Source organism: Leguminivora glycinivorella, chromosome 17 (assembly GCF_023078275.1).
Source record: "Leguminivora glycinivorella isolate SPB_JAAS2020 chromosome 17, LegGlyc_1.1, whole genome shotgun sequence".
Lineage (NCBI taxonomy): Eukaryota > Metazoa > Arthropoda > Insecta > Lepidoptera > Tortricidae > Leguminivora > Leguminivora glycinivorella.
The window spans coordinates 21,074,848-21,146,936 of record NC_062987.1 but is presented as its reverse complement, the minus strand read 5'-3'; the positions used below and the strand labels follow the sequence as shown (position 1 = coordinate 21,146,936).

The following is a 72,089-nucleotide window of genomic DNA, read 5'->3' as shown; positions in this document are numbered from 1 at the left end:
ATGGAAGGCTCTATATATTTTTCAGAACAAAGGTTTTCCAAAAATTTATTTAGACTTTAGGCTGTGGTAACTTTGCAAAAAGTTTGTAGTTAACCTAACCACAAAATTAAAATTTTGAAAAAACCCCCGACCGCGACATAGTGGACCGATTTACATGGAACATGGCTAAGAACACTCCCGACTAACTCAGCTTTCAGACAAAAAAACTAAATCTAAATCGGTTCCGTTCGGGAGCTACGATGCCACAGACAGACAAGCAGACAGACAGACAGACAGACACACACAGACAGACACGTCAAACTTATAACACCCCGTCGTTTTTGCGTCGGGGGTTAAAAATGAGTCGGTCTTTCGAATAAAATTAATATCGGCTCACTTAATACTTCGTCAACTTTAACCTACTTAGGTCCACTTGCACCAACTACTTAACTCAGGGTTAGTGGGCTGTCACCTGTCAAATTCCATATAAAATGGTGGGTTAACCCTCGGGTTAACCCTCCATTTTCGTTGGTGCAAGTGGCCCTTACAGTTCTTATGTATGTATTTAGCATATATAAGCTTTGCGAAGTCTAGGTCTTAATTGATATTTAGTCTGTAGTTCATAGCGTATTTTTTGCCATAGAATATTTTTTTTCTCTGTTTATTCTGATCTAACTAGATGATATTTTTTTTCTTATGTTGCAGGACGCCGGAGCTGACAGTAAGTTTATTAAACTACTGTCCATTACATTTTTTTTTCCTTTTGTGTTACCATCTTCCATATAGTTTGTATGAGGTAACAAAAGAGTAAAGTAACAAAAATGTATGGAATTTTTGGGACATCTTTCTATTGAGTTAGAAAGTGCAGTGATTCTGAGTAGAACTGAAAATTCACTAAAAATATCAAAGAACACTGGCACTGAAGCTTTAGTAGTTTCATGTGTTCTGCCTACCCCTTTATGGGATACAGGCGTGATTGTTGTATGTATGTCATATCAAAGAAAATACATAAAAAACGTAGGGTACAATGGGGTGATTTCGTCGTAAAAGTCGTCTAATTTCGAAAGTCACATAAAAATGACCATTATTTCCATTATATCAAGATTTCCCTTTCGATTTTGTGCTTCGAAATTACCATAACTAACCCCAATGCACCCTAAGTAACATAACACAAGTGGTATTGTATACGGTGCATTAACATTGAAATGTTACATATCGTCACTACTTTTAAAAAATCTCGTATCTCACGCTGTTCCTCAAAGTTAAAACGCAGTAAGTCTAAATGCATTCCATACATACTTACTACAATTTTCTTTTCATTGACAGACGAAGATACAAGTTTTTTTAAAAGTAGTGACGATATTTGACGTTTGTAGCTTCTCGAAAACGTCTTCAATACAATGGATTCGTCACGCCAGATACAACTGCGATTGGTTTCGGCTTTAACTTTGTATGGAGACAACCGTTCGGGTAAAAATAAGATCATCTGTTAATGTTTTGTTTTATAATGACTTGAGTACGGTAGTTGATTGTGTTGAACTTATTCTAGTCTCAAATTATAGTATGGGTTGACTGGCCAATAAATATGTATTTAACTAATTAGTTTTTACATTGGTCTACTTAACACCTGTAGGTCCATAAGGAGTAAGACTTCAAAAATACTGTTTAGTACCTACACATGGTGTTTTTTCCCGCAGTAGTTCATAATAAAGTAGTACATTTCTTGTCCGGTCGAAACTTATTACTAACAGAATTGTCAGAGTACAGACGGATCGATCATAGGGTACTTGGGGGGGCGCGAAAATAAACAAATTCGTGAACGACTTATGTGTTTTTTTTTTCATATGGGAAGGAAAAATTTATTGAAAAACAAATATGACAACTATAAAAAACTTAGAGATAAGAATAAATAAAATAAATGAAATGAAATTAACTTATAAATAAAAAACTTCACCCAAGTCGCTGCCACTGGGCAGCGTGCCCAGAAGGCTGGCCGCATTGCCACGTTGGATGGCGATACTTACGCGTTGAGCAAAATATGACCAGCCCTCTGGTCACCTGTAACGTCAATTAGGCGCGCCTCTTTGTATTAGCTGACGCGCGCTTGGCCCGTGCGATTTTGTCTCCAACTTATTTTTTTTGCAGGTCTGGTGACAGACATAAAGAATCTTTGCAAAAACACGGTGGACAACTCGCTAGCGGTCGCCGAGAGGACCTCACAAGAAGCTGGCAAAGTTGCCGTTGATGTGGTACAGAGTAAGTATAACTTTTTGTTTATTTAAAGTATATGAGTATTCAACACTTATTTTATTTTAAAGCTGTATAAAAGGCTGGATCTATGAAATACTTGAGGTCCAATTGGTTAATCGCTTCGGAACATTTCTAAACAGAATATGTTATAAGCCTTATAATATAATTATATTAAAAAGTTTATAACTATATTTTGAACACAGAGGGTTGCAATAGTTCTAAAATTTTCTTTTTAAAAGATACTCAAAAGAAGCATTTACTCCACAAGACGCAATTTCTCTCAGTTGACGTTACTATGAAAGTATTAAATTACTCTATTATTGTAAAAAGTAGGGAATTTTATCTACCCACCAAACCAAACTATACATATACTTATACAAGTACAAATGTTTCAAATAACCACAAAACAACGACATAGTAGACCGATTTTCATGAAACATGGCTAAGTACACTCCCGACTAACTCAGCTTTCAGACAAAAAAAAACTAAATCTAAATCGGTTCATCCGTTCGGGAGCTACGATGCCACAGACAGACAGACAGACACGTCAAACATATAACACCCCGTCGTTTTTGCGTCGGGGGTTAAAAAAGAAACTGGATCACAAATAAAAAAAATATATTTCTTATTTTTTTTCAGAGATATTCGGAAGATAACCACAGTATATCACTAAGAAAGAGATCGCAGTAGAAAATACCCCACTTTAAGCAAATTAGGAAATTATAGATGAAAATCGACATGGCTCAAATTAATTCAAAATCATGGAAGGTACGAGTATATTGGAGCTTTATTCGAATATGGCAATTGACCATAATGTTCACAGTCGTGACATACTTATCAGTTAATTGAAAAATAAATATTTATTTATTTTTTATTTTTTTTAATATCTTTATTCATGTAGGCCTAATTACAAGCTCTTATGAATAGTATTCATTACATATATATTATGATCTTAATCTAACCTAATTATCAGAGCAATTTATTGTTGTAATCATTGTTCGTAATAATATTGAGTCTATAATATACAATTTCATATAAAAATAATCGTTAAACAAAAAATATATAATTAGGTATATGTATATATAAAAATACATGTCTAGAATATTTCTAGGAAAAATCCAATGTCCAAAAAAATACAATATTCATTTCATCAACAATAATACTAAAAAACCGGCCAAGTGCGAGTCGGACTCGCCCACCGAGGGTTCCGTACAAACTTTCTTTCAAACTACCTAGTAAAAATAATCTCATATTTTCATATAACTCTAATGACTTGACTAGAAGACAAAAGTATAGGCACTAATGAGTATTATTGTGTATAGCGCCATCTCCCGGTCAATTTGCTAACTAATTTGCGCGACCTGGTTTTTCAGGGATAATTCTTTATAATGTTAACAGATTTAAACAGTTTTTACTTTATTGGACAGAAGATGGTTTACGGAACGTCTCGTATTAATTTGAAGTACGATATGCATCCGCAAGGGTGGGTAAATTGAAAGTAAAAATCTGAAAAGTTTTTTGTGAATTAAAAAAAAAGTATTCAAAATACAAACACGATTATATTTTTCCTGTAATATTTAGCATAAAACCAATGTTTACTAAAATTTTCATAATTTTTCGTTGGTAAACTTCGAAGATAAGGGGGGGGGACGGTATTTTTTTTTTACATTTTCCTTCAAAATTCATTTTTTTTCCACAACAAAAAAATTATAAAAAATAGCTTTTTTGCGTTCAATTTGAGCTCTTTCCAACGATACCCCACTTGACCTAGTAACTTGAAATTTACAGTTTGCCCCCATTTCATTTTGGCCATTTTCTACAATTAAAATTACTATATTTAAAAAAAATATACTTTCTATTTGTAGAGGTTTAAAATGTTCACAACTATTCCAAATTTCAAGTTGATAGCATTAGTAGTTCTCGAGATATTTAGGAATGTGACAGACGGACAGACAGACGGACAGAGTCGCACCATAAGGGTTCCTGTTGTACCTTTTTGGTACGGAACCCTAAAAACATAAAAAATAAGAAACCATTTCGAATAACAATTAATTCCACGTTGTTGCGAGAATGTGTCATATTTTGTGTTTTCAAATATTATCATGTGAATTAAAATATCAAACGTCATCATTATATGTATTTGACAACATAATTTATCCATACCTGTCAAGAATGCATACCACGAAGAATGATCTAAAAAATGGTTTTCTTGTTTTTTTTTTTCCATTAAGCGACTTCCAAATACAAGACAAAATCTTTTCTATTGTGAGACATAAGCACGTGCCCGACGTACCGTCTACTGTCTATTGTAGTCACAGATCACATCCCCTAATAAGATGGACCATATTAGAAGTAGGGTTTAAAAAAAACGGTTTTTTTCTGGATTGAAAAAAAAAAACAAAAAAAAGTTTTTTTCTGGAGTATGTTTTTTTTTTCTAAAGAACGAAATCTCAAAATTTGCAAAGTAGTTAATACTTTTATACGGTTTTTTAGACTTAATGTTAACTATTAAATGAATTTAATCAAATAACTTTAATTTCTGGTCTTATAAAAGTACATTTACGAAATCTGTAGTTGGTAGTTATCACTATTTACTGTTGGCAACACCACCGCCTCTCCACGCTACACGCAGCATCGGGAATTCCCCAATAAACGTTTGTATACTGAATGTTAATTGAATTAAAATGTACGTTATTATTATTGAAACACGTTACATCTAACGAAAAACCATTATTGTCGTATTATTTGTTCATCTGAAAAAAAAAACCATGGTGCTCGGTTTTTTTTCATAATTCTGAAACAAAAAAACATTTGGCTTTTTTTTCTATTTACAACCCTCATTAGAAGTTCTCAAACATCTCCTTTATATTTTCTCTTTACTCTTCAATGTAATGATACAAGCTTTATTGCATCTAGCATAATATTGTACAAATATCCGTGACCCACGATTTTGTCTCTGTAGCTAGAAAAATCTCGATGTAAACAGTCAGCCTACTTTGCGGATTGGTGTATAATGTATTTCATAGACAATACCTAGTCTCGGAGGGCCCACAGCGGACCATAGTCCATAGTCATAGTAGTAGCGGGTCATAAGACCGAAGTTGCAAATTGAGGGTGTCTTTCCATGTCATTACAATTACGCTTTGCCTTAGATATCTTATCAGACTTAAGAGACAGATACTCCCAATTTACAACTTCTTGTGTTCGTGGGCCCTACAATTTCTGCCTTCTTCTTTCTCAAGTGGTGTCTACTGTATATGATCTATTCTATAGTGATCTAGTCAAGGCAGCCGGCGCATGCATAAACCCCTCGTCATTGTTTTTGCGTCTGATTATTTTTGCTAGGCGTCCAGGCCGTATTCAGCGGTGTCTATATGTGGTGGTCTAGTCAAATCAACCGGCGCATGCAAAAACCCCTCGTGATTGTTTTTGCTCGTGATTATTTTGGCTAGGCCCCTGCGGAGTATGCGGCGTCTATGAGTGGTGGTCCCACCGCCCGACCGGCGCGTGCACAAAGACTCTCTCGTGACTCCGATCACGCCTCCGTCCTAAGTCTGAGTTGACTGTCAACTGGAGTTTCATTTCGGAATGGGGATTGTCAAACATCTGGTTTAGGGAAGATATCTTTAAAATATGTTGTTAAAGTAGTTCTTTTATTTTCGATTGTATAGGTACATTAGGAACAGTATTCCAGGTTTCCGGGTATGAATCGTTCAATGTCATCTATCTCCACCCTGTACAAATTCTACGTAAAATCTATTGGATAAACTTGTATTTTTTGTGTAGGTAAAACTTGTTGGGAGGCATCATACTACTACTGCTCATGTCCCGGGTAAAACCTTATTTGTCTCAACCCAACTGACCTTACACGTAGCATATTCCATTATTACGTAAGTATGTTACAGTTGTTACACTGACAAGAAAACACTTGATTTGCAATTGCATTTACTTACATGCATTCTTGTGACAGATTACGTTTGAATTGAATACAATAAGGAAATAAGCATTACAAGTATTAGGTACAAGTATAAACATTTGCCATCGTCGTGTAACCAAATGTATGTACTAATTATTACAAAACACATGTAGGTACATAAAACCATAGATTAAATATAAGAAATTGTGGCGCCATCTATTGTATGTGTGGTGTAGTGTATGCGTGTTCTTAGGCAGTCGCGTTTCAATGTATGGGATGGTATGATCTTATGATGGTATGATGGTATATTTAATCTATCATAAAACCAAAGGTGATCCAAGACTCTCATTGCCCTGGAAAAATATCAGAATAACACTGAGAAGAAGCAAGATGGTAGAAAATAATTCAAGAAAACTTTCCTTGAGAGAAAATAAAAATAAGTAATATAACTAAACAGCCTTTCCTTGAAGCATTCTCAGCGTCCAAAAGGAAAAATGAATTTCAAAATCGCTCTTCCAACAGTTCAACGAAGTTTTCTGCATATCGAAAGATTGGATCAAGTTACGCGATTGTCACGGAGTCGCTAATGAGTCGTGCGATTCTCGGAAGCGATTCGTCAGAGACGAGAAAGCGAGGACGTGCGGAGCAAATATGCACCAGATTCGCTTTCAGTTGACAGGAAACGTGGGTTTGTGCGCTTTTTGAAACGTACCACAGCACGCAGCAGCGCTTTGCTTCTTCTTTTCTTTGCGCACTGCCACTAAGGGGAATTCCTTGCCAGCGGCTATATTTCCGAGCTCCTTCAAATCAAGGGTGAACAGGCATCTTCTCGTCTTTGCTTTTGGCTAGTCTGTGGCCAAGAGTATAAGCCCATTTATAGTAATAAAAAAAATCCATTGTGATGCCACTGAGGCCATTACAGATACGGAAATTCTTAACGTGGGGGCCAAGAGAAGATCAGAGGGGTCCCCAAACCCAAGTAGAACCAAGTAAAGTAGGGTTCGCCCATAAGAAATGTGAACGAATGGTTCAATCGAACCAACTGTGGTGCAGGACTTAAAGTCTTGGGAGGTTTTGTACAACTGATTCATTGTGGTGTGGGACAGAAAGTCTGGTGATGTTTTATATGACGAATTTTTCTGGCAACGGGCAAAATTGTTGCAATAGATGTGTACCTACATAGGTATATAATGTACCTATACTATCTTCTGTAGTAAGGTATTAACCACATTAATAATGCCATAAAATGTGGTTCTGTGCAGCCCGCATCCACTGGCTCCTGGCAAAGTTTATGATTTAGGAGTGAATTGAAACTATTGGAAGGATATTTAAATTGCATTTCTGAATAAAACCTTTAGGTATGTCCTGTTCAAAATTACAACTAAAGTGTCAGTAATGGTGCGCAGTATCAACACGATGTCAGTAACCTTAGTCTAAATAACTTGCAACAATTTGGGCACTCGCCTCCGGTGGGCCTTGCCTTATACGGAACCCATTTGGGCCCTACAAGGACCCGCCGTAGGACTATCTTGGCGGCTTAATGTAGGGAAAAGTGGAACGTGGAATGTGAGTATGTCTCGATATGTAGGGAAAGGGCTGACGTTGGATATGTTTGTGTTAATGTTTGTAAATAAGCAAAACAAAGACTTAGCACGAGTTTCCACCATTTTATAGTAAGGCATGTAATAAGCCCTTTTTAGTAGATCCTTGGCAGGCCTTCCAGCCTCTTTTAAATAAGCCCTTTTTTGTAGATCCTTGGCAGGCCTTCCAGCCTCTTTTAAATCTAAGGGGTCAACGAATGACAAAAATTATTAGTCTGTAACTACCTAGTACCTGCAAGTCCTGCCGGCGTATTATGCTTCCAATTTTATCACTTATCCACGTGGATAAGACATCTGTCACTTTCACATTGACCCACTTGCCAAAGCGTGACGGATACTTTACCCACATAGATAAGCGATAAAATTGGAGACATAATATTACGTGTATATGTAATTGAATGAAACTTATAAGTAAACTTACAACTCATTAGAGGCATAACCCAACACATTACAAGTCTGATTCGGTGATTTCTTACGTTGTACTTACCTTGCCTATAAGCTACTTGCCTCCTAGTCAAATCAGCTTCTTTTTAAGAACTGTCAAAACAAATTTGAACGACTTGCTAATATGGAATATATGAAATCGAGTTGAGTGACGTTCCGGTCAACTCGGTTACTATATATATCTCTACCTGACTTATTAAATAAATATAAATTGGATTTAAAAATAACTTCTGTCCATGATTTTTTTATAATTATCTGTCGCTCTATTTCGTGCATGGTATACAATATTTTATTTTAACTAGTCAAATTCCCTATTCCAGCATGCATCATTTGAATTACACAAGTCCTTTTCTCCTAAAACAAACACTGCAGGAGGTCGTCAATATTAGCCCAGCTGATCCGTTCGGTGACTCACCTGATCGCATCAGACATGAGGATTACTCATCTTATGTCAATACTACGTCAATGCTAACACGGAGTTATATTTTACCAGTTATGTTCCGTTGGGCACTGGTCCCACCGCAAGCTAGTAAGCTATGAGCTATTGGCTATAAAAACGAACAAAAGATAAGCACTCCCGTGCAAATAAAAGAGACACGGCGATATTGATAGCTCACCGCTAGGCGAGTAACTATAAACATTGCCGTGTCTCTTTTATTTACACGGGAGTGATTATCTTTTGTTCGTTTTTATAGCCGATAGCTCATAGTTTACTAGCTCGCGTTGGGACCAGTGCCGTAGGGCAGAAACTCCCAAACTGTAGGCCAGACAGGACATTTGGTGGGTCGCGTGAGAATATTGAGGAAAAATAGTACGTGGATTCCCTCCGAGTGGAAGAAGCGAAACTTCGTAATGTGTTGTTTTTAAAAACTGAAGTTGGTAACACTAAGCTTTAATTGTTGAACGCTGTCAGTTAAAAGTCGCATTTTAAGTTTCACTTCAATTAGAAAAATAGCTTACTTAAACTTTGTCGAACAAGTCTGTCAGAAATAAGAACAAAGAAAACTATATTCATCCTTTTCTTTAGGGTGCTATATCATAGGAATCACTTTCTTTCACTCGTCCACAGTAACGATAGAGAGAATAGGCTAATTTTCTACTAGTCAAATCAAATTCTTTTTATGAACTGTCAAAAAGGTTTGCTAATTTTATATGAATTTGATATGAAATTACTATGAAATACTAAGTAGTGACGTCACGTTCAATTCAATTACTTTATATCTTTCTCTTTGATTTATTAAATAGAAATTATGTTTTCCCCTACCTAGCTCGGAAACACGTGTTTTGTCCTTTAATACCAGCGAGTAAAAACGCATTTTATCCACTAGTGGGTAAAGTAATTTGACCTTAAATAAAGTCAAATTAACTGCTTTATAATTGATAAAAGTAGGTGAATCTAGTAATAAAGAATGATTTACCACCTGTGGAACTACTGGTATCAGTGATAAACGCATTTTTTGCGTTGTAGTTTCCTCGCTCTATAATAGTGAGGGGAAAAGTTTTGTGTTACACTCGGGTGCAAATGTATTTTACTTCTCATGTGTTAAAAAACTCGCAAGTTCAGGATTCTATTCTCGAACCTATAGAATACTTTCACTAGCTCGTTTTTCAATTCCACACCCGTCAAAATACAACTTTGCCCCCTTGTATAACAACTGTCCATATTTTTCTTCTAATTATGTGGTGCTTTATTTCGTGCACTGCATAATAGTACATTTCGTTATAAGTGCGAGAAGTATGTCATTACTTCACGAGTCCCGATATTTTGCCACGAGCGGCACGCGAGTGGCAAATCTCGGGACGAGTGAAGAATGACATTCTCGCACGTGTGACGAACGACGTTTTTTAATACAGTTGCGAAAAAACACTACTACAACATGACTACAACGAAATAAAACAATCCGAACTATCAATTTTCCCATGGACATTGACGGATTATTTGACAACTCAAAGGCGTATTTTTGAAGCTTTTAAACTTGCGTGCATATTTTCGAGTTTGCTATTCATCTAACATAATTTATTTCATTGGGTGCCATAAAAACATAAACATTTACAATTTGGGACGATTCGTTAATGTACAACTACATTTTAATTTAATCGATCCATTTATGCCCCGACGTATTGCAAATACTTAACGTAAAATAATTATGACAAATCTCTTAACATATTGAGGTTTTTGCACGTGCATTAAGTTAAAACATGGTAGACGCCTCTACTTTGACAGTAGAAGGCGCGTTTCGTTCCAATCATGTTCTGTTTACACGTCTCATTATGACCGATTTTTCAAAGTATAAACCATTTTAAAAACTATGTTTAGCATGACTAAAAGTAAACAATTACATATGAAATATTAACGTTTTAAATATTAGTCACTTAATAGTATGTTTATAGTTTTATTCTGTCTTAGTAAACTAGACTAATATGAAAATAGCTCGTTAAGTAGTCGTAAAATGGAACGTACTTATACTTTTTACGCACTAGTTCGTAAAATGCAACTTCTCGCACGCTAAACAGTCAAAAAACGGGCACTTTTTGAGCAACTGTATTAAAAAATATTTTATTTTTAGTAAGTATAGGAAACTATCCTATTATATTTGTTGGCGACGCAGTCTGGTCTTCTTTTAAGACGGCCAAAATTTGGGCCCAAAATTCAACTTTGGGAACCACTGCACTAGGGAAGCTGTGTTTGCTTTCTTGAACATTTTAAAAGTTGTTTACATACACATTATTCTTCACGTTTTTAACTTTTAGAGCCTTTAGGCAGTTAGAGCTTATGGTGAATATTGTTCTTGTGTCGTATTCTTCACGGTTGGTTTTATGATTCTTCTGATGCGGATGGGAGATTAATTTCTCATTAATGAATTTCCATACATTTTTGTTACATTCCCATTTTGTTACTCCCTACAAATCATATAGAAAATGGTAACAATAGAGACACTTTTAAGATTGAAAAAGTTCGTATTTCTGAATAATTGGAAACAACATAGCACTTTTAAAAAACATCATATTTTGAATAAAAACGCTCGTTGGACAACAAAACGCTAAATAAAATAATTATGAATTTTCATGTTCCCAAACGAGAAATATGTTTTTTCTTTGCAAAAGTAAGAGTGTTTAAAATTAAATATCATGTCTTACTATGCCTAGTTCCGCAGCTTTCGAGAAACCGAAGCAGGAACGTGCAGCTCTAATTCAATTTACTTTGCATCGGTAGAAAGTTTTCCCTTTCTAGGTTTAGGAATAAAATAAATGTCGATAAGGGTTTCTTTATTATCCATCACGCTTTGATAAGTATGTCAGAGTGAGAGTGACAGATGTGTTATCCACGTGGATAAGTGATAAAATTGGAAGTATAATACGCCGGCTGACCCATCTTAACTTCGTAGCAGACACTGACGCTGCAGTCGGCTTATAGTTCCCATGCAAATTGCAGTCCTCCTGTAGATATCGGCTCTTAAAGACATTCATATTATTCATACACAAGTCATATTTTTCTCCTTTGTAAGGCTTCGAATCGGACTGAATTTCATTCTAATATTAATTAAAATCTTTATCTAACGTTTAATAGTTATTTGTTATACAAGGGGGCAAAGATGTATTTTAACGCCGAGTGTGGAATTGAAAAACGAGCAAGTGAAAGGATTCTTTAGTTGAACCACGAGCGAAGCGAGTGGTTCGAGAATAGAATCCTGAACTTGCGAGTTTTTTAACACACGAGAAGTAAAATACATTTGCACCCGAGTGTAACACAAAACTTTTCCCCTCACTATAGTGAGGAAACTACAACGCAAAAAATGCGTTTATCACTGCTTCCAGTAGTTCCACAGGTGGTAAATCATCTTTATTACTAGATTCACCTACTTTTATCAATTTTAAAGCAGTTAATTTCACTTTATTCAAGGTCAAATTACTTTACCCACTAGTGGATAAAATGCGTTTTTACCCGCTGGTATTAAAGGACAAAACACGTGTTTCCGAGCTAGTGAGGGGAAAAATTCTTAAAGACGCCCAACGGCCCACGTCTCAAGCAACAAAGATAAAAAAAAATATTTTTCAGCTCAAGTTCGAAATACTCGTGAGAACTACAGGTTAGGTACCTACCTTTAATTACAATTATAATCTTCTTTCCGTCCCCGTTTAACCTCACAACAATTGCATTGAGCTATCTATGTCAAAACTTATTTCCGCGCCACGTAACACTGTTAATTCACTAAATAACAAAATTATACCGTCATTGTATTAAAACACGACCACATAATAATCATTTTAAGTTACTTAACAAAATCAAACTAAAGTGAACTCTAAGCTTTTGCAACGAGGTTGAAAGTTGTGTTTTTTTGGAGTGTACTTTGTTACTTTTTTTGTTATTTTTGTGGTTTTTGTTTACGTAAACAAATGCAGGCGATGCCGTGAGAGATGAGAGGCTTCGCTTTCGATTGTTTTTAATGCCTACCTACCGTCTTTATCCGGTTGACAGATTTAATTTTTATTAGATTATGAGTAGGAACATATAAATAGACGGTCAGCCAAATCTTGGCACTAAAAACCGGCCAAGAGCGAGTCGGGCCACGCTCAGTGTAGGGTTCCGTAGTGTTCTGTATTTTTCTCAAAAACGATTGAACCTATCAAGTTCAAAACAATTTTCTTAGAAAGTCTTTATAAAATTCTACTTTTGTGATTTTTTTCATATTTTTTAAACATATGGTTCAAAAGTTAGAGGGGGGGGGGACACGCTTTTTTTTCCTTTAGGAGCGATTATTTCCGAAAATATTAATATTATCAAAAAACTATCCTAGTAAACCCTTATTCATTTTTTAATACCTATCCAACAATATATCACACGTTGGGGTTGGAATAAAAAAAAAATCAGTCCCCACTTTACATGTAGGGGGGGTACCCCAATAAAACATTTTTTTCCATTTTTTATTTTTGCACTTTGTCGGCGTGATTGATATACATATATGTACCAAATTTCAGCTTTCTAGTGCTAACGGTTACTGAGATTATCCGCGGACGGACGGACGGACGGACAGACAGACAGACATGGCGAAACTATAAGGGTTCCTAGTTGACTACAGAACCCTAAAAAGGGCGGCAGATTTGAAAACTGTAGGGCATTTTTGAAAAAAAAAATGTAGGAGCAAACGTTTTATTTAATACCCGTCGAAAATTTGAATTTCTGGCCCTTTTTAGTGTGTAATTATGTCGCCACTAGTTAAGTAGTTAGGTACATCATACAATTGTACAATACAATTAAAAAAACACGTATGATCTATGTCGCGGGTGGTCGCGGTGAGATTGTCAAACATGTGCTAGCTCTACAGTTCGTTTATGAGAAATTGTTATGACAACGCACGCACGGACACACATAAAACGCTCGCAGCGATACTAAAAGCCTCATTAAGGACTGGAAAGTAAAGTTCCAATCAGTTTCACTTTCAACATTTCTGTCAGGGTACATTTTGCAGGTAGATCCACCAATTATTTTGTAAACCTCAAGATTTAATTCAATCACATAAGGCCGTTTTCACATTATCCGATCCGATATCGGATGTCGGAAGGATTTCAATAGAAAAAATCCAAGATGGCGCCTGTAATGTATGGGATATCGGTCCGACATCCGATATCGGATCGGATAATGTGAAAACGCACTAACAGTAACAAACAAGTGACATGGTTTTAGAAATCCACATGATGCGTGAAGATCCTGATTTGAGTACTTATTCATGAAACATTATTTATTCAGAGACCATATTCTTAAATCCGCAACGCAGCGCAGGCTTCGTCATTTCGTTGTCTGATGAAACATTTCGAACAATACATTTAATTTGCCATGATCCGGATGGCAGAGCGGTTTTAGGATTCTGGCGCGACTGCATGGTTTGATTCCTGCCCTGGCAACTGAAGGCAATGCTGCGAAATTGCATGGAAAAATTATGAATGCGTCCTGCAGTCTTTGTACTTTTGCAGCTCACTGTACATGACAAAAAAATAAAAGGTACGGTATTATGTGACAATAAGGAAAAGTAGGGGAAAAAATATATGATAATAATGTACAAACATCTGATGGACAACCATCAGAAAAGACACCGATTTTCCCGAACCCAAAAGTCCGGACTTTTGGGTGAACAGTTTTCACAAAGTTAAAGGGAACCAATCAAATTATTATATTTATTTAATTTTGTAATTGATTTGCTTTTTTATTCCCGGGTTCTCCACCACTAGGGGACTTGATTGCTTTATCTTTGGTAGGTATCTAATCCGGTTTACACACTTATTACTACAGCGCTATCAAAGTCAGTAAATTACGTTACGTCTGTATATAAATTGTACGGTCCGATAAGTAAACATTACTGTCTCTCAAACATCAGCCGATCAACCGGTCGGAAACAGGCAACAGCTGAGCGACAGGCGGCATGCAAATGTACCAGGAACTGTGGTAACCATGATGTGAGCTAAATAGGAGACAAGTTGCATTTAATACGAGAACTACGACAATTTAGTCGATGATGGCTCAACTCTAGTTTATTGATATCTCAAACACACAGATTGCGTGTACACAATATCTAGATCAGCAAATGCATCTTCTTAGGCCCACTTGCACTAACCACTTAACTCAGGGTTAGTGGGCTGTTATCTGTCAAATTCCATATAAAATGGTGGGTTAACCCTCTATTTTAGTCGAGTCGGGCATAGCTGGGCAAAACCGTTAATCAAATAGTTAACTTCGTTAATCGTTAATCCGTTACTTAAAAAGTTAACTTCGTTAATCGTTAAAGCGATACATGTCGGTAGATTTAACGGAAGTTAAAGTTAATCGATAATTCGTTAACACGTCATAAAAATAGGACTTCACTGTAGGTATTATGTATTTGTATTTACTTAGTATCCACCAAAAACCATTAAAACCTGTGACGCCAATCGGTAAAAAACCGAAATGTAATAATTACGGTCTCTTCGGGCTTTTACCGCCATTGGTTGGCTAAATCTAGGTTTTACTTCGGATTGGTAATTATTGGGTCATTCATGCGGTCGCGATCGTGGTGCGTCGGTTCTTCAGATTGAGATTTGAGACGACAATTCGATGCTGTGGGCCACGATAACTTGGTAGAGTAATCTAAGGCCCGCCGGACTCGATGCGTCGGTTGCGCGATTTGTCTGTCATGCCTGATGATTGCACTCTATTCCCAGGTTAGTGATCGATCTAGCACGTCTAATAAGATTTAGAAGATCTCGAATAAGTGATCCAAAGTCGCCAATTGGTCTTTAGACTGTTTATAACCGACGGATCTGCTTTTACCGATAAATACTAGGTTTTGCCGTACGAGTACTACGGGCTTTTACAGTAGCAGTCAGGACGTGGTATTCGCGACGCAGCGAGCCGCTTGGGGTGCTGGATTAACGATTAACGGACTCGATGAAATTTAACGGAAGTTAACGAATCCGTTAACATTTTTTAAAGTTAACTTAAAAGTTAATTCGTTAACCGAAATGTTAACTTCGTTAATTAACGATTAACGGATTAACGAGTTAATGCCCAGCTATGGTAAATAGAGTAGGTACTAGAGACTATACACTTACCACTTAACCTCAAAAACCTTAACAAAGGGACTTCCGGTTCGAACGCCATCTTAGCGGTATCGTGTCGTGAATAATTTCTCCTTCTTTTGCTCATTAATGTTGTTTAAAGTGTAATATCGATAACTAATGTTATAGTGAGAAGCTGATGAAGAATTAATCTCGAAACGCGTTTAGCCACTTTTTTGTTGTCAACGGCCGATAGTCCACGTGCCCTTGTAAAATCTAGCTATCAATTTACAAGTGCCAACCACCGTACACTGTCGTCCCACAGTACCCACGTGTAGTCCCACCAATGGACTGAGGACATTTAATTTTAAAAACTTAACCATAACAAATCAAATTGTCAAAGTTAGTTATCATCTTTTGTACCAAAGTCACGACCAATATCCAGATATAAAGAAGATCATATTAGTTATAACGGTAGTTTTTATTCTAATAGTTTAAAAATTATAAAATAACTTTAGCAGAATAGTACATTACGATACAAGTGCGTAAAAAAGGAAGTTCGAAACGAGTGGCGATAAATTAAAACACGACCGAAGGGAGTGTTTTAAATCGACACGAGTTGCGAATTTCCTTTTCGCACGAGTATCGTACGACGTTTTTCAGTACAGATGAGCTTCCGAAGTTTCGACCTGTTATATAATGAACCACTTCTCGCACTAGTGCGTAAAAAAACGACCATCTGTACTGAAAAGGATATTTTTTTTCAAAGACCACGGTCGGCTGGTCACCCTACCAGCGCGTGCGCCGTTTTTGCCCCTCTTTATTTGTCACGGTAATTATATCGTTCAGCTGCGGAACCCGACTAATGTGGGGTCATGAACAGATTAAGACAAATAAATAGTTATATTGCGGCTAAGGTGGAAATAGTATATTACGATACAAGTGCGGAAAAAAGGAGGTTCGAAACGAGTGGCGATCAATTAAAACACGAATTAAATCAACACGAGTTACGAATTTTCTTTTCGCACGTGTATCGTACCACGTTTTTCAATAGAGATGGCCCTCTGAAGTTTCGACACTTTCGACCTGATAAGAAATGTATTGGAGTGCGGGCAAACATCACCATCTGCGGGCCGATTTTTGAGTCTCACGCGTTCGAATTCAGAAAATTGTCACTGAAAATAATAGGCAAGTCAAAAGTCGAAAAAATCCCGTATGCGAGATTCAAAAATCGCGATCCTGTAGGTAGTACTGAAAAAGGCCTTTCCTAAAAAATGGTTATGTAAAATAGTGAATTGTGCTATAAGGGAACCAAGATCCAAATTACATATTTTTGAGTCTCACGGCGTTCGAATTCAGAAAATTGTCACCGAAAATAATAGGCAATTCACCGTTTTCAACCGGTATTTTAGTGAAAGTGAGATTCAAAAATCGGCCCCCAGGGCGTAAATTGAATCGTGAGCGTAGTGAAACGCACACCTGTAAGTATAAGTTAAGCAGCAGCATCAGCTGGGGTGTCTTGTTGAGTATGAAATCATATCGTTTAAACGCCTAGCATTTTCTTAACCGCAATCTCTCCGGTGATATTTTTGCACCAGGCTTAAGACGGCTTATAGGAGATATTGTAGGCCTGATAGGCGAAAAAAAACGTCCCAAGATTTTCATATATTTTTCAAACCTTCCATTCCGTTACCGCCATACAAAATGTATGAAAAAATGGTAACCCAATGGGAGAAAACCCTTGGAACACTTTTTATCTCCTATTAGGATTGAAAGAGCTCGCGATTCTGAGTGGAAACCACATAAAAAAATCCAAATCCAAAAAAAAGTGGGGTGGACAACTTTGAAAAAAAATGGCCCCGGTGCATGCTGGCCCGCAATGTGGTCTCTGTCACAGACGTTATTCCATTCCGTCCGCCCAACGTGTGCCCAAGAATCCATTTCGCCATGCGTCCCGTGATTATGAGCTTCTCCAGACTGGTCCTGGTCAAACAAGTTACAATAGTGTATCAGCCCTTTTTGCTGACTTGTGGTAAGAGGTTTGCGTTTGCACTAGTATAACGCAGTCGAGTTGACCGCCTGCCCAATTTTCACTACTGTGAAGCCGAACAAGTATTTAGCCTCGTTTTAAAGATTAGGCGCTCGGCTTTACTTGTAAGAGGCTTACTTTATTGTTTATGTCTTCTATTCTTTGATTAAAGTAAAATAGCGGAAGATACGGCACGTCATACTAATTGTCAGCTATTAAATGGCACTACGTGGGCACTACACACTACTACATACAAGCAGACACACACAGCTATGTAAATTTACGCTATTGAACGACAGAGACACACCGATTTATTCCGACGGTAGTGCGAACGAGACAAACGCGCGCATCGAGATGAGCCTCTTTCCTAGTGTCATGTCAAAGCTCTTTAAAAAGATTAAAAAAAAAGAAATGTCATTGCAAATAATCAAGAAGCGTCAGCAGACAAATTGGAGTATAAGAATTATGCAACATATTTTTTATGAAAACAAAATAAATTACTTATTATTTATTACTTTACTATTTTGCACTGTGGAGCGATGTTTGGTTTGGGTAAGTAGGGTTACCAAAAAAAACATAATTATAAGTATATTTTTTAATATTTATTACGTCTTATTTTTAAACTAAATTATGAACTTATTCACCAAAATTTAGATGAGGCACTTTTTGCCACAACTGTCAACAATATCTTATTTGATACAGACATTAGAAAAAAGCGCGTGGAGTTCCTCCGCGTGAAAGAAATGAAACTTCGTAAAATTGAAATGAAAATATAAGAGCTTGATGACATGTATCTCACTTAGGGTTGCAAAAAATACGGTTTTTTCTGGCTTAAAACAAACATGAAAAAAAAAACCGTGAAAGAAAAAAGTTTTTTTTTGGAGTATTTTTTTTCTAAAGTACGAAATCTCAAAATTTGCAAAGCAGTTAATACTTTTATACGTTTTTTTAGACTTAATGTTAACTATTAAACGAATTTAATCAAATTACTTTAAGTTCTGGTCTTATAAAAGTAACATTTACGAAATCTGTAGTTGGTAGTTATCACTATTTACTGTTGGCAACACGACCGCCTCTCCACGCTGCACGTAGCATCGGGGATTCCCCAATAAACGTTTGTATACTGAATGTTAATCGTATTAAAATGTACGTTATTGTTATTGAAACACGTTACAAGTCACGAAAAACCGTTATTGTCGAATTATTTGTTCATGTGAAAAAAAAAACATATTTAGAAAAAAGTATCATAATGCTCGGTTTTTTTTTTCATAATTCTGAAAAAAAAAAAACATTTGGTTTTTTTTTCTATTTGCAACCCTAATCTCACTCACAACACACTATTACTTTTTGAAAATAGAATAGATGGCAGAAATTGATGGAACTAAAATAGTGACCTCATATTTTTTCTTTAAGACAAACTTTATAAAAAATGCTTACGATAGGGTACTTTCCTATACTTAGAATAATAGTTATTTACAAAACTTTTCCCCTCACTATAGCGAGAAAAGTCGAGGCGTCCAGTCTGGCTCTTGTCGTTGTTTACGCACTACAATACGCCTTTTTTGTCTGACAAGTTCATCTCCAGGAAAACTAGAAAACAAATAAACATATTTTGGTGCGAGTGAATTAAAAAAAATCTTGTTGATAAGGCAAGCATTTTTGCAACAAACTTTAGTTGATCATCATTTTATTATTTGTAAATAAAAATAACAAAATAATGTACTACTAAAGTTTGTTGCAAAAATGAGGTCAAATATCATTTAACAAAAAAATAATATAATCAATCAACAATCAATACCAGGTAAAAGTATTATTATATGAATTATTTATTATGATCAACATTTTATGCTGACGCTACCGCGAAGGCAAATCTCAAAAGGCAATCTTTGAGCGTCATTAATGTATAATGCGTATTTGGTCGCACGTCAATGAAACTTATATTTCTATCCCGCTCTGCAAAATGGCCGTCAAAACAAAGACTGAATTTATAAATTATCTTAGAAAATATTTTTTTCATGTACTTACGAGTGAAATGTGATTCCCTGCGATTTGTTTTTCCTTTTAGAATGGTTTGTGCAACGCATAAAAGCACACGAAAGCATTTTGGTTACGTTTTACCAATAAAAAATAATTTATAATTTCCTCACGTCACACGTCTCACGACATCCTATGCGCACGCAGTGCCGATTGCAACTGAAAGCAATCAAGCTCCCGGAGCTTGATTTTTGAGGGCCACATTTGAGTGGCGCGTCACCTATCTTCCGCTATTTTACTTTAATCAAAGCTTCTATTGGATTGTTTAATTATGTCTTTTGTATATTGTGTCTCAGCACGTCTTAGATAAAAGTGTCCTATTAAAATATTGACTGACATGTAATGGATCCTGTCAAATAAAATATAGGTGATTTTCGAGTGATCTCCGGCATATTACTTATCCATGTGGATAAAGTATCCGTCACGCTTTGGCAAGTATGCCTGTGTGAGAGTGACAGATATTTTATCCACGTGGATATCCGCCGGCTAGCGTATTATGTTATGATTCCAATTTTATCACTTATCCATGTGGATAAGACATCTGTCACTCTCACACTAACAAACTTGCCAAAGCGTGAGGGATGCTTTATCCACATAGATAAGTGATAAAATTGGAAGCATAATATGCCGGCAGCTGACATTTTTTCCGTTTTGATAAGAAATATTAATATGTAAACAAATATTTCTTAACAAAAAATCAACAGAGAAAATACAGAAAATTAGTTAAGTAGGTACATATACCTGAGACATACCCACCTTGCACAGACGGTCATACATTTCCGTACCTATCAGCAGCGCCTGATCCATACAAGCCGATTCCCACAGGCTTGCCTAAAATTGATTACAAGTAAAGTACCTAATGTAGGTAGGTTTCTTTTTGCTCAGTATTGCCTAGCAGAAATTTTCACCAGCCGCCACTGGTATATACATATAAGTAGAGGAAAGGTTTATGGGACGAACCAATAGGTATTACCTATGAACTGGACGTGCGACTTTCAAACCCAGGCTTCGTACCAATAAGGGTTTCGGTGTACTGTATGATATCCATACTAATATCACAGTATAAGGCTAGAAATATTAGAAATGGGAAAGACACACAAACATGTCCGTTTGTTTGTCCGTCTTTCACGGCAAAATAAAGCGACGAATTAACGTGATTTTCTCAGTGGAGACAGTTGAAGAGATGGAGAGTGACATAGGCTACTTTTTGTCTGTTTCTAACTAGGTAGTTTAAATATAATTGTGCCTACTTAAAGTACCTAATCTACATGTGTAAAGTGGACTTTTGATAAAGCCATCGACTGCAAATAATCCAATGCAAGTAAGTACCACCTATAGAAATACATGTCGCAAAATCTATCTACAACTTTAAATTAGATAATAATTATTTCACCACAGACCACAGTTTTTATACCCTAGTACCGAAGGCAAAACAACCATAAAGTACAAACATATTAATACAATCATAAAATATTGTTCAGTCAAACCAAAAGAAAATCTATCCCTTTTCAATTAATTTTAAAATGAATTGGCAAACGACCCGGTGTAGGGGCCAAGTAGTTTGCCACTGTACCAATCTAAGTATAATTATAATTAAGGCGCGTGGCAAATTAGTTATCAACCGAGCTTATTATGCCATGGCGAAATGAAAGGTCTCGGACTTAGATGCATAACGTTGGTAGATGCGAGACTTGGTTTTTGAATCGACTCCAGGGCCGTAGCTAGTTTTTGACTTTGACCCCCGACGGCGACGCAAAAACGACGGGGTGTTATAAGTATGACGTGTGTTGTGTATCTGGGGCATCGTAACTTTTTTTTAATACTACATCGGTGGCAAACAAGCATACGGTCCGCCTGATGGAAAGTGGTCACCGTAACCTATGGACGCCTGCAACTCAAGGAGCCCATTAGAAACTTGTACACTCCCTTTTGCTTTCGAACGGATGAACCGATTTAGATTTCGTTTTGTTTCGTTTGAAAGCTGAATTTGTCGGGAGTGTTCTAGCCATGTTTGATGAAAATTAGTCAACTATGTCATGTAACATTTTTTTAAATGGCTGCTACCTTGTTTGGGTGGATTACTGCTGTGAGTAGGTTATAGGTAGGGTGCAATATTAGGGCATAAGTCAATGGGAAGCTAAGGTGAGGCTTTTCTCCATAGTCACAAAATAATACAAGTACATAAGGCTCACTGATGCATTAACAAACTGATCACAAGCGAGTAGACATTTTGAGTTCTATTGCGCCGCGCGACGGTCGTCACCACTGAATGGGCCGCGAACGATTCTCTCGCCTAGCTATGAGTACCTTCATACTTCTTGTAGCTAGGCGAAAGAATCGTGGAATAAGCCGCCCCTGCCAAAACGCCCTTACCTTACCCACTTGGGCAAAGCGTTGGGTAACATATTTGATTGCAGTGACATGATTCATCTTTAGACATTTTCATCCAGATTGCAGGCCAATCTGAACCTCCTTTACCCCGAATACCCGTATTTTTGAGTATTTAATGGGGGTTTGGAAGTGGAAGACCTAGGCGAACTTTTCTTGTTCAAATCTGGGAAATATTGCAAAAAGGCCAGGTCAGAAGTACTCGAAACCGACGAGCGTGTATGAGAAACGTTATGAAAGTGTGTGAAGCGAAAGTGATTTGTCAGGATCGTAGGAAATGGAAATCCGTTATCTCTGCCTACCCCTCTGGGAAACAGGCGTGATTGTATGTATGTATGTATGATAATGGGGGTAAATACCTATATATAAAAATAAGTTTCCCAAAAATGCACCAGGTACTGATTGAACTCACAATCTAATTCATGACAAAGAACAGCCGCAATTCCCGACAACATTGAATGATCGACGGATCTATTATTTTGAAATGATCTACCGTTGTGAAAATTATTTGATTGTGCTAAGTTGCTAACCCCACGTTCATTGCAAGGTGATGTGGTCGAAACATTCAACTTTTACCCGTAGGTAACCTGGTTAGAAGACCAACAAACTTCCGTACAAAGGAAGTATGTACTTATTTCTTGATGTCGACTTTGCAAAATCCTGAGATGCTAATAGGTAATCAATCATATACATATTATAGATCAAGCAAACGTATCTATACTTAGCGTGTCAAATGTACTCAGTAAAATCCACTGAGTTGTCCGTCTTTAATCGCAGCTTGCAGTTTTCGGGCGTCAATTTTTGTAAGTTGTTCAGTCAACAAAAACATTTAAAAAATGTCTCTTTACGTGATATTTAATTGCAATAACACAAAAATTATGAGCCTGAGACATATATATAAAATTACAGGCGAGTAACAACTTCAGTACAAAATCTGACACGCTCGGCAGCCATACAAATAGAGTGGTAATCAAACACCCATCTACCTGCTTAGCAGGCATTCAGTAAGATGTCTTGTAGATTCCTACCTAGGTCACCGTGACTGTCAATTTCAAGTTCATAACGGAAAGTACGGCAGAAAATATAGGTAGGTGAAGGACGTTGTCAGCTGATGTTGCTGATGCAGTGATGACTGATGATTGGTAGCTGAAGGTACTTACTTCTTAATATAGGTACACATGGGCATATTTTTATTTTCTTGTTGGTTTTCTTTTTCTTCCAAATGTGGGAATTTTTGTACTTTTTCTACTCAGAATCATGAGCTCTTTCAATTCCGCGGGACAAAAAAAAATGTCTCACGAGTTTTTCTCCACTGAGTTACAATTTCTCATACAACTTGTTTGATCGTAACTCAGAGAAACACACAAATTGTACGGGGACAATTTTCTCGCCTAGTAGAATCGAAAGAGCTCACGATTCTGAGTAGAAAAAGTGCAAAAAATTCTAGAAATTAAAAAGTGACATCGACAACAAAATAAAAATATGCCCACATAAGCTATAATATTTCTTTTTACATATTTGTGGCATTGTTAACTTCAGTCGGGACAGTCAGCAGAACTTTAAAACAGGGAATGTGTGTATGAGGAATGTTATGAAAGTTATAGAAGCGAAAATACCTACCTCTCCTCTTTCGCTCATAGCGCTATCATATTACCTATATCATACATATAAATACCTTTTTATCAGGGTCGTAGCAAGTGGAAACCCATGGTTTCTGCCAACCTCTTCGGGAAATAGACGTCAATGTATGTAAGTAATACGTGGGCACGTATATATTATTAATAGGCACAATTTTTAGGAAGGGGTACATTAAATACTTTTTTCATCAGGATCGTAGCAAGTGGAAACCCATGGTTTCTGCCAACCCCTTGGGGAAACAGGCGTCAATATATGTACGTAATACGTATAGGCACGTATATATTAGGCACAATTTTTGGGGGTTATAGGGTTAGATACACTAATAGTGTAGCCAATTTTTTAGCGAGTTACCACACGAGTCTAGTATGTTTTGAAACATGGCTACCCATGGCCATGGGCAACGTGGAAGGGTAAAATACATATATAGGCTGCAGGATAAGTTTACAACCCTTTAGGATACGGCTTTTCTCACGCATCCTTCCCACCGGGCACCGGGCACTGCATCCGAGGCGGCGACGCGTGACGGCGGTGACAAAACCAGCGCGCGCGCCTCGCCGCGCGACACTCGACCATGCGCCATGCGGCCCGCCGCGCTCCTGCTGCTGCTGCTAGTCGCCGCCGGTGACGCAGCGGACACACATGAACGTGACATAGAGGAACTCGGAAAACTTGTTAACACCACACAGGACCTGAGTGAGAGATTGGTTGTAGGACAAGATGGGAACTTTACGATTTTAAGCGCCAATGATACGTCGGAACATGAACCGATAGTGAGGAAGAAGAGGACGTTTGGCGATATCGTGTTTAGAGGGTTAGCCGATGCGCTCGGATATAATGTGCAGAGGAAGCCTCAGCAGGCGGCGCCGTTCCCGCCCCCGCTGGCGCCCGTGCCCGGGATCGATATACCGCTAGCCGCGCCGGTTGCTCCCCCTGCTCCGCCGCCGTGTGGGCCTCCGAGAGCTGCCGCCCCGCCGCCGTGCCGCGCTGTGGCTCCGCCGCCTCCTCCGCCTCCGCCACCACCGCCGCCGCCGCCGCCGTGTCCGAAACCTAGAGCGGCGCCCCGCCCCAAACCCAGACCACCACCGCCACCGCCGCCACCACCACCACCACCACCACCACCGCCACCACCATGCGCCAAACCAAGAGCAAACCCGACTACACCATCTCCTTGTGCACCTCCACCGCCGCCGCCTCCGCCACCGAAGGATAATCTCGAAACTATAAATTCAAATTTCCGTCTGCAGTTCAACTTTAATCGCCAGCCAGCCTCCCCGGCCCCGCTTGCGCCGGCACCGGCGGCTGAAGCTTTAGAGGAAGAGGCTCCGATAGCCCCCGTAGCTATAGAACCTCGAGCGGCGCGCCTGCCCGCTGACCCGCCGCGACAACCGCGCGTCTTTGTCGACGCGTTTGTAGTTCGTAACGGGCAGCAGCACAGAGTCCGCACTGTCGACGCCAATCAGGTCAATCCTCGAGCGCTCGCCGGCGACGACTACCTCGCTTATGATGACGAAGAGGAGGCTCCCGCGTATGACGATTATGAAGACGCTCAAGAGTCTCGAGATGGAGTGAAAGCGGTGCAAGAATTCGGGACCGCCGTAGGCGCTTTTTGGGAACAGAAACAGAAGCCTCCGCCGAAAGTAGAGGTTAAGGAGGTTAAGAAGAAGAAAAAGAACAGGCTACCAGATAATGATTACCGTAGCGTGCATTTTGGAGACCGCGACTTGGCCGAGCAGATTCAGAGGAGATCTGATGAACGGGAACAACGCCAGAGAAACAACGAACGTCAGCGACCGCCGAGGAGGCGACAGCCCTCACCAGCAGAGGAAGCGGAGGAGGAAGACTCAGAATCGACCACAACTACTGAAGACCCGCATCGTAATCTGCAGCCGCGAGTTTTACCACCCACGGAGCAAAATCCGGGTCAGATAGACACGGTCACCGTGCGAGTTCCGCCGATATACAGGGAAAAGCGGCCGAAGAAACTGAACCGAGGACGACCGGAGAGGCCAGATCGGGACGAGGAGAGCGTAGAGCAGTCGTCCGAGGAAGACAGTGATAGTGAGAATACGATCCCGGCAGTCCAGACTGAGCCGCCCCGCCGTCGCCGCAAGAAGCCGCGTCGGAGTCGTCGGTCAGCTGACGAAGACGAGGAAGGCGATTATTCCGCAGGAGATTACGATTATTTCGGCAACAAACGCAAAATCTCAGACACTGAAAAACATTTTATGCAGCTAACCGTCGCGCCTCCCACAAAAGATGCCGACTTGGCCAGGATAGAGGCCGCGCCCGGGGAAGAAGAAGAAGAAAGGGATTTCCTGGATGACCACGAAAGGCTTCAGGAAGATCCTGAAAAGGTCGGAGAAGACGAGCGGACGAATGAATACGGACGTTTTACTGACGATGACGAACGTCTAGGCGATGACAAGGAGAAACTTGTTGATGACAGGGACAGAGCGGACGAATCAGAACGGGCAGGGGATGACGAGCGAGCTAGCGAGGACGAGAGAGCCGACGAGCGGGAACGAACAGACAAGCTTAGTCCCAACGCGAAAGTGAGAGAGAGGGGCTACGAAAGCAAGTTCTTGCGGGCGACCAATGTGCAACAGGATGACCCTTACACGCATCATCACGCTCAGAGGAAACCTAAACGCTCTTAAGTCCCGTTATGCTCAAGCCTAATTTTCTAATGACCAGATTCCCAATTCTCTAGTACCCCTATAAATATACTTCTAATAATCTGTACCTACGACTTCCATGAATTCTTAAGAAATTCTCAAAAGTAGACCAAAGGCTGCAAATTACAAATATTGGCCAAAAATCTCTCTATTATGAATCTGGTTATTTGGGAAAAGGTTTAGAAAGCACCTGCCATAATCCTTGTTATTTATTATATCGACTAAGACATTGACTGACCCTCTGTCAACCTTATAGAATAGTTATTTACAATACAAGTGGGGAAAAGAGAAAATTCTAAGTACCTACCTCATCAAAGTTTCGACATAAGCACGGAAAGTACTCATTCGCACTAGTGCTGAAAAATGGCACCTGTATTATTAAAAGATACAGAAGGTCTAACAAATCGTCACTCAATGTCTTAGCTTACACAATTGTGATTTCTAGTTAGTAATTGCATTGTTAAACATTATTTTTATACTTAGTTAAATGTAATTTAAGTTTCTTAATAAACGTTTCTAAATCGATTTCATAGTGGTTTGAAACCGATTGGGATTGTCACGGCAATGGGTGAAGGTCTGAGTGGAAAACAAAAAGTTGGCGAGTGCATTGACCCAGTTGGAGCAAGGTTGGTGCAGCAAAAAGTGCAGCAAAAAATGCAGAGTTGCGCAAGTCTTCTCCCTTTGGTAGCTTGTCCAAGTCCTAAGCCAGCTGACCCGGCTTTTTTATAAGAACTGCCTTCAGTTTTGAATGAATCCTTTAATGTGCTCTTCAACCTAGAAATTTCTTACATTATCTTTAAATAGAACAACAGTTTTGAACCAAAGTACGTACCGAAAATAGATCCGATATTTTTTTTCGACTGTTCTGATGTCCACGCATTCTATATACAAAATTTCTCATTGGATTAAGTACCATAATTATAGCTAAATGTAATGGTAAGTACTTGACAAATGTTACCCCAGATTAATCTCATTAGTCACCTTCATAATTAAAGAAATGGTAAAGTCTATTATCTATTCAACATCTCTAACAATTAAAGGACTAAAATCAAATACAAGTCATTACATTTCACATTTTATTCCTCACACAAACTACCTTTTCTATCTACATAAAGTACACTCGTTAATACATTATCTTTAGGTAACATAAGTAACTAATATGAACTATAAGATGCATTTGATAATAACTGTAGTACAACTACCTGAACTACCTAATAAAGCTGACAATTCTTTGGCACCTAAAAGTTACCAGTAATTTAATCTACAGTAATATTGTCTTCGGTTACCGCGATAGTTACCTACTCATGAAATAAAACTATGGAAACGGTTAATTCATTATACGCGATTTAATCCGTTTCCATAGTTTTATTTCATTAATCTACAGTACGTACATCTCGTTTGCTGCTTATATCTATTTTGTTCCTGATGAAGTGAACATTTATTTTATTTCTATGTTTATATGATTTTCTATGGCTATTCGTAAAGGTTTTTATTTATTTAAATATTATTAACTTATAAAACAATAACCGTCGTTTGATTCAGGTACTTCAAACAGGATGTAATTTTTATAGCAGGCAGTATCTTCTGGATATGAGGATTTATAAAGGCCTCTCTTCTAGTACGGTACGCCACTTCTCCCGGTCCGGGGCTAGCCTCATCTAGTTGTGACTTGTGACCCGTAATTTTCCGGATGTCGTCCAATGTCCCAGGAAAAAACTATTAAGACGCTACAGGAGCGAAAATGCTAAAATGATTATTTTTAAAAACCGGGACTTAATCGCGTATAACTAAATATTAAACTGACCTCCAACGTTTCAAGGACGGCGTTGTCCCCGTGGTCTCGGAGAAGACTGGCTTGAAATGACATCAACACCTTCTGACAGCCGCGCGAGTTTTTCGAACTACCCGCACTTGGTTTTGATTATCAACTTGAACTGTTTGCGCTTACGCTTAGCTTACGCTTAGTTTCTCCAATGTAGGAGCAAACTAAGAAACTAAGCGCACCATAGAAGAAAGGGTAAAGGAGCACATCGCGGCTGTGAAAAATCGTCAGGTCAACAAGTCTGCCGTGGCTGAACATTTGTTAGAGTCAGGGCCAAACCACTGGATCGAACTACATGACCCTAAAGTACTAAAGTCCTTTCCACGGAACGCCATTTCTACAGTAGACAAGTGCGTGAAGCCATTGAAATCAAAAAACATCGCAATTTCAATCGGGACGAAGGTTTTAGGATCTCATCCACATGGAATCCTGTCATTAATAAGTGTAAGCCGAAAATAATATCGACAGTCGTTAAATCGAATATCGTCAGTGTTGTATGTCGACAGAGTAACATCCCTAGTGCGCAAACAGTTCAAGTTGATAATCAAAACCAAGTGCGGGTAGTTCGAAAAACTCGCGCGGCTGTCAGAAGGTGTTGATGTCATTTCAAGCCAGTCTTCTCCGAGACCACGGGGACAACGCCATCCTTGAAACGTTGGAGGTCAGTTTAATATGTAGTTATACGCGATTAAGTCCCGGTTTTTAAAAATAATTATGTGTAATAATCGTGAAAGGTTAAATCAGTGTAATGCTAAAATGGAAAGGAGCCCCTCCCCGCCTTAATTTGGGAACTATAGTTAAATATACTAGTGTTATTAACTAGATTCTATTCTATTCTCTATTCTATTTAACGAAAAAAAATTGTCCATAAAGAACTCAGTTACAAGATAGTGCGAAAAAATCTTTAAAATCGAGGTTCCGCTCTCGACTGTTTCCTCCTTCAAAACTTAATCAATCGTAACGTCACACCTTTTTTGCGCCATAATCAATAAGGCCGTTTTTGGAAATTTTTGATGGGCTCTAGCCATCGATTTAAACTTCTCTAGATACACTATCGCCTACAAATTCGACACTCAAAAGTGTCCGAACGCTTAGTTGCAAATGTGTGCGTCTAGTTGACAAACGAAAACTTCGCAATGTAGTAAAAACTACTTTAATTTTTTTACAAAAACAACGTTATTTCTTATTACTTAGAGTTCAATTTCAAATGCAAGCAATTGGCGGTTATGACATTAATGAATGTGATCATCGCGAAAGCCATAAAATTTTATGACCGCAGATCGCAGGTGTGCATATTTTTAAACAAATCTACGTCTTATTGCAACCAACATAAGTTTAATTTCGTTCGCGCTGCAACAATCTAAACGCCATTTTGAAATTGGGAACGAGGATGGACAGAGGCATCATGGGAGTCGCGCTATGAGATGAAAGGCGAGAATGAGGAAATTTGCGGTATTTTTCCGAAAAACTGTCTAAATATATATATATATATATATATATACGCACGAAACATTGAAACACCACTGAAACATTGTGTTGGGTAAAATTTTATGACAAATAAAAGACATTGCTCAAGAGGAAAATTTTCCGTATTATTTATTGTAACATTATTTTTAATACAGTTGCTCAAAAAGTGCCCGTTTTTTGGCTGTTTAGCGTGCTCTAAGTTGTATTTTTCGTACTCGTGCGTATATATATATATATATATATATATATATGTGTGTGTGTGTGTGTGTGTGTGTGTATGTTTATAAATAAATAAATAGATATTGGGGACACCTTACACAGATCAACTTAGCCCCAAACTAAGCAAAGCTTGTACTATGGGTACTAAACGACGATATACATACTTAAATAGATAAATACATACTTATATACATAGGATACATCCATGACTCAGGAACAAATATCTGTGCTCATCACACAAATAAATGCCCTTACCGGGATTCGAACCCAGGACCGCGGCTTAGCAGGCAGGGTCACTACCGACTGAGCCAGACCGGTCGTCTAATATATATAACATATGTGTGTGTGTGCGTGTAGTGAGTGTATGTGTAGCGATTATGTGAAGGTAAACAGTTGAGGGATTGTATGTGGTGTGTGTGAGGGATGGTGCACTTGGAGAATATGGATTAAGTAGCTATTAAAACAAAGAAGAATTGAATGATGACATTAATTTATTATTCTCCATAATTTCTTTCAAAGCTTTGTGTGGGTAAATCTTCTCTCCGCTCTTCAGCTATAATCTTGCGCCATTTTTCCCTTTCAACGTCTTGTTTTGGGAATCTGGAATAAAAACCTTTTTTATTACTTAAAAACGAATTTGCTATTCCCGGGTTGTTTCTTTTTATAATTAAAGTAATTTATAAGATATGTATTAATATTATTGAATTGAAATCATTTATTTCAGACTTATTGGTCCATAATAATAAATAAATACATACACTAATAATATGAAATAGGCTTCTTTTACAAAAAATATAAATTAGCGACTCCATCATTCCATTTTTAACTATGTTCCACTTCATCCATCTTTTGTCGCCGTCCGCTCATTACTAGTATAGCGCGAGAGAAGGAGACAAACTGCGTAAGACCAAATCAAGGAATTTACTTTAATTATTCTAGAAAATAAATGTTTTTAGTAAGTTAGGAAGCCATTTTGGCCACAAATGCATAACATTATAAAATTATTAACAATTACTTACCGGAAATACGATACGTCATCCTTTTTTAACGTATATAAGGTGTTATTTTTGCACTTTTTTACGGAGCACTTAGGCATGTTGCCGACACGGCGGATGAAGCGCTACTGACCGCCCAATTGTGCTTAGAACATTTTCAAGCACAATTTGCTGCGGACACATTCTAAGCCATGATGGTGCATCTAGGTAGTTTAGATCGATGGCTCTAGCTTTTTTAAAAATAATAATATCAAAAAAATCAAAACTGTCCGACACGGATAAAAATAATAATAATCTGTATTGAAAAAATCATTGCTCTATCTTAAAAAACCAGGGAGGAAATAGTCGAGAGCGTTTGTATGGAGAATTGACCTCTCCTGTATCGTCTTAAATCAAATCAAGATCTCTACAACAGTTATATTCATGGCCTCGACCTTGACAGTAGTCCATAGACTACGAATATCTCGGCCACGTGCGATTTGCACGCGTTTTTGCCAGAAAGTTACTCTTGCATAAATTATAATAGGAACTGTTTGGTTTGTACGTGTTGTATTGTTCAAACGCTGTGGTCTATTTGTATGTCCGTGGTAATGGCTTTCTGAAAAAATCAAACAGTTTGGTAATAGTGTATGGCAATATGGATATTATATTCGGTTAGATAATGAAGTTACTTTTTCTTATTAGATAAATTAAAATGTGTAAATGACTTTCTGTTATAATGATTTGAAAGTTATATAAATAAATAAAAATAAATAAATATTGGGGACACCTTACACAGATCAACTTAGCCCCAAACTAAGCAAAGCTTGTACTATGGGTGCTAAGCGACGATATACATACTTAAATAGATAAATACATACTTATATACATAGAAAACATCCATGACTCAGGAACAAATATCAGTGCTCATCACACAAATAAATGCCCTTACCGGGATTCGAACCCAGGACCGCGGCTTAGCAGGCAGGGTCACTACCGACTGAGCCAGACCGGTCGTCATATAACCATGTTGTTGTCCTATGCTGTTTTTAACCCCCGACGCAAAAACGACGGGGTGTTATAAGTTTGACGTGTCTGTCTATCTGTCCGTCTGTCTGTCTGTCTGTCTGTCTGTTTGTCTCTGTGTGTGTCTGTCTGTGGCATCGTAGCTCCCGAACGGATGAACCGATTTCGATTTAGTTTTTTTTATTTGAAAGCTGTGTTAGTCGGGAGTGTTCTTAGCCATGTTACATGAAAATCGGTCCACTAGGTCGCGGTCGGGGGTTTTTCAAAATTTTAATTTTGTGGTTAGGTTAGGTTATACCGATATCACTTGATATCACTTTAAATATAATTATGGATATCGATTAGCAAAGGTACTTACATCATAACTCTAACTTGTTCCGTCTATTGTCCTTTGAGTCGTCGGCAACCCGAACCCTCCTTGGAACTTGTACACTCCTTTTTGCTGTGTACTTAACACAGCAAAAGGGAGTGTACAAGTTTCTAATGGGGTGGCAACGCGCATGTGACACTGTTTGAGTTGCAGGCGTCCATAAGTTACGGTGACCGCTTTACATCAGGCGGACCGTATACTTGTTTGCCACCGACGTAGTATTAAAAAAAAAAAATCATCGTACATTATGTTGGAAAATCAGATGGGTTTGGGAATGCATTGGTAGTGAGACTAGTGGGTGGGTACCTATACCTATTACTTAATACATTCCTTGTAGTTATTTGAAATACCTATACCAATAGTGGTCATATAAGATGTAGTGACCTACGCATGAGCCCTTTTCAAGCATCAGTATTGGTCTCATTGTAAGAGATAGGTACACTGAGAGAAAATACAACCAGTTTTCATGTTCGTTCAACAAGTTTTTTGGTTAAAAAAAAAAAAATTAAAATTTAAACTGTTTATTTCTATAAATAATTACAAATAACATGTTTTTTCTTAACTACTAATCTTAACTAATAAAGATAAAAAAAAAAAATAAAAAAAAAAAAATAGCGCCTACGTGCTCTTTGGTTCAAACAACAAGCTACTTGTCATTTGAATCGGCAATATATTTGAATTAACAAGTCGATTTTATATAACACTATAACCTAACCACAAAATTAAAATTTTGAAAAAACCCAGACCGCGACATAGTGGACCGATTTTCATGAAACATGGCTAAAAACACTCCCGACTAACTCAGCTTTCAAACAAAAAAAACTAAATCGAAATCGGTTCATCCGTTCGGCAGCTACGATGCCACAGACAGACACACACACAGACAGACAGACAGACGGACGGACGGACGGACGGACGGACGGACGGACGGACGGACGGACGGACAGACAGACAGACAGACAGACATACAGACAGACAGACAGACGGACAGACAGACAGACAGACACGTCAAACTTATAACACCCCGTCGTTTTTGCGTCGGGGGTTAGAAAACAACCTGACACATATTGTTTTAAACATACGTTTCGCTGATTCAAACGGATAAACCGCAACAAGTCGAACTTGTTAAATTCACAATGCAAATTTCTCTCAGTGTACCTACCTAAGTATGGCATCTACAATATTACAGCTGCTTAACTCAACTGCAGGTACACTCTTTTCCATAGCACTGACTAAACGCAAAACCAAAAGACGCTACAGTAGTTATAAGCTCACCTGAACATGTCTCTTCATGTGTTTATTCAGCGACTGCGTATGGTTATACCTGTTCCCACACACGCCACACTTGTGCGCGCGTCTATGCTCGTGCGTGGCCACGTGCAGCGTCAGCGCTCGGCGGGATTTGAACGCCCGCCCGCAGCCCGCAGCGGAGCACGGGTGCGGGCGAGACGTGGTGTGGGAGAGCATGTGAGATGTGAGCTTGTTTGTAGCGAAGAGCTTGCCACATACTGGGCAGATATAGGGTTTCACACCTGAAAATAAAATAAAAAAATTTTAGATATAAAATGACGATCGATTTTTTTTCAATTCAGTAGCATAGGAAATTGAAATAAAAATGAAGAAAGTTAGTTGAGTAGCACAAAAAGCCAACGACACGAGGTGTTCCCAGGCGGTCACCCATCCAAGTACTGACCTCGCCCGACGTTGCTTAACTTCGGTGATCGGACGAGAACCGGTGTATTCAACGTGGTATGGACGTTGGCGAATGAGGATGCGAATAAGATCTTCAGACGGTACTTTTATGACGTCATGCCTTCATTTCGTCTTGACAATGGATTTATCAAAATAACAGATCTAATAACAATGGTTTCAATTATTGTAACTTGTAACCCTAAATTAATCTGTAGTTTATGGAACAAAGCGGATAAGTACTTAGGAATGCTAATATTGCTAATATGTATTGTAACAATAAAATTTCATTCTCCTTAATAAAGTAATAAATTTAAGAATGCAAGGCGTAGGTTACGCCTTCTACCGCCCTCTGTCGGAAATCGGCAGGAAGTCATCGACCGTGAGCTGTCTGATCCTGGATCGGCCTTCCTCGCCATCTAGCGTGGGATAGCTGCACTCTTGTATTCCTCTATGGACTTACGTGGATCATAGTTGCCATGTTGAAAAATAGAAGTAAATCGTCATCGGGCGTTTGCCTTCCTTCCTTTTATTCGTAACCAGACTTAATTATGGGTTTTTTTTAAGCTCCGCGTTAATCGCGAAGAGTTTAGTATTATATTTTATTGTTGACTTAATTTCCATTGAACGTCCGGAGCCGGCTGTTTGCGGTGCGAGCCGATTTAGGCTTGGCAACACTAGTCCCGTCCAAAATGGCGAATGAGATGGGATTTCTTTTTGCCGGAGAGAGAGTTGAAGGGATATCGTTGGCCCAGGCCAAAATCGGGCGCAATCGCCCGTTTGAGTGAGTTTCAATAGTGATTCGGTTGTGTATTTCTTTTTAGTTGGTTAGTTTCTAACGAAGCGTTGCATATTTTCCAGCCCCGGAATCGGACGTGAATAAAACCATGTTCTGATGGTGATAGGCGGCGCCAAGCGTGCCCGGATGTCGAAATGGGTGCAATTTTGCCTTCTGCAGGCCCTTTCTCCATCAACGGTAAGTCAAACCTTCTTTAATCCTGGTTGGCAGCCAACTTGTTCCGTAGGTTATGTATATTTTCCAAATTAACAGTAGGTCGTTTCACGGAACGCGTTGTCGTTCGAAATTTAAATTCCAAGGTAGCCCCCGTGTCCTGCGGGCGGTATAAACCCCCCTTACGGGCACCATTTTTAGGAATTTTACTTACAGACTGGTATAACCATTCCAGGGTTCACGCCGCGTCGCCTAAACCTCGCGCCGGCCGCGAGAGATCCCCTGGTATCCCGGTAACTTGTGGGCAGCAGATTGCTGCTGTTCTACCTACTCCCGACGTTTCACCCCAAGGCTGCTGACGTGGCAGTTGTGGTGTTTCGAGGTCAGATCTTTCCACGTTTACTTATTGACTGAATGAACCGGCCTTTCGGTTCTGGCGCCCTTCCGTGTAACTACCTTAATATATATTGACCGCTGTATCCGTTTCTACCAGTAATGATAATTTAGAGCTCGCTGACCCACGTTTGTTCCCTCAAAATATAAACTCAACATTATTGTTCTCGTGAGCTAGCCCTCGGCAAACAATTGTTACCGTGTATCTAGGATAACAAATTAGCATAAACAATTTAGATTTTTTTTCCTGAATTCAATAAATACCTGGTTCCTCTTCAACTGTTGTTTGATTTTTTTTTTATTTTGGCGTTAGCTAAAGGAAACCCCCCATAAAATTAAATAACGTAACAGTGTCAGCCCATCGTGGGGCGTTATATCAGCGAGCCTCTTTAGTCACATTGTTAGCTAGAGGAATTTCTGGTAGAAACGGTGCGGCTTGTATAATTGTAATTAAGTAGGTACTTTTGTTTTTTTAATTCTAAGTAATTGTGTGTCATTGTAGCTGCAAGTACCTCTTAATAGTTTGGCGGAATTATTTCCGATAATATTTTCAGTGTTTGGAAGGATAGTTTTTTTTTAAATGCTTACTACTAATTACATACATTATTACATTTGTATAAATAATTTTATTCTTTTATGGGTTACCGGGACCCAGTGTGGAGTTGTAACAATTTTATTTCTATTTTTTTTTATATTTAGAGATTGTATGCATTTTGGGTAACCATAACTAAGGTGCCTTAATGTTAACGGACGGTTGTGTAAAGGAAAAGTGTTACGTTTTAAATTTAAAAGTTGATAATGTTATTATTCTCCCTTTGTGGGAGGTTACAGTAATTATTAGTAGCGGTTATAATTTATTACATAAATATGAGTTTGAATATCATGTGGCAATGGCCACCTTACTATAAATATTTCGGTAATTACTTACAGTGTTTAAAATTTGCATGTACTATTTACTGTATCATTTGATACAGGATGTCTTTTCATATTGGACTGTGGAGACTTCAAATATATAAATTTTTTTTTTTTTACTTTGAAACATTATGGTTAACGTTGGATGTTGAATAGTTAGAAAAGGTGCATCGTTTTGAGATGGACAGTTATGCAGAGGTGTTAAACCTTATAATTTAAGTTAACTTTATTAAAATTTTATTCCCTTAGGGAAAGTTTTTGTACTTATAAGTAGGTAGCTAAATAAGTATGCACCTCATGATAAGTGTAATGGGGGAACAACGTCGGTCAGCGGAGCATTTTTTTTTAATATTATTTTCTGGCGGAGATTTAAATTTAAAATAAAATTAATATTATGTTATTACTAATGGGTGGTGCAGTGTGTGTATAGTCAGGCACATTTATTGCTGAGGCGTTTCTTAACTTTTTTTATTCATAAAATATAAAGTTGAATCTTATCTTGGAGTTCAAAGGCCAAATAAACTGAGAGTTATTTGGTACTTATTTCTTTTGCTTTTTCCCTTTTTCTCGACTTAAATCGAGATTATTTTTTACCTTTAGCGACGTTTACGTAGTAGTCGGTTACTTGCTTACCAGTTTATCGGTGATTGTGTTGTGTGCTTGTCTCGATGGAGGCAGGCGTTTTTCCTTTTATGTGTTGTGAGTGGGAGTTCTTACGTTGTGTCCAGATGATACGGTTACGTCTGTACACAAACGTATTACCTTTTGATGTTTGGTGGTGAGTGAACGATTTAAAAGTTCTCTTCACGTAGTTTTCTGGGTGCTGGCGTTTTAAACCAGCATTCCAGCTTCACTGGCTGGTCGGATTCTTGCGGATTTAAACGGAGAATTCTTAATAGCAGTGTTGTACCCTTGTTGACGCTTTGCGGTATGGCTTAAATCATATGCGTGAACGTTGACGTTCTTTTGTGTTGTCGGACCGACAGACTTGCGTCGCCTGAGACGTGGTCTGTGCAGTCAACCTTTGTATGTATTATGTTGTGTCGAAACGTTCCGTCCTGTGTCGTAGATAGACGCAGCCGGTAGATACGCTTCGTTGTCCTGGTGTTATTGTCTGATTTTCGTATTCTTAGCTGTCACCGATATTAGTTAGGGAAATTTCATTTAGCTATAAGCCGTCTTCCGTTATATCGCTTGGACGTACAGCCCGCTGTCTGGTACAGCTCGCTGTGCCGCCAAGAAATATAGACGATGCGACGTTTTGTAGTAATTTACTTAAAAAAAAAAAAAGGTATTCTTATCTGGTTTAGTGCGTGGGTTCGATTTTGATGGTTTTTTTTTATTATCGATTTTAGATTTCGAGCTGTAGCTGTTATATTACCGATATTTCCTGTAGTTGGAGCTGGAGACCAGCTCAAAATTTTGCCTACGTCAAAATTTTCTCTGGGGAAGGGAGTATTGTAACAATAAAATTTCATTCTCCTTAATAAAGTAATAAATTTAAGAATGCAAGGCGTAGGTTACGCCTTCTACCGCCCTCTGTCGGAAATCGGCAGGAAGTCATCGACCGTGAGCTGTCTGATCCTGGATCGGCCTTCCTCGCCATCTAGCGTGGGATAGCTGCACTCTTGTATTCCTCTATGGACTTACGTGGATCATAGTTGCCATGTTGAAAAATAGAAGTAAATCGTCATCGGGCGTTTGCCTTCCTTCCTTTTATTCGTAACCAGACTTAATTATGGGTTTTTTTAAGCTCCGCGTTAATCGCGAAGAGTTTAGTATTATATTTTATTGTTGACTTAATTTCCATTGAACGTCCGGAGCCGGCTGTTTGCGGTGCGAGCCGATTTAGGCTTGGCAACACTAGTCCCGTCCAAAATGGCGAATGAGATGGGATTTCTTTTTGCCGGAGAGAGAGTTGAAGGGATATCGTTGGCCCAGGCCAAAATCGGGCGCAATCGCCCGTTTGAGTGAGTTTCAATAGTGATTCGGTTGTGTATTTCTTTTTAGTTGGTTAGTTTCTAACGAAGCGTTGCATATTTTCCAGCCCCGGAATCGGACGTGAATAAAACCATGTTCTGATGGTGATAGGCGGCGCCAAGCGTGCCCGGATGTCGAAATGGGTGCAATTTTGCCTTCTGCAGGCCCTTTCTCCATCAACGGTAAGTCAAACCTTCTTTAATCCTGGTTGGCAGCCAACTTGTTCCGTAGGTTATGTATATTTTCCAAATTAACAGTAGGTCGTTTCACGGAACGCGTTGTCGTTCGAAATTTAAATTCCAAGGTAGCCCCCGTGTCCTGCGGGCGGTATAAACCCCCCTTACGGGCACCATTTTTAGGAATTTTACTTACAGACTGGTATAACCATTCCAGGGTTCACGCCGCGTCGCCTAAACCTCGCGCCGGCCGCGAGAGATCCCCCTGGTATCCCGGTAACTTGTGGGCAGCAGATTGCTGCTGTTCTACCTACTCCCGACGTTTCACCCCAAGGCTGCTGACGTGGCAGTTGTGGTGTTTCGAGGTCAGATCTTTCCACGTTTACTTATTGACTGAATGAACCGGCCTTTCGGTTCTGGCGCCCTTCCGTGTAACTACCTTAATATATATTGACCGCTGTATCCGTTTCTACCAGTAATGATAATTTAGAGCTCGCTGACCCACGTTTGTTCCCTCAAAATATAAACTCAACATTATTGTTCTCGTGAGCTAGCCCTCGGCAAACAATTGTTACCGTGTATCTAGGATAACAAATTAGCATAAACAATTTAGATTTTTTTTCCTGAATTCAATAAATACCTGGTTCCTCTTCAACTGTTGTTTGTTTTTTTTTATTTTGGCGTTAGCTAAAGGAAACCCCCCATAAAATTAAATATCGTAACAGTATGTACACCCTGTGCTAGGACTGCTATGCTGGGGCAACAGAAATTCTTACGGGATCTTAAACCTTCCTTAAATATTCAATTGACAACAATTGGCTTAGTACAGTCACCGGCATAAATAAGTGATGATTTAGAGAAAAGAGATTAGAGAAAATCTGGAATTTAGACAAAAAAATGGGCCTCATGCCAACTTATTCAGTTTTTATGGGATCATTAACTTAGCCAAAAATTAGGCTACAAATAAAACTAATTTGAAGCAAAAAGCCAACGACACGAGGTGTTCCCAGGCGGTCACCCATCCAAGTACTGACCTCGCCCGACGTTGCTTAACTTCGGTGATCGGACGAGAACCGGTGTATTCAACGTGGTATGGACGTTGGCGAACGAGGAGGCGAATAAGATCGTCACACAACACTTTTATGACGTCATGCCTTCATCTCTATATCTATAATGGATTCATCAATAATCAAATAACAATGGTTCCGATTGGAACCCTGAACAAATCTGTTCTGTACGTTTGCTCTGCTATATCCTGTGCTAGGACAACATAAATTCTTACGGGTACTGAAATCTTCCTATTTCCTTAAATATTTAATTGACAACAAATTGGCTTAGTACTATTAGAGAAAATTGGGAATTTGGACAAAAAATGGACTTGATGCCAATTTATTCTATTTCTATGGGATCAAAACTTAGCCAAAAATTTGGCTACAAATGTACAAATAAAACTAATTTCAAGCAAAAAGCCAACGACACGAGGTGTTCCCAGGCGGTCACCCATCCAAGTACTGACCTCGCCCGACGTTGCTTAACTTCGGTGATCGGACGAGAACCGGTGTATTCAACGTGGTATGGACGTTGGCGAACGAAGAGGCGAATAAAATCTTGACACGGGACTTTAATGACGTCATGCCTTTATCTATATATCTACATGGATTCATCAAAAATCAATTTATTTATTTATTTATTTAGTTACAAGAACGGTTTACCAATTACACTTGTACATACATTAACTCCGATAAAACATATAACACATATAAACATAAAAACATCAAACATAACGTAACATAAGTTATACAGTTAACACACATACTTCACGCTGTCTCGGAATAAGTAAGGCATTTGGATGTCAGTTTAGACCAGCTGTCGTTGAAGATATCCACATGAGGATCGGATCGCAAGAGCCCGTTCAGCGAGATGAGCATGTCGCATAGTGGGGAGTGACGGCGGGCAGCTGTCGCTCGTGGGCCCGACCCGTCCGACATCTGCAGGTACGGTCGTCGGCGTGACTTGTTCGCAGGGACAATGATGCAGTTAAGGGCGTTGTGCAGTTCCGTGCTGTTGATCTTGTTTCGGAGCATAAAATCAAATAACAATGGTTCCGATTGGAACCCTGAACAAATGTCTTCTATAGTTTTGCTCTGCTACAGAAATTCTTATTCTCTCTCTGGTACTGAAATCTTCCTATTTCCTTAAATTAATTGACAACAATATTGGCTTAGTTGGTGTAAGTACCTTTTAGAGAAATTTGAGAATTTGGACAAAAAACCGGCCAAGAGTGTGTCGGGCCACGCTCAGTGTAGGGTTCCGTATTTTTCTCAAATACTACTGAACCTATCAAGTTCAAAACAATTTTCCTAGAAAGTCTTTATGACGTTCTACTTTTCTTATTTTTTAAACATACGGTTCAAAAGTTAGAGGGGGGGGGGACACACTTTTTTCCTGTAGGAGCGATTATTTCCGAAAATATTAATATTATCAAGAAACGACTTTAGTAAACCCTTCATCATTTTTAAATACCTTCCCAACAATATATCACACGTTGGGGTTGGAATGAAAAAAAAAAATCAGTCCCCACTTTACATGTAGGGGGGTACCCTAACAAAACATTGTTTTCCACTTTTTAATTTACCACTTTGTCGGCGTGATTGATATACATATTGGAATAAGAGTTTTGAATGATTCACGGTTATTTTCATTAGACTTATATTGACCGGAAGGAGGGTAGATCGCGCGCTGTCTATGCAACTTTAACATCCACCCGCCTTCGTCAGTTTTCCGTGATCATGATGCATGCAACTGCGTCGAAATATCGGGAGCTCGACAAAAATCAAAAAGGTAATCACGGTCTATATCCCGGTCAATATAAGTCTAATACATATTGGAATCAAATTTCAGCTTTCTAGAGCTGAGATTATCCGCGGACGGACGGAAGGACGGACAGACAGACATGGCGAAACTATAAGGGTTCCTAGTTGAATACGGAACCCTAAAAATGGGCTTGATGCCAACTTACTCAATTTCTATGGGATCAAAACTTAGCAAAAAATTAGGCTACAAATAAAACTAATTTGAAGCAAAAAGCCAAGGTGTTCCCAGGCGGTCACCCATCCAAGTACTGACCTCGCCCAACGTTGCTTAACTTCGGTGATCGGACGAGAACCGGTGTATTCAACGTGGTATGGACGTTGGCGAATGATAACGCGAATAAGATCTTCAGACAACATTTTTATGACGTCATGTCTTTATCTCGCTCGTCTCGACAATGGATTTATCAAAATCACAGATCAATAACAAATTAACAATGATGGTTGGAACCCTAAACAAATCTGTAGTTTATATGGAGCAAATGGATCAAATATTGTTACTGTTACTACATCCTGTCCTAGGACTTGGCTTGGCTAGGATAGGATAATAGAAATTCTTACGGGACTCTGCAACCTTCCTTAAATATTGAATCGACAATAATTGGCACAGTACTAGCACCTAGAGAAAATTAGGAATTTGGATAAAAAATGGGCTTTATGCCAATTTATACAATTTCTATGTGATCAAAACATAGCCAAAAATAGGCCACAAAATCAAACAAAGTAGGTAGCAAAAAAGCCAACGACACGAGGTGTTCCCAGGCGGTCACCCATCCAAGTACTGACCTCGCCCGACGTTGCTTAACTTCGGTGATCGGACGAGAACCGGTGTATTCAACGTGGTATGGACGTTGGCGAACGAAGAGGCGAATAAGATCTTCTCACGGTACTTTTATGACATCATTCATGACTTTACAATGGATTCATCAAAATCACAGATCAAATAAAAATGGTTCCAATCGGAACCTTAAACAAATCTGTAGTTTATGATGAAACAAAGCAGATTAAGCACTTAGGAATTCTAACTACTGCTGTGCTATATCCTGTGCTAAGACAACAGAAATTACGGGACCTTCAACCTTGCTATTTCCTTAGATATTTGATTGACAATGAATGTGATAGTATTGGAGAAAATTGTGAATTGGACAAAAAAACTTGACAACTTTCAATTTCTAAGGGATCAAAACAACCAAAAGTTTGGGTACAAATAAAACTAATTTGAAGCAAAAAGCCAACGACACGAGGTGTTCCCAGGCGGTCACCCATCCAAGTACTGACCTCGCCCGACGTTGCTTAACTTCGGTGATCGGACGAGAACCGGTGTATTCAACGTGGTATGGACGTTGGCGAAAAGAGGAGCGAATAAGATAATAACAAAATAATGTTATTGTGACGTCATAATTTGTATTAGTTTACGGTAGTAGTACGATGAACTAAATCAAGATCTTGATTTAGTTCTGTGGGCGAATAAGATCTTCTCACGGTACTTTTATGACGTCACGCCTTTATCTCTACAATGGATTCATCAAAGATCAAATAACAATGGTTCCGATTGGAACCCTGAACAAATCTGTTCTGTAGTTTTGCTCTGCTATATCCTGTGCTAGGACAACAGAAATTCTTACGGGACCTGAAATCTTCCTATTTCCTTAAATATTGAATTGGCAACAATTGGCACAGCAGCACTAGAGAAAATTGGGAATTTGGACAAAAAATTGGCTTGCTGCCAATTTATTCAATTTCTATGGGATCAAAACTTAGCCAAAAATTAGGCTACAAATAATACTAATTTCAAGCAAAAAGCCAACGACACGAGGTGTTCCCAGGCGGTCACCCATCCAAGTACTGACCTCGCCCGACGTTGCTTAACTTCGGTGATCGGACGAGAACCGGTGTATTCAACGTGGTATGGACGTTGGCGAAAAGAGGAGCGAATAAGATAATAACAAAATAATGTTATTGTGACGTCATAATTTGTATTAGTTTACGGTAGTAGTACGATGATAAGAATTTATTGCACGTGAACATGATATGTTATAGGTATGCCAAAACACACTATAAGTTGTCGTCATAGTGTTATTTCTGATCATGATTAATCTATTCGCCTCTTCATTTGCCAACGTCCATACCACGTTGAATACACCGGTTCTCGTCCGATCACCGAAGTTAAGCAACGTCGGGCGAGGTCAGTACTTGGATGGGTGACCGCCTGGGAACACCTCGTGTCGTTGGCTTTTTTGCTACTTTGTTTGATTTTATGAGCTATTTTTGGCTATGCTTTGATCACATAGAAATTGTATAAATTGGCATAAAGCCCATTTTTTATCCAAATTCCCAATTTTGTCTAGTACTACCTACTGTGCCAATTGTTGTCAATTAAATATTTAAGGAAATAGGAAGATTTCAGTACCCGTAAGAATTTCTGTTGTCCTAGCACAGGATATAGCAGAGCAAAAGTACAGAACAGATTTGTTCAGGGTTCCAATCGGAACCATTGTTATTTGATCTTTGATGAATCCATTGTAGAGATGACGTGATAAAGTCATGAATGACGTCATAAAAGTGTTGTGTGAAGATCTTATTCGCCTCCTCCTTCGCCAACGTCCATATCACGTTGAATACACCGGTTCTCGTCCGATCACCGAAGTTAAGCAACGTCGGGCGTGGTCAGTACTTGGATGGGTGACCGCCTGGGAACACCTCGTGTCGTTGGCTTTTTGTTCCCATAGATTTTTTTAAATCATTTATTCAGCAAATAGGCCACGGGGGCACTTTTACATGTCAACATTACAGAGTATTCATTAAAGTTAAACAAATGAAATTAATAGAAATATTAACTAAAAATATTAATCATAAGCAAAGTAGCTATACACTGATATAGAATTAGAGATGTATAAAGTCTCTAAATGTCATATTATTACTAACTATAATCAATACATAAAGAAAGTGCAAACAGATACAGAGATAAAAGAAATCTATAATACTTCAATAGTTGTAAAAGACTGAATATTACAAGTAAAAATATTATACTTAATCAAATAATCCATGGAGATGTATAGCGTCTCCAAGAGTCAAATTTTATAAAATTAAAATATTTAAAAGTAAAAACCTTTGTCAAATAATACAAAAAAAAATACAGAAAATGAACAGCTAAATTACACATTTCAAGAGATGTACAAGTCTTGTCTTTTACTCACCTAGCTGCAAATACATACATATACATAACTCCGTATAGACAGATAAAGTCTAAGAAAAAACGTACCTCAGTACCATACAGAAAAAGGTACGGTGCCCTAGATGGCACTACACCTTTGGGGTACGCTCAGCTAGATGGCTCTAATATTAATATTTGCCATTTTAACACATATCAAGGTAAGAATATGGGCCAAATTGACAAAACTGAGGTTCAAAAGTTTTAAGCTTGTGTCAAGAGATGGCAGTCTATGCACTGTGATTACACATTTCACTTCGACACAGGGCCGGATTAAGGGTAGAGCGAGTGGAGCGGCCGCTCTAGGCGCCAAAAGGTAAAGGGGCGCCAAAATCGAGAATGTAGAAAAATTCATACAAAAAAATATACGTTGCGTGGGGGCGCACATATCACAAAATGGCTAGAGGAGTCGGAAATGAATCCACCTATTGAAAATCTAGATTTGTGATTCAGATTAAGTGGAAAGTTGCACCACATTGCCATTCATAAGGGCGCTGTTGCTAGGGCGCCGTAAAAGGAGGATTCTAGCCCTTGACGAACCACATTGTTGTGCGGGGAACGGCATTACGTCGCTATCCAAATGCAAAAATATGAGTCTACCCGATAGTCTAAAGCGGAGTTCCTCATAAAGCCAAAGGCGCAAAACGTCTCAGAGAGGCGCAATTTTGTGAGTCACAGCAGATGGTGAGCGAACTTCAAAGCACTCAGATCACTTAGTGGCAAAATACCGAAATGGACATCCGACGGTGACGATTGAGTCCGCAGTTAATCTCTTAATTAACTCTTAGTATTATAAAAATAATAGTGATGGCGAAATATAAGGCCTAAAAGTATTTTCCCGAACATATTAGGCGCCCTGTGAAGTCAAAATACCCCAAAATATGTCAAAGACCGCAGCTCTGCAGACGATGGAAGCTTGAAAGTTCGCGGATTCCTCGCTGGCGGGTTGTCTTAATAAATCAGGTCAATAGGAAAAAAATTCGGGCTCGCTTCGCTCGCGCTTACTATTAATAATTTACTTCTTTTTTAGTTAGGACAAATTCCGAATCTGCTTTCCTGACTTGGCCACTATAGTGCTCCATTTTGTTTGTTATTTTATGAACATGATATCCACGTTCAGCCACACGTAACTATACTTGGGTGCGACTACGAAAGTTCAACCTGTTCAACCATTTGTCCCTTTCGTACTCTGTATGATGAAATCCATAAATTCTGTATTGCGTTAATCTTCAAATTACGGCATCATCATCCTCCTTACGTTATCCCGGCATTTGCCACGGCTCATGGAAGCCTGGGGTCCGCATTGACAACTAATCCCAAGATTTGGCGTAGGCACTAGTTTTATACGAAAGCGACTGCCATCTGACCTTCCAACCCGAAGGGTAACTAGGCCTTATTGGAATTAGTCCGGTTTCCTCACGATGTTTTCCTTCACCGAAAAGTGACTGGCAGATATCAAATGACATTTCGCACATAAGTTCAGAAAAACTCATTGGTACGAGCCGGGTTCGAACCCGCGACCTTCGGATCGAAAGTCGCACCGCTAGGCCACCAGTGCTTACGGCATTACTATGAAAAAAAAAATTCGCGCTCGCTACGCTCGCGATTTATTTTCCTACGTATTGAAACTTCATCCCAAGGGCGGGGCGCCGAAACTCAAACTCGCTCTACCCTGATCGAGTGCACGGGCCGGCGCTGCTTCGACAGTAACTCTCTATAATACTCAATCCTCTTTGCCTAGCTGTTAACCATTTTAGTATCACGTTGCCGTGATTATTATTATGTACTTCTAATGTTACTTAATTAAACGACATAAGTAAATTCATAAGTACTCTGGTCATGCTACAAACTACTACAACATTGCTCTACTATTTGCATCAGGCGTATTTATTTATAACTTAAAACCAACAGCAGTTTATACTTCTAAGGGCCACTTACACCGACGAAAATGTAGGGTCAACCCGAGGGTTAACCCACTATTTTATATGGAATTTGACAGGTGACAGCCCACTGGGCCACTTACACCGACGAAAATGGAGGGTTAACCCGAGGGTTAACCCCCTATTTTATATAGAATTTGACAGGTGACAGCCCACTAACCCCAAGTTAAATGTTTGGTGCAAGTGGGCCTAATAAGTATATAGGTACTAAGGTTAGGTATAGATTCTACTTATCTCATAACTCATAACTAGTTTTTGTATTCGCTCAGTGTTGTGGCAATAAACAAATCCTCTTTCTTTCTTTCTTTCTTTCTTTAAACCTCAATTATTCTACTGTAACACCAACATCTTGCTACCAGAAAATTTATATTAATATTAATTTATATTAATTTAAGATATTTTTGTAATTTTAAAAATTAGGTACTGTGTGACTGAATACTTAGCTTGTAAGAGTGGCAACACTCAGGCTTTATAAAGAAATAAAGTTATTCTCTATGATCAACATACATGGTGACATGGTGGATATTTTTTTTCCCAATGTGAAAAAGAATCATGGACGAGCTAAAGCAGCAAATGGAAGCGCAAATGGCGCTGATACAGCAGTTACAAACCCAACTAGCGGCACAAACTTCTGCATCATCAGCATCAAGCCAAACTATAAGTTTCCTGCCCGGCATGACCACGCCGCCGCCACAACCTTTCACCTTTAAAGCTACAGACTGGGAAAATTGGATCATCCGTTTTGAACAATATCGAGAAACAACTCGTTTGAAAATGCTATCAAGCGAAACACAGGTAAACTCATTACTATACATCATGGGTGCTCAAGCCAATAACGTCATCACTTCGATGAAACTGAGCGAAAGCGACATGAAATCTTACGATATCGTCAAAGCCAAATTTGAATCCTACTACTCAGCCCGTAAAACCAAAATGTATAGTAGAGCAAGATTCAACCATCGCATTCAAAAAGAAAACGAATGTATAGACGACTTTATAACAGACTTACATAATATAGCAAAAAAATGTGAGTTTGGAACACTCGAAGAGGAACTTATACGTGATCGTATCGTCGCCGGCATGAGGGACACGGAGCTCTCGAAGGCTCTTTAAAACCTTGAAGAAGAACCAAAGCTGGAAACTGTAATCAACAGAGTCAGACATGCAGAGATCGTAGAAGCCAATAGAGCTACACTCAACCCAACAACACAGACCCCAGAAGTAAATTACATTAATAAAAGGGTGAGTAGCAAAAAAGCCAACGACACGAGGTGTTCCCAGGCGGTCACCCATCCAAGTACTGACCTCGCCCGACGTTGCTTAACTTCGGTGATCGGACGAGAACCGGTGTATTCAACGTGGTATGGACGTTGGCGAACGAGGAGGCGAATACACAGAACTAAATCAAGATCTTGATTTAGTTCTGTGGGCGAATAAGATCTTCTCACGGTACTTTTATGACGTCACGCCTTTATCTCTACAATGGATTCATCAAAGATCAAAATAACAACGGTTCCGATTGGAACCCTGAACAAATCTGTTCTGTAGTTTTGCTCTGCTATATCCTGTGCTAGGACAACAGAAATTCTTACGGGTACTGAAATCTTCCTATTTCCTTAAATATTGAATTGGCAACAATTGGCACAGCAGCACTAGAGAAAATTGGGAATTTGGACAAAAAATTGGCTTGATGCCAATTTATTCAATTTCTATGGGATCAAAACTTAGCCAAAAATTAGGCTAAAAATAAAACTAATTTCAAGCAAAAAGCCAACGACACGAGGTGTTCCCAGGCGGTCACCCATCCAAGTACTGACCTCGCCCGACGTTGCTTAACTTCGGTGATCGGACGAGAACCGGTGTATTCAACGTGGTATGGACGTTGGCGAAAAGAGGAGCGAATAAGATAATAACAAAATAATGTTATTGTGACGTCATAATTTGTATTAGTTTGCGGTAGTAATACGATGATAAGAATTTATTGCACGCGAACATGATTGTTATAGGTATGCCAAAACACACTATAAGGTTGACGTCATAGTGTTATTTCTGATCATGATTATTCTATTCGCCTCCTCGTTCGCCAACGTCCATACCACGTTGAATACACCGGTTCTCGTCCGATCACCGTAGTTAAGCAACGTCGGGCGAGGTCAGTACTTGGATGGGTGACCGCCTGGGAACACCTCGTGTCGTTGGCTTTTTGCTTCAAATTAGTTTTATTTGTATCCAAACTTTTGGTTGTTTTGATCCCTTAGGCACTGGTCCCACCGCGAGCTAGTAAGCTACGAGCTATCGGCTATAAAAACGAACAAAAGATAAGCACTCCCGTGCAAATAAAAGAGACACGGCGATTTTGATAGCTCACCGCTGGGTGAGTAACTATAAACATCGCCGTGTCTCTTTTATTTACACGGGAGTGCTTATCTTTTGTTCGTTTTTATAGCCGATAGCTCATAGCTTACTAGCTCGCGGTGGGACCAGTGCCTTAGAAATTGAAAGTTGTCAAGTTTTTTTTTGTCCATTCACAATTTTCTCCAATACTCTCCCATTCATTGTCAATCAAATATCTAAGGAAATAGCAAGGTTGAAGGTCCCGTAATTTCTGTTGTCTTAGCACAGGATATAGCACAGCAGTAGTTAGAATTCCTAAGTGCTTAATCTGCTTTGTTTCATCATAAACTACAGATTTGTTTAAGGTTCCGATTGGAACCATTTTTATTACCCGACTACGGCAACGCAAAAGGAGGGTTATGATTTTGACCGGTATGTATGTGGGTATGTATATATGTATGTATGTATGTTCATCTGTTCCCTCATAACTTCTAAAGTACTCGTTAGAATTTGACAAACGATATGTCATTCGAATCGTCTTAATTGTCCGCTGGTTATAGGCTATATGACGTCACAGCAAACGAAACATGGCGCCCTCTAGCGGTCATAAAGTAACGAAGCAAAAAAAATAAAATGAAGTTAGGTTGACATGTTGTATATCATTTGAAAGGGCTTAATAAGCACATTTCAAATATGTACATATTGTAAGCTTTTATTTCCAGCATTACCTGATTACACCGGATAATTCAGTATTTTCTCGGAAAAATTGACTATTTGCAAATCCGCAAGCGATCTGACATAGTTTCATGCATTATCCGACTTCGGTTACATACGAAGGCTTTTGCCAAAGGAACTAATTTGGCTGCTTTATATAATTATTTTATTAAAGACTTGCAATATTTTTTCGACCTAAAGTTCAATTTCGTACAGCAAATTGTTATAATAACAACTAGAAGTAGTTTGACACTGTTTTGACATTCTGACGTGTATCATAGATTGTAGGACACCCTAGATGTAGTAAATGTTACGTCATCATGGCATAATGAGTTTCCACTACGACGATATATTATTGAAAGCCAGTTAATCATCTAAAATTAATATAATTTTCATAAAGAGAGAGAAATGCGGTATCACGATACTGATTGTCAGCTATACCTGTCTCTTTCAGTATACGGTATGCTTCATGAGAGTTATACATACCGTAGACGCGGTCCTAAACCTACTTAAAGACCCACGCGGTCCTAAGCGGCGTCTAAACTTAAAGTGTCGGGCAAAGCCCTGTAGCGTGTGTACCACACCTTACCCACACATGTGCATAGCTTAGTATATATTGGCATGTACTTGTTATTTAAGACACATTAAACGTATACTCCATACGAAGTAGTTATCATTTACGCTCCACATCACATGGCGATCCTGCCAGTGCGGCCTCGAGCTGCACTGGCGGCGCGCTGCGCCAGCCAGTATTACTGACCGTGAACTTTCGTAAATAAATATTTGGAACTCTAAGTGAATGAAAAGGACTATTATATATTTATAGTGACAGTGAAAAGTTTCAAGAGAATAAATAGAACTTACGGATTGGTGTTATGGGACTAATATATCAAATATATGAGTATCATATAGTGAAAGTGAAAAGATTACAGAGACTAAATCGAAAGTTACGGATTGGTGCTTATTGCAAATAAAAAAGAATATGTGCAGTGTGGACTAAGTTACATTTCTAATATCTACTTAATAGACTCATGTTATCAGGAGATTTTGAAAATAAATCTTTTTTTTTTCGAATAAACGAAATTGGCAAGTTGTAAGTTGGACGTTGCAGCTGGGAGATTGTTCGCGTCACGGACCCCGGGCGTGGCCTTGCCGACGTTGGACGCGACGACGAGGAGACTGGACACGAAGTCCTGGTCCCGCCACACAACGGTCATGGAATGGTCGTAATCTAAACTAGGTAGTTATATGGTTTTAGTTAATAAGTATAAGCAGTTGATTGAAAGTTTCTTCTTATGTTTAAAATAAATATGAAGCGCGTTATATGTATTATTTTCATTAGATAACTATGTTAAATTTCGGTTTTTGAGTAGGTAATAAAAATTAAGTTTCAAAATTGTGTCTGTTTACGTAATATTAGCAATTGCTATTATTTACGGAAATTAAGTTTAATAATATTGCGATGTAGGAATACAATGCATATGCAAATTAAATATTATGTGGAATCTAATTAATTGCTGCTTGATGACGAAATAGTAATATGGTTAAAGGTACGGCTCGTTTTAATATTACATCATTCGATCTCTACTTTGCATTCAGTAATTCAAATTGGTAAACTTAACAAATGATTTCGTGCACTTGGATACAACATTCGTCATAGCGTACAGGTGGGCCGCGTCATCCGCGACACGTGTTCACATATAAGGGATCGGTATGTAGCTTCTGTTATTACGTCTCGAATTTCAGTTTCAACATAATGCATTATTAATGTATTGTGCAATAATTTAGATTACTTCAAATTTATCGTATTTAACTTGGCAATTGCATATAATTATAATCTTACCGACTTTTGACCATATTAAACTGAAAATTAGTATTTAGAACTAGATTGTCAAGAAATAATAATGTACTTGAATGTTTCAGATTTTTTTTCTCGGAATTGACTATAATATGTTTTACGGATTTAACAATGTGTGGAAAATAAATATATTTGAGATCTAATAAGAGATAAAAAGTTGGATTATTTTTAAATTGGTGTAAAATGGATATGGAATTTGTTGTTATATGAAATGTTTTTGTTATTTAGGTATAGGAGTGTTCAAGTTTTGTTTTATTTTGCGACGGATTTTATGGCTAAAGGTTTTATTAATGTTGGTAATTGTATGTACTTATAGGTAAAAGGTGGAATAGAAAAGAATGGTTTGTTTTTTGAAATTAGGTATGTGTGCGAGATTTTGGAAGTCGAGTAAATTGAAGCAGGTAAGTTTTTCAAAGAGCGACTGGTCTGATCAACCAAGGGTTGTTGAAATTCTTATTTGTTGAAGTTTTATGGTGTTGGTTTAATTATGGTTGGTAATTGAATGTTTTTTTTTAATGAGTGTTACTGAATCGATATACTTATAAATATGCCTATCGTATCATCGGCAGCCCGAGAGGGGTCATGAGCGATATGGTATAGCAAGGGTACGCCAGGGTACAAGGCAGGTAGGGAATCCTTGGAGATCTGATCATGATTTGATCGAGCATCAATCGTGAAGACTCCTTGGACACATGGAAGGTTATTATGTAAGGACGTGTTAAAAGAACTGCCTGTGTGAGTTAATATATTGTATGTGTGCGCGCTTAAAAATAAATATCCTTGTATCCTGAGCAAATAAATAAATAAATATGTAAGGTCGGCCGGCCAGGTAAGTAAATGCGTTGTGTACCCTTGCCATAAAAAAAAGAGAAGCACGCTTTAGATGCACAAGTAAATACAGTGTTATTATTATGATAAAAATAAAGTTAAGACGTCTATGAATGAAAGTAAGGCTTGCAAGTAAATAATGAGATAAATATGATGTTCACCCAAGGTACCCTAGATTGGGAGTTCATACTCGTACTGTACGAACTATCTATTTGGATTTGAATTGTATCGACGGATACTTATTTCACTGTGGATTTTTTTTTATTTACTTAGTGTAGTTTTAAGTTTTGTGTTAAGTCTTTGATGTTGTTTACATTTTGTATTCTGGTTATTTTTATACAAATATGTATAATTGTTTATTAAACGATTCGTCATCAAAGCAAGCATAGATAACTAAGTGTATAAGTTGTATAACCTTTATAAAAATACATGGGTACCCACCCATGGTAATAACTATTGTATGGTGCCCTTAGCGTATAATGGAAATTTGTGTTTATTTTAGACAAATTTTATAATAACTTGTAATTTTCATTTATTTTACAGTGTATGAGTAACTCTTTTAAATTGAATTTATTATTCAGCAAATATTATTTCTTTCAACTTCAAAGTAATTTACTGTACCTACCTAATAATACTTGTATAAAAAAAAAACATGATTTAATTTTGTATAATACATACCTTCACTAAGAGCTTTTGCTTGCATTAGATAGTCTTCCTTACTTTTTACTTTGTGTAATTCTTTTTTTATATAAAAAAAAATATTACTCATAGTATAGAACAATATTTTTTTTTCTCTGAGGGGGAAGGTGTAGTGTGTGTACCACACCTTACCCACACATGTGCATAGCTTAGTATATATTGGCATGTACTTGTTATTTAAGACACATTAAACGTATACTCCATACGAAGTAGTTATCATTTACGCTCCACATCACAGCCCGACGCACGCGGTATTAAGCCGGGCGCCCTCGGCGCCCTCTAACTTAAAGTGTCGGGCGAAGCCCGACGCACGCGGACCTAAGCCGGGCGCCGAGGGCGCCCTCAAACTTAAAGTGTCGGTCGAAGCTCGACGCACGTCGTCTTAGCCGGGCGCCAAAGGCGCCCTCTAACTTAAAGTGTCGGGCGAAGCCCGACGAACGCGGTCCTAAGCCGGGCGCCGAAGGCGCCCTCTAACTTAAAGTGTCGGGCGAAGAACGACGCACGGTGTCCTAAGTCGGGCGCCGAAGGCGCCTCAAACTTACTGTCGGGCGGAGCCCGACGCACGCGATCCTAAGCCGGGCGCCGAAGGCACCCTAAAACTCAAATTCGCCCGACGCACGGTGTCCTAAGCCGGGCGCCTTCGGCGCCCTCTAACTTAAAGTGTCGGGCGGAGCACGCGGTCCTAAGCAGGGCGCCGAAGGCGCCCTCAAACTTAATGTGTCGGGCGGAGCCCGACGCACGCGGTCTAAGCAGGGCGCCGAAGGCGCCTCTAACTTAAAGTGTCGGGCGAAGCCCGACGCACGCCGTCTAAGCCGGGCGCCGAAGGCGCCCTCAAACTTAAAGTGTCGGGCGAAGCCCGACGCACGTGGTCTAAGCTGGGGGCCGAAGGCGCCCTCTAACTTAAAGTGGTGGGCGAAGAACGACGCACGGTGTCCTAAGCCGGGTGCCGAAAGCGCCCTCAAACTTAGTGTCGGGCGGAGCCCGACGCACGCGATCCTAATCCGGGCGCCCAAGGCGCCCTCAAACTCAAAGTGTCGGGCGAAGCCCGACACACGCGGTTCTATGCCGGGTGCCTTTGGCGCCCTCTAACTTAAAGTGTCGGGCGAAACACGACGCACAGTGTCCTAAGCCAGGCGCCGAAGGCGCCCTCAAACTTAAAGAGTCGGGCGAAGCCCGACACTCGCGGTTCTAAGCCGGGCGCCTTCGGCGCCCTCTAAGTTAAAGTGTCGGGCGAGGCCCGATGCACGCGGTCTTAAGCCGGGCGCCGAAGGCGCCCTCAAACTTAAAGTGTCGGTCGAAGCTCGACGCACGGTCCTAAGCCGGGCGCCGAAGGCGCCCTCTAACTTAAAGTGACGGGCGAAGAACGACGCACGGTGTCCTAAGCCGGGCGCCGAAGGCGCCCTCAAACTTACTGTCGGGCGGAGCCCGACGCACGCGATCCTAATCCGGGCGCCGAAGGCACCCTAAAACTCAAAGTGTCGGGCGAAGCCCGACGCACGGTATCTAAGCCGGGCGCCTTCGGCGCCCTCTAAATTAAAGTGTCGGGCGGAGCACGCGGTCCTAAGCAGGGCGCCGAAGGCGCCCTCAAACTTAATGTGTCGGGCGGAGCCCGACGCACGCGGTCCTAAGCAGGGCGCCGAAGGCGCCCTCTAACTTAAAGTGTCGGGCGAAGCCCGACGCACGACGTCCTAAGCCGGGCGCCGAAGGCGCCCTCAAACTTAAAGTGTCGAGCGAAGCCCGACGCACGTGGTCTAAGCTGGGGGCCGAAGGCGCCCTCTAACTTAAAGTGGTGGGCGAAGAACGACGCACGGTGTCCTAAGCCGGGTGCCGAAAGCGCCCTCAAACTTAGTGTCGGGCGGAGCCCGACGCACGCGATCCTAATCCGGGCGCCCAAGGCGCCCTCAAACTCAAAGTGTCGGGCGAAGCCCGACACACGCGGTTCTATGCCGGGTGCCTTTGGCGCCCTCTAACTTAAAGTGTCGGGCGAAACACGACGCACAGTGTCCTAAGCCGGGCGCCGAAGGCGCCCTCAAACTTAAAGAGTCGGGCGAAGCCCGACACTCGCGGTTCTAAGCCGGGCGCCTTCGGCGCCCTCTAAGTTAAAGTGTCGGGCGAGGCCCGATGCACGCGGTCTTAAGCCGGGCGCCGAAGGCGCCCTCAAACTTAAAGTGTCGGTCGAAGCTCGACGCACGGTCCTAAGCCGGGCGCCGAAGGCGCCCTCTAACTTAAAGTGACGGGCGAAGAACGACGCACGGTGTCCTAAGCCGGGCGCCGAAGGCGCCCTCAAACTTACTGTCGGGCGGAGCCCGACGCACGCGATCCTAATCCGGGCGCCGAAGGCACCCTAAAACTCAAAGTGTCGGGCGAAGCCCGACGCACGGTATCCTAAGCCGGGCGCCTTCGGCGCCCTCTAACTTAAAGTGTCGGGCGGAGCACGCGGTCCTAAGCAGGGCGCCGAAGGCGCCCTCAAACTTAATGTGTCGGGCGGAGCCCGACGCACGCGGTCCTAAGCAGGGCGCCGAAGGCGCCCTCTAACTTAAAGTGTCGGGCGAAGCCCGACGCACGCCGTCTAAGCCGGGCGCCGAAGGCGCCCTCAAACTTAAAGTGTCGGGCGAAGCCCGACGCACGTGGTCTAAGCTGGGGGCCGAAGGCGCCCTCTAACTTAAAGTGGTGGGCGAAGAACGACGCACGGTGTCCTAAGCCGGGTGCCGAAAGCGCCCTCAAACTTAGTGTCGGGCGGAGCCCGACGCACGCGATCCTAATCCGGGCGCCCAAGGCGCCCTCAAACTCAAAGTGTCGGGCGAAGCCCGACACACGCGGTTCTATGCCGGGTGCCTTTGGCGCCCTCTAACTTAAAGTGTCGGGCGAAACACGACGCACAGTGTCCTAAGCCGGGCGCCGAAGGCGCCCTCAAACTTAAAGAGTCGGGCGAAGCCCGACACTCGCGGTTCTAAGCCGGGCGCCTTCGGCGCCCTCTAAGTTAAAGTGTCGGGCGAGGCCCGATGCACGCGGTCTTAAGCCGGGCGCCGAAGGCGCCCTCAAACTTAAAGTGTCGGTCGAAGCTCGACGCACGGTCCTAAGCCGGGCGCCGAAGGCGCCCTCTAACTTAAAGTGACGGGCGAAGAACGACGCACGGTGTCCTAAGCCGGGCGCCGAAGGCGCCCTCAAACTTACTGTCGGGCGGAGCCCGACGCACGCGATCCTAATCCGGGCGCCGAAGGCACCCTAAAACTCAAAGTGTCGGGCGAAGCCCGACGCACGGCATCTAAGCCGGGCGCCTTCGGCGCCCTCTAACTTAAAGTGTCGGGCGGAGCACGCGGTCCTAAGCAGGGCGCCGAAGGCGCCCTCAAACTTAATGTGTCGGGCGGAGCCCGACGCACGCGGTCCTTAGCAGGGCGCCGAAGCCGCCCTCAACTTAAAGAGTCGGGCGAAGCCCGACACTCGCGGTTCTAAGCCGGGCGCCTTCGGCGCCCTCTAACAAAAAGTGACACACGCGGTTCTATGCCGGGTGCCTTTGGCGCCCTCTAACTTAAAGTGTCGGGCGAAGCATGACGCACGGTGTCCTAAGCCGGGCGCCTTCGGCGCCCTCTAACTTAAAATGTCGGACGGAGCCCGACGCACGCGGTCCTAAGCAGGGCGCCGAAGGCGCCCTCAAACTTAAAGAGTCGGGCGAAGCCCGACACTCGCGGTTCTAAGCCGGGCGCCTTCGGCGCCCTCTAAGTTAAAGTGTCGGGCGAGGCCCGATGCACGCGGTCTTAAGCCGGGCGCCGAAGGCGCCCTCAAACTTAAAGTGTCGGGCGAAGCCCGACACATGCGATTCTAAGCTGGGCGCCTCGGGCGCCCTCTAACTTAAAATGTCGGGCGAAGCCCAACGCACGCGGCCCTAAGCCGGGCGCCTTCGGCGCCCTCTAACTTAAAATGTCTGGCGAAGCCCGACGCACGCGGTCCTAAGCCGAGCCTAAATTTTTCTTGTAATAAGCCCGGCGCCCTCGGCGCCCTTTAAGGTGTCGGGCGAAGCCCGACGCAGGCTTTCTAAGCCGGGCGCCTTCAGCGCCCTCATACTTAATAACTAAAATAGTAACCCCAAAGTAAGTTAAATAAAAAATAAGTTCAAAAACTAAAACCCGACTACTATAAAATGTGCTCTAAAAAGTATGAAACAAGATAGAATTGTTTTATGAAATTATCATGCATGAAATTCACAGCTGTGTATTCTTTTCAATACATAAACTCAATGTTATAATAAGTTTGTAAATTTTAGATATACTTGCTGAGATTCAGAAGATGGCCGTGGGCGTATGCCACTTACCTTAAAGTTTATAATTGTGGCATACGACCACGGCCATCTTCTGAATCTCAGCAAGTATATCTAAAATTTACAAACTTATTATAACATTGAGTTTATGTATTGAAAAGAATACACAGCTGTGAATTTCATGCATGATAATTTCATAAAACAATTCTATCTTGTTTCATACTTTTTAGAGCACATTTTATAGTAGTCGGGTTTTAGTTTTTGAACTTATTTGATCTGTGATTTTGATGAATCCATTGTAAAGTCATGAATGATGTCATAAAAGTACCGTGAGAAGATCTTATTCGCCTCTTCGTTCGCCAACGTCCATACCACGTTGAATACACCGGTTCTCGTCCGATCACCGAAGTTAAGCAACGTCGGGCGAGGTCAGTACTTGGATGGGTGACCGCCTGGGAACACCTCGTGTCGTTGGCTTTTTGTTCCGTCTAAGAAAAAAATGTACCTCAGTACCATACAGAAAAAGGTACGGTGCCCTAGATGGCACTACACCTTTGGGGTACGCTCAGCTAGATGGCTCTAATATTAATATTTGCCATTTTAACACATATCAGGGTAAGAATATGGGCCAAATTGACAAAACTGAGGTTCAAAAGTTTTAAGCTTGTGTCAAGAGATGGCAGTCTATGCACTGTGATTACACATTTCACTTCGACAGTAACTCTCTATAATACTCAATCCTCTTTGCCTAGCTGTTAACCATTTTAGTATCACGTTGCCGTGATTATTATTATGTACTACTAATGTTACTTAATTAAACGACATAAGTAAATTCATAAGTACTCTGGTCATGCTACAAACTACTACAACATTGCTCTACTATTTACATCAGGCGTATTTATTTATAACTTAAAACCAACAGCATCAGCAGTTTATACTTCTAAGTATATAGGTACTAAGGTTAGGTATAGATTCTACTTATCTCATAACTCATAACTATTTTTTGTATTCGCTCAGTGTTGTGGCAATAAACAAGTCCTTTCTTTCTTTCATCCTCCTTGCGTTATCCCGGCATTTTGCCACGGCTCATGGGAGCCTGGGGTCCGCTTTGACAACTAATCCCATGATTTGGCGTAGGCACTAGTTTTACGAAAGCGACTGCCATCTGACCTTCCAACCCGAAGGGTAACTAGACCTTATTGGAATTAGTCCGGTTTCCTCACGATGTTTTCCTTCACCGAAAAGCGACTGGCAAATATCAAATGTCATTTCGCACATAAGTGAAAAACTCATTGGTGCGAGCCGGGGTTCGAACCCGCGACCTCCAGAACGAAAGTCGCACGCACTTACCGCTAGGCTACCAGCGCTTCCAAGTCCTTTCTTTCTTTAATACCTCTATTATTCTACTGTAACACCAACATCTTGCTACCAGAAAATTTTAAATCCATCTTGATTATATTAATTTAAGATGTTTTTGTAATTTTCAAAATTAGGTACCTACTTACTTTTCAAACCTACCTCTTCTTGAATAGGTACTAAAAAGAGTGGTATAGGACCAAGATCCAAATGGTGCCTACACGTAATTTAGTTGTACATACCTGTGTGTATCCTCATGTGGTCATTAAGGGTGTTTTTGCATGAGAAGGTCTTCCCACACTCCGGGCAGTCATGGGGACGTTCACCTGTAGACATTTAATAAATACTTTACATTCATATTCATTTTCTTTACAAGTTACAATTAAAAATAAATAACTAGGTAGATATCATTTCTCATTGCTTCTCGTTGTCTGAGTACCCACAACACAAGCCTTCTTGAGCTGTCCACAGGACTCAGTCAATCTGTGTAAGAATGTCCTATAATATTATATGAATATTTATTAAAAAAAATATTGATACAGATTTGCACAACAAAGGTTCCTAGTCCAATACACAAATAAGAATAATAATATAATCTGAATCAAATTAATCCTAAAGTAACCTCTCGGGCTAAAGTAACCCGGGTTTACAGTATTTACAATACCCACCACTGTGAGTTCTAACATGAGTCGCCAGGTTTGTATTAGTGGTAAATGTCTTGTCGCACCCCTGCACCGGGCAGGCTTTCCGAGGCCGTCTGCAATGTCTCGTAGCAAGCCAGCGGGTCAACAGTAAGGTCCCACAGATAGGGCAAGGCCAGTCTCGCTCACCTAGGTGCCGCTTACTGAAATATTGAGTTTTATAATTAGATTAGAGATTTTTCAAAATTAGAAGTATGAATTAGAAGATGAAGTAGGTAACACGAAAATGGCCGTAGAGAAAGACACAATTGTTACTCATAAAAAAGAAAGTAAGAAAATGGTTTTTTTTTTTATTTTATTTCATAATCACTTTAACTACAGACAATATTAATGTACCCCAGTTAGAGAAAGACACTTAAATTCAACTTTTTTTTTAAGAGTATTATTTGTAAGTGTGCACGGGAAAACGTCCCACTTTGTTGATTGCTATAAAGCCGCTTTGTCAGTTTATTCATGTAAAGAATCAAGTCAATCTCGCCATAATGGTAACCGACTAAGTGGGACGTTTTACTAAACACACTCACATTTGTTCTTAGCAATAAGTGAGTAAAAATTCAGAGAAATACAGCCCAAAAGGCAAATCTTGGTGGCTCAGGGTAGAAAGGTGTGGATGGATCTTGTGGATGCCCTATACACTTATGGGGTGCCCTAGGACAGACAAAAAACGCAAATCTAGAATAATAATTTGCCTTGCCTTTCAATTTCAAGTTAGCAAACAATTGTAGTCTTGAGTAATAAAACTTGTTATAAACTTTTATCAGGAGCAAAATAAGCTGAATAAAATGTTTATACACAATACTCACAGATGCAATGTATAATTGAATTTCCTTGTAAACACTTTTTGACAATATTGGCAAGTATGAGCCACAGGCGGCGCCCAATGTTTGCACCGGCGCTTCGAACCACATTGAGGACATTGTACATTATCTTCTAATAACTCTTTTACTTTTCCACCTTGATTGTCCAAAACGCTCTTCATTGGCTGAATCAACTCAGAATCTATGCTCTCCTCATGCGAAATACAAATGGTGTCGTTTGGAACGCCACATTCCAAATTTGAAATTTGTTTTTTCTCTAAAAATCTAGTGGCCAGTATTTGATTGGATTTCTCACATTTATTTAAAAAGTTGATGGTCGTATCAAGATCTGTGAGACACTGTAAGCAAATAGAAGCCGGTCCTCCGTCGTCTACTGCGATTTTTAGTTTCGTGTTTTTCACTAATTTATCGTAAGGAGATTGTCCCTTCAGCTTTCTGAACAGCGAGAATATAGTATCTTGGCGTTGAAAACATATTCTACAAACGTTGTCGCCGCTATATTCATTCATTATTTAATTGTTTTGCACGAAAATTCAACCACTGAGCGATAAATAAATTGCATAAACATGAAAATGCGCGAAAAATGTCAAACAAAGCTGTCAAACTGACATGTATGATGCGTTCTGAAATAGATCAAATTTCTATAAAACAACTTTAAAACACAATACTACCAGGATTACCGCGCAAAACAAAAAAAAATCTTGTTATGTAGTGGAATGAGGAAATTATAAATGGAACAGGAATTAAATATCAGTGAGCATAACTACTAATAGCAAGAAAATTCAATATATTGGATATACATATTCCAACACGTTATTACTAAATCAAATCAAGCCGGAGATTACATTGTTTTCATTCATTCCATTATTTATCATTACTTAATTGATTGGTTACACAATTCCACACATATTTATAACTAGAGACTGTCAGTAATTTCCACCTGTAGAAAACCTGCAAAAAGAAAAAAAAGGCGCGAAGTATTATGTTTTTTTTCTTCAGAAGACGATTTTTTTTCTACTAACCATCGAATATGATAGTCAATGTTTTATGAGACACACATCGGTGACAACCAAGCCCAAGGTCCGCCCTGATAGAGTAAGTAATCAAATCATCGTAGCCTATGGACGCCCGCAACTTCAGTGAGACCCGTGAGAAGACTGATCGATAAATAAATAAATATTATAAGTAATTAGGACATTCTTACACAGATTGACTGAGTCCCACGGTAAGCTCAAGAAGGCTTGTGTTGTGGGTACTCAGACAACGATATATATATATAATTATACAAATACTTATACATAGAAAACATCCACGACTCAGGAACAAATAGCTCATCACACAAATAAATGCCCTTACAGGGATTCGAACCCGGGACCGCGGCTTAGCAGGCAGGGTCACTTCACTACCGACTACGCCAGACCGGTCGGTAGATGCCTATTCCAATTAAGTTTATTTCACCCACCCTGGGTCACATTATCTCACTTATCGTACAGTGAGTCAAGGCGGAGGAATTAGCACTGCAGTTTAGTCGCGCGACAGTGAGAGCGGGAAAGTGATCGCCGTATTATTTGGTAACCGCGCACGCGGGCGGCATCGGCAATGTTCGACAGGCACGGATTGGTGACTACAGTTTTATTTTTGTGCCGCAGCTGTCAGTTTTATGCAACAACTCAGTAGAAATGTGGATAATATCTATTTTAATCAAAATTTACATAAATATTTTTTTTTTGTTTCTTTTTAAGTATGTACTTACTTTTAGGTTTAGTTTATTGACGATGCATGTTGCGGATTTTCCATTGTTTTACTTTTTGACGAAGCTTGTAGTTGTAGCTAATAACGGGATTGTGTATTCAGCTGACGAAGCCTGCGTTGCGGATTTGAGAATATAGTATCTGAATAAAACAATACTTCGTAAAAATATCATAAATAATTAAACTATGAAGTGTCGGACCAAGTTGACAACGATTTTTGGTAAGTACCACCAAAAGGGCAAACTATTTCAGCAGCGGATCTTCTATTAAAATTATAACTTATAACGTTTACCAATTTTAAATGATTATGTTCACCATTACTCCATTCCACACCTGCTATATTTCGTAGTGTTATTGACGAACCTGGAATGTAATTTTTTGTCCAAATAACATCATTAAATTGGCAATTTTGTCAAAAGTAGTCAGATCGGGCGAAGAATTGACCCGTTCGGAATTACCTTACCACACCACACCGTGCACATTGGTCGCGAAATTATGCTCCTTCATTAAGTAAATTTCAGATTAAATAGACAAAAGAATTAGGTCGATAACCAAGATTTACTTCATCGTGTGTAATTAATGTTTTATGTTCAAGTAACTTCTCAAGGAACAAACCAAGTCCGTCCCTGTCGCGTTACAATTTTCTCCCGATTACGTTCTTGATCGATTAGTATGCGCGAACGCACATATGTTACACGAATGACGGCAGCAAGCTACGCGCACAATTTTAACTAGCCTACCACTCTTCTAAAACTAACCATGTGTCTTGAACATAAGTTTGAAAGTGGGTTGGAAAGAAATTCGGAAGAATTTAGATGCATTTACCTATGGTCCAACGCAAGGACGATTCCGGTAGTGAAAACAGGACGATGGCTACATACTAATGGGCGCTCTCTAAGTTATAAGTATGGGTAGCGAGGATCCACCTCACTCCGTTCCCGATTGGTTGTCGCGCCAACCGGCCGCAATGAGATTTGCTGTAGTGAGTATCTGGAGTGCAGTGAAGTGTTTAGTGAAGTGTCCAGCATTGTCTCGCCTTAACCTGTGTGGGAAAAGTACGGCCCGCAAGCCATTTCCAGCCCGTGATAGGATTTTATCCGGCCCATCTCCGGTCGTTCACAATAGTGTGTTGTATGCCCAGCAGTCTAGCAGTTCCAAAAATGAATCCTTACTACAAAATAAAAATGCATTATTTGTTGTAAATCTGGCCCTCGTCAAAAATCCATTCAAATTTTGGCACCTAATGAAAAAAGTTTCCCACCAGTGATTTAGGTATCAACAGAATTAGTAGGACTTATGAAATCTGGTTCTTTCAAACTGGTCTGTTGGCAACCCAGTGCCAGTGCTGTATTGGTAACAGTTCTTTCCTATTTTGAAAGTTCTTGTTATAAGACACACCGTAACAAATAAATAAATACCTACTGTAGTCCAAATTTGGATGTCGGTTCACATTTGAAAAGACCGGTACTTGCGCATCAGCTTGACACATTGCGTCGGTAGTTAAAACTCTTGTTTTATTAATTTCGTTTCCATTTACTTAAAAGAAGAGTACTAAAAACGTCGAATATGGTAGTATGTGTTGTCACTTGTCACCGTTGCCAGCATGAGATAATTGGGTGCTGATAATTGAGGCGAGGCAATGCTAAAGTGGAAAGGAACTAAAGTTGAGGTGTAAGATAAGTGATAGTTTACCTTCAGTGACAAGCCCTCGTGTTTCAGATCGCGGTGTTGTGCGCATGCGCGGTCCTCGCCGCGGGCGACGGCCTCCGGACCAAGGCCAAGCTCCTCGGGAAACTTGCAGCTAAGATAAAGCACCACAAACGTGGAGTATTCTCCGCTGCTCCGCCGTACAAATACGGACATGATATCCCCCACGTCACCCATTCCATCGTTAAGCCTATTGTAGTTGCCTACCCTCCAACAGCTTCTGTCCATTCCGTTAAAGTGCCTATAAAACATCCTTTATTACACCATCATTATCCTGTTCATGTTGGTCATAAAATCCCACTGCATTCACATTCCTACGCGCACAGATTCCCTCATACTAAGTTGAAACCAGATCAGCATTTCCACCATCATCATCACCACGTTGCGCCCAGACCTGTAGTCCCTATCCTTCCAGCTCATGCTGTACCGGCTGCTCCCGTTGTTCCTACATTACCTGTCCCTATCCCTCAACCGTCAGTTGTTATTCCTCGTCCCATTCCGGCGCCGTCACCTCCAGTAACCCCTATCATTCCTGCCACTCCTCAATTTATTCTTCCGCAGAACCATGTTCATTTAAGGCCTGCGCTTCCTGCTCCCGTTCCGATCCAGCCAGCCCCAGTAGCGCCTTTATATCCTTACGCTCCACAATTCTCTTACGCCATCAGGCCTGGTAACGCCGTCCAGACTTCATACTTCGCTACATACCCTAGATATCCTTTATCATTCCATCAGCCCTTAGTACCTTTAGCTCAACCAGGACTGCCTGCGGTACCTCTAGCGCCTTCAGTAGGTCAGGCAGCCGGGCCTGTGTTTCTAGAGCGCCCCCAGGAGCCGCATTTCCACGTTTTGCCGCAAGCACACGCGCACGGAGTCGTAGAGCAACCTACGGCAGCCGTGGCTGTCGAGCACCATCATCAGTTCTTGCAACCGACTGCTGTACCTCAACCAACACTGTTGCACGCACATCCTACAGTAGTCCAAGAACAACCAGTTGTCCATGAACATCATACAATCTTGCAACCACACCCTACGGTACTTCAAGCAGCGCAACCAACTGTCCACGTTGATCACAACGGTTGGGCGCCAGTACCGCACGGTCACGATTTGAACCATGTTCACCAAGAAGCTCATTTCCATCAGGATCTCGTCCCAACTCAAGAAACCCACTTTGCTCACGATCACTTTACACAGGAACAAGGACAACAAGTTTTCGAGCACCACACTGGGGAAGAACAATACCATGAATACCAACATCAGCTACAACATCATATCCAACAGCAAATAGAACAGGCGCAGTACGAGCAAAATTTGCATAATCACCAATTGGGGCAGCCAGAATATCCTCAAAACCATGACTTTTCACAAGGCCATGATTTCTCAGAGGGACAGGACTTTGCGCAACATGGTCACGACTTTTCACAGCATGGTCATGACTTTTCACAGCATGGTCATGACTTTTCACAGCATGGTCATGACTTTTCACAGCATGGTCATGACTTTTCACAACATGGACATGACTTTTCACAAGGGCAAGATTTCTCACAGCATGGCCAGGACTTCTCTCACACTCAGGACCAACCTCATCAAGAATACGGGGTTCCTCAGCAGCTCGAAGGTCGGAGCGAAGAGGGGGAGGAACCTCAGAAGTTCCATAACCACATCCCATTAGGGTTGCAACCGCCTATAGACCGTCCGTTGGACCATTTCCGGTAGCCATATTGGCGCAATTAGGCCTTCTTTCAGCGCTGTTAAATATATATTCTATCTTAGGTTCATCTAAGCTAAATTTAAACCGATTTGAGCGGAACAAAACCATACATTTTCAATGGAAAATGTATGAAAATTTGCTTGGTTTCAGTCTTAATTCCCCCTCTTCGATTTGCAAAAAGACAAAGACGTCAATGACGTCATGTTGATGAAAGACATTTCGCCTGAAAGACATTTCGCCTACTGGAAAAAAATTTTTCGTTATTAAGTTACAATACATAATACATAAATTATTTGAAGATAATCTCTCATGTGTAAAGCGCTGTAGAATGGCCTAAAAGTTAAGCATTTATTTGCTTTATAAGTCGATTGAAGTAATGTGATAGATTGAGTAACCACTGCGTATTGCCTAACTGTATTTACACGTAACATTAACTTAGATTTAAGTTATTTATTTATTTGATAAATAAAATTGATATACTTTTGTATTTTTTATTTCATTCCCCCAATCGTATGGCGTCCCATTACTCCCTGACTACGATTCGTCCGACATCTAGCGTCAACGATTGTCATTTCTGGGGACCGATTTTTAAATTTCGAACGCACGAGTTCGCCGTTCTAAATTCTGTGGAAAACAACAAAATGGTACTTTTGAAAAAGGACGGCTAGTAATTTGTAATGACCACTCATTTTCGATTCTGTTAGTACTAGAATTAAAATCGTTAGTACTTAGTGGAGATATTATTCAACGATTTTCACGAAATATGGTTGACGTTCAGAAATCAGCTCCCTGCTATGCCGGCAGATTTTAAAAGTGTAGTCACGTTACCAAAACCATTTTGGGCAGGACAGCCACATTCTAAATGGTCCAAATGGTTACATTTACTCGTAAGTTTCATCAATTGCTACATAGCAGCAATTTGGCTGTCACCTCACCTGCCGAAGTAAATAGCGACAAGATTTCTGTCGACAGGATTTAACAGGCGTAAGTGCCCTTGGAACAGTTTGAATTTGGAATTTGCTGCATCAGAACACAGTAAAAGGTTGAATAAGTTGCTGTTGACAGCAATTAGCTGATACACGTTTGTCCAAAGAACTAGAATAGCTACTATTAAAAACTAGAATACGCGAACAGTCGCTGTCATATTTCACTTATAGAAGCATAGTACTTACGCGTTCACCTACACGAGCTTAGACTATGTGCTAGGAACGCGCCTCTTTCATATATTTGATCGCCAGTGTCCGAGGTGACAGATGTTTAAAAAACCGGCCAAGTGCGAGTCGGACTCGCGCACCGAGGGTTCCGTACAAACCTGCAAGGTTTACAATTATTAAAAAAAATATATTATGTGATGTAACTAAAAATTTATGGTTTTCGTAATTTTTCCTTTATCTATGCTATAAGACGTTGCTTCGTACCAAATTTCAAGATTCTGAGTTCACGGGAAGCACCCTGTAGGTTTTGATTCCCTTGCAAGTGTCGAAAATTTGCGGCATAAACGGCTGTATCTTTTGATTGCGTTGGCTTAGAAGTTTGATTTTTTCACAGCTTCAAGGGACAGTAGACCTGAGTAATTGATATAAATTTCAGCTTCATACCTCCACGCGTTCCTGAGAAAAAGGGTCTTGACAGACGGACGGACGGACGGACAGACGGACAACAAAGTGATCCTATAAGGGTTCCGTTTTTTCCTTTTGAGGTACGGAACCCTAAAAAGCTTTGATTTAAATATATGGCAGATGGGCCCAACCTCGTCGTGCTTTGGTATCCTTCGACAAGGCGACCCATTAGTACCTATTACCACGCTATTGCTTACCATCTGATAGGCCGCATGATTGTTTACCACTGATGTGGTACCTATAAAGAATAATTTACTTCAAAATTATGCCATTTGATATCGATCCGAATTTCGTCATATTTTGATTATTGTATCTTGGAAATCTGTGTGTGGGTTAGATTTAGAATATATCCATTTGCCAATATATCTAACTTATAACTACCTACTGTACATGAAATGAACCTACTCGTATCTGTAGCACAGTTTTATGTCCGTCGCTGTCTGAATTCGTTCTTAACCTCCTAGATTTTATGCTGCAATTTGAAATGAAGTAAATGTTAATTACAAGTTATAGTTTTAAGGACTAATATCCGCATAGTCTTATTTAGGACACACGTGCTTAAATGACCAAGCCCCACAACACAAATAAAGCCCAGTCTTATGTGTTCAAGTCATTTTAGTGAATTATGACGTTGTTCTATTAGGTATGTAGGTAATTGTAGTCTAAATAGCTACTGAGTGAAAGTTACGCAATTTATTACCTATTTGGAACATTAGATTTAGATCGCACATGGTCAAATGTATGAAACATGCGTATGTCAGATATGTATTATAAACAATGACTCAAACTTACATTTTCATATCCAGTTGCCAAAAAGTGCACTTTGTTGAGAAAAATACGTACTATGAAACTTCGATGTTAGAATAACAAATAACACAACTACCCTTAATTTCAATTTGTCACCTTAACTGCTAAAACTTATCATTTGCAGATACTACTATACATAGATAACTTATACAATAATATGCTATGATTAATTTTATATTATTTTGGGACTAAATTGATTGAATGTACTAGGTACTTACATTAAATAATTTCAGCTAATAATTATTACGCTTACCGGATGTACCATGCAAACCGGATATCAGATAGAATTAAATTAGTATTTGATAATTATTTGATTCTGTCTGATAATAAGTGGGCCTATTTATTATTAGCCTTCCCAAAATACCAGTGATATTGACATTTTAAATTTTATTTATAAGTGCCTACTACATTTAATCAATTGGAGAACCGGATGTGAATAAAATGATGTTCTTGTTTATCGGTGGATTATTGGTGGGATCGACCGCTAAGAAGGGGTAGAAGGGGTAATGTTATAAAAGCAGGTGTTTACCAGTTACGGGTTACTTTTGAGTTGGATTGCAAACGACAACGAACCAAGTTAAGTGTTACTTTTATATCTATATTTTTATTTTTATGATTTTATTTTTATGATTTTGTTGCCTGTCATAAATCTCCATGTGTGATTTTTATCAAATTATTTTTAGTTTGTTGGTATGTACGTTACAATCACAATTTAAATGCAAACCTTTAATGACGTATTGATATCTCTTCTTCTATTGTTACTAAGTACATAATATTTTGTAACGTATATTTCAACTTTTAGCAATAACATATTACTACTTTTATTAAATATTCAGTGAGAATACTTTATACATTGTTTTGTTAGCAAATCTTCTTGGTCCCTTATTCAATAAATAAATCTTAAATCATAATTACTTTTTTTTATGCTTTTAACCTTGTCGTTATCCCTTTCTTTAACTAATTGGTATTTATGCTTTTAAATAAAAATCTAATATCAGAAGTAGGGATTCAACCTAACGTATAAAGCTAACATATTTATGTATGAATTTCAGAATGAGCACTGCATCCGTAGAGGAACTCTTAAGAGCGATCCGTGATGCCGTCACCGCAACACAGCACAGCATGAAGGACGATGACATCGCGCTGCCATTATTCGATCCTGAGAGGAGTGACAGCGGAGCAGCCAGTTGGTGCGACAGCATCGAAGCCCTAGCAAAGGAGTTCAACTGGAGTGACATCAAAACTGCAGCCAAAGCCGGTAAAGCTCTGAAAGGTTCTGCCTCGAAATGGTTCGAATGCTGGGAACCTTTAGAAGGCAGATCCTGGAAGAATTTTCGTATTGACATCACTAACGCCTATCCTGAAAAGAAAAATTTGTCCGAAAGACTGAGCAAAGCTGTCCTGTACTCTTCCGACTCTGCCGAATCCTATAGTGAATATGCCAGAGAGAAATTGAGATTGCTACGTAATACAAAAATTGCTTTTACTGATGCACAATTGGTTGAGATAGTTTGCGGGGGTATAAGCGATGTTGATATTAGGATGGCTTCTTTAAATAATGGCGTTACTACTACATCTGCCCTAATAGCCCTACTATCAACATACGCAAAAACCAAGAAGAGGACAGCTGAGCCCAATAATTCGAAAGATGTCAGTGGCGCGGGACCTAGTGGAGCTAAGCGATCTAAATTTAATAACGAAAAGAAATGCTTTACTTGCAACAAATTAGGGCATTTCCAGGCTGACTGTTTTAAAAACAAGCCGGTACAAGTAAACAGCCAAACTCCATAAGCTCCCAAGCCAACCGACTACAGAGCTAAGATTTGTACATATTGCAAAAAGGTTGGACACACTGAGGCAGTTTGTTTTCATAAGCAACGTGCAGAATCTAGTAGTTCTTCTGTAACCACTGTAGCCCCAGCACAAGAAGTCAATTTTTTAGGCAGGCAGAATTAAACCTAACGCGATGCTTTATTAATGATCATCTTTTATATTGTTTGCTTGATACTGGAGCAGCAGTAAGCTTAATAAAAGAGTCTGTCGCGAGTAGGTTAGGATGTCATTTAAAACCAGTATCAATATACCTTAATGGAATAGGACCTAATCAAATTCATATTTTTGCTATTATTAGTGTATTCGTTAAATTCGACGAAGTTTGCCTAGAACTTGATATTCATGTTGCTAGAGATTACGACATTACACATGACCTTTTAATAGGTAAAAACGCTGTTAATTATCCAGATATAAAAATTGAAGCGGATTCAACTGGTTCTCGGGTAGTCAGGAAATCGGTTTCAACCAACACTGAAGTCAATTTAATCAATACAACGTCTGATTTATGTGATTTATCATCAAATATAAATCATTTGGATATAAAATTACAGGAGGATATCAAAAAAATATTTCAAAAATATCCTTCAGTTTTGGCTGAAACTGGTAATGTTAAAACGGGTGAATTGAATTTACGTATGAAAAATAACAATGTAGTACATTATCGTCCATATCGATTGGCTCCAATAGAGAGGGAGAAAGTAGATCAGATCGTCCGGGAACTTCTTGATAAAAACATAATTAGAGAAAGCGAGTCTCCATTTGCTAGTCCAGTTATTTTGGTAAAGAAAAAAGACGGCAGTGACAGACTGTGCATTGATTATAGAGCATTGAACAAAAATTTAGAAAAAGACAGATACCCTCTCCCTCTCATTGAAGATCAAATTGACAGGTTAGGTAAAGCTAAATACTACATTTCCATTGACATGAAAAATGGTTTTCACCAAATTCCGGTAGCGGCTGATTCTATAAAGTTTACAGCTTTCGTAACACCTAGCGGCCATTACGAATTCACAAAAATGCCCTTTGGAATTTGCAATGGACCCTCTGTGTTTCAGAGAGCTATTTCAAAAGCGGTTCAGCATCTGAAATTTCTTTTGGTTTATATGGACGACATTCTCATTCCTTTTGAAACCATAAACGAGGGGTTAGGATACTTAGATGAGACTCTAAAAGCCCTTAGTTGTGCAGGATTTACAATAAATCTAAAAAAGTGCAAATTTTTTGTGAACAATATAGAATATTTGGGTAGGCATATATCACACGAAGGTATTCGACCTAGTGAGAATAAAGTTTCAGCGTTAGTAAATTCTCCAGTTCCCCGAAACGTTAAACAGGTCCGACAGTTTATGGGTTTAGCAAGTTATTTCCGCAAATTTATACCTAACTTTGCTGCTAGAACAACTTGCATTACAAAGCTTACAAAAGTTAATCAAAAATGGGAATGGGGACTTGAACAGGATGAGGCAAGGACTTATGTAATAAAACACTTATCCACCAAACCTTTATTAACCGTATTTGATCCCAAGCTGCCTACAGAACTTTACACTGATGCCAGTTCTATAGGCTACGGAGCTATTCTTGTTCAAAGAGCCAATAATAATAAAAACGTAGTTGCTTATTTCAGTAAAAGAACAACACCAACAGAATCCAGGTATTGTTCATACGATTTAGAAACTTTGGCGATTTATAACGCACTGAAACATTTTCGTGTCTATCTTCTGGGTATCAAATTTCAAATTTTTACAGACTGTAATTCTATTAAATCTACTATGAATAAGAAAGATATTTCACCTCGTGTGGCCCGTTGGTGGACATTTATGCAAGATTTTGACTTTGAGATAGTATACAAAAAGGGTAAATATATTGGACACGTCGATTTTCTTAGCCGTAATCCTGTTCAATCTCCTCTTTCTGATGACCAAAATAATACATCGCCAGACCAATCCTCTTCGGGTACTAAGTTGTCGCATCGTGATGTTTCAAATGTAGTATTTAATATAAACTTAATCGAAGAGCCAGAATCATGGTTATATACTGCTCAACAAAATGATCCTGAAACTCAAAATTTAATAGCACGGGTTTTAGCTGGCGAGTTAGATGAAAACAGATATTTATTAAATAATAATCTACTGTATTATTGCGTCCAACCTAATGAGCCTAAATTATACATACCAAAATCATGCAGGTTTAATCTTTTAAAATGGTTTCACAGTGATAATTGTCATGTGGGATTTGAAAAGACTATAGGAAAGATTCGTGAACATTTTTGGTTCCCGCACATGTCAGGATTTGTAAAGAAATATCTTACACATTGCTTAACGTGCGTAGAACGTAAGGGCCCTTCTGGCCCAAAACAAGGTTTCTTACACCCAATTGAGAAAATTCCAATTCCATTCCATACAGTCCATTTGGACTGTACAGGACCTTTCACGCAAACCGATGAAGGGTTTCGATATATTCTCCTGTTGATTGATGGGTTTACAAAATTTTGTTTATTAAAACCCCTCAAAAGCCTCAAGTCTCAGGATTTAGTACCACTCATTAGAGATATTGTTACAACCATTCGAGCTCCATCTAAAATAATCACTGATCAAGGTACAAATTTTAGCTCACATCAAA

The 72,089-nt window shown here is 39.8% G+C and overlaps 3 protein-coding genes, 1 long non-coding RNA gene, 12 other non-coding genes and 1 pseudogene across 17 annotated transcripts; 7 read left to right on the top strand and 10 right to left on the bottom strand.

The window, feature by feature from the left end:
• The first annotated feature begins 24,384 nt into the window (after positions 1-24,384).
• On the top strand, positions 24,385-26,463 carry LOC125235141 (bromodomain-containing protein 4-like). The gene has a single exon (XM_048141591.1). It carries the CDS (start codon positions 24,385-24,387, stop codon positions 26,461-26,463), a length of 2,079 nt encoding a protein of 692 aa, XP_047997548.1.
• Positions 26,464-31,290: 4,827 nt separating this feature from the next.
• Positions 31,291-60,610, bottom strand: LOC125235251 (gastrula zinc finger protein XlCGF8.2DB-like). Its single transcript, XM_048141747.1, has 5 exons — positions 60,031-60,610; positions 59,195-59,370; positions 58,769-58,852; positions 33,635-33,891; positions 31,291-31,582 (listed from the first exon to the last, which is right to left on the bottom strand). Exons 1-5 carry the CDS (start codon positions 60,552-60,554, stop codon positions 31,541-31,543), a joined length of 1,083 nt encoding a protein of 360 aa, XP_047997704.1. The 5' UTR covers positions 60,555-60,610; the 3' UTR covers positions 31,291-31,540.
• On the bottom strand, positions 34,004-34,122 carry LOC125235660. The gene has a single exon (XR_007178113.1). It is a non-coding gene; the product is annotated as a 5S ribosomal RNA (ribosomal RNA).
• On the top strand, positions 34,320-39,116 carry LOC125235252. Of its 2 annotated transcripts, XR_007178063.1 has the most exons (3): positions 34,320-35,024; positions 35,236-38,467; positions 38,679-39,116. It is a non-coding gene; the product is annotated as an uncharacterized LOC125235252 (long non-coding RNA). The 2 variants fall into 2 exon arrangements; XR_007178062.1 differs by having other exon boundaries at positions 34,320-38,467.
• LOC125235659 lies at positions 39,447-39,565 on the bottom strand. The gene has a single exon (XR_007178112.1). It is a non-coding gene; the product is annotated as a 5S ribosomal RNA (ribosomal RNA).
• On the bottom strand, positions 39,929-40,047 carry LOC125235658. The gene has a single exon (XR_007178111.1). It is a non-coding gene; the product is annotated as a 5S ribosomal RNA (ribosomal RNA).
• On the bottom strand, positions 41,540-41,657 carry LOC125235663 (annotated as a pseudogene).
• On the bottom strand, positions 42,069-42,187 carry LOC125235657. Its single transcript, XR_007178110.1, has one exon. It is a non-coding gene; the product is annotated as a 5S ribosomal RNA (ribosomal RNA).
• Positions 42,561-42,679, bottom strand: LOC125235656. The gene has a single exon (XR_007178109.1). It is a non-coding gene; the product is annotated as a 5S ribosomal RNA (ribosomal RNA).
• Positions 43,133-43,251, bottom strand: LOC125235669. Its single transcript, XR_007178120.1, has one exon. It is a non-coding gene; the product is annotated as a 5S ribosomal RNA (ribosomal RNA).
• LOC125235668 lies at positions 43,447-43,565 on the top strand. The gene has a single exon (XR_007178119.1). It is a non-coding gene; the product is annotated as a 5S ribosomal RNA (ribosomal RNA).
• On the top strand, positions 43,928-44,046 carry LOC125235662. The gene has a single exon (XR_007178115.1). It is a non-coding gene; the product is annotated as a 5S ribosomal RNA (ribosomal RNA).
• LOC125235667 lies at positions 47,739-47,857 on the bottom strand. Its single transcript, XR_007178118.1, has one exon. It is a non-coding gene; the product is annotated as a 5S ribosomal RNA (ribosomal RNA).
• LOC125235664 lies at positions 48,251-48,369 on the bottom strand. The gene has a single exon (XR_007178116.1). It is a non-coding gene; the product is annotated as a 5S ribosomal RNA (ribosomal RNA).
• LOC125235661 lies at positions 48,565-48,683 on the top strand. Its single transcript, XR_007178114.1, has one exon. It is a non-coding gene; the product is annotated as a 5S ribosomal RNA (ribosomal RNA).
• On the top strand, positions 57,529-57,647 carry LOC125235655. The gene has a single exon (XR_007178108.1). It is a non-coding gene; the product is annotated as a 5S ribosomal RNA (ribosomal RNA).
• A 2,082-nt stretch (positions 60,611-62,692) lies between the features above and the next one.
• Positions 62,693-65,698, top strand: LOC125235330 (bromodomain-containing protein 4-like). Its single transcript, XM_048141867.1, has 2 exons — positions 62,693-62,778; positions 63,516-65,698. The coding sequence occupies exons 1-2, from the start codon at positions 62,704-62,706 to the stop codon at positions 65,214-65,216; spliced, it is 1,776 nt and encodes a 591-aa protein (XP_047997824.1). The 5' UTR covers positions 62,693-62,703; the 3' UTR covers positions 65,217-65,698.
• The last annotated feature ends 6,391 nt before the right edge of the window (positions 65,699-72,089 follow it).

What these genes read in the sequence shown, in the direction of transcription:
- LOC125235330 (XM_048141867.1), top strand. Translation starts at nt 62,704, where the DNA reads ATGGGTAGCGAGGATCCACCTCACTCCGTTCCCGATTGGTTGTCGCGC. An exon ending in CCGCAATGAGATTTGCTGTA is followed by an intron (nt 62,779 to 63,515) that starts GTGAGTATCTGG and finishes CTCGTGTTTCAG; the next exon opens with ATCGCGGTGTTGTGCGCATG.
- LOC125235251 (XM_048141747.1), bottom strand. Translation starts at nt 60,554, where the DNA reads ATGAATGAATATAGCGGCGACAACGTTTGTAGAATATGTTTTCAACGC. An exon ending in TCATGTTAGAACTCACAGTG is followed by an intron (nt 58,853 to 59,194) that starts GTGGGTATTGTA and finishes AAATGTCTACAG; the next exon opens with GTGAACGTCCCCATGACTGC. An exon ending in ACATGAAGAGACATGTTCAG is followed by an intron (nt 31,583 to 33,634) that starts GTGAGCTTATAA and finishes TGATTTTTTCAG; the next exon opens with AAAGCCATTACCACGGACAT.
- LOC125235141 (XM_048141591.1), top strand. Translation starts at nt 24,385, where the DNA reads ATGCGGCCCGCCGCGCTCCTGCTGCTGCTGCTAGTCGCCGCCGGTGAC.